Source organism: Pipistrellus kuhlii, unplaced genomic scaffold (assembly GCF_014108245.1).
Source record: "Pipistrellus kuhlii isolate mPipKuh1 unplaced genomic scaffold, mPipKuh1.p scaffold_m20_p_5, whole genome shotgun sequence".
NCBI lineage: Eukaryota > Metazoa > Chordata > Mammalia > Chiroptera > Vespertilionidae > Pipistrellus > Pipistrellus kuhlii.
In genome coordinates this window covers 74,005,495-74,074,835 of record NW_023425551.1, presented here as the reverse complement: position 1 = coordinate 74,074,835, position 69,341 = coordinate 74,005,495, and the positions used below count along the sequence as shown (strand labels likewise).

Below are 69,341 nucleotides of genomic sequence, written 5' to 3'. Positions count from 1 at the left end.
CCCTAGATTTCTGTCCTTGAAAATGAGGAACCCTAGCTGTGCAAGAGAATCACCCAGGGAGCTTTTTAAATACATGGTTCCCTGAGCCTCGCCGCCATAAATCCTGATTTAAACGGTCTGGAGAAAGGGCTGTAGGCGTCAGCATTTTTCAAAAGCTCCCAAGCGGTTCTCAAGTGCCACCGGGAGAGCTCCTGGGCTCCCGCGTCCCAGCCCATTCACAACCAGCCGGGCAGCTGTGACAATTGCCCGGTGATTAATCGGCCTGCAATCTCGTCGGAAGCCGGATTTCCACCACATTCATCTTCCTAAAGCACTGGTCTGGTGACCGAACCAAATCCTCGGGGAGCTTCCTGTGCCACAGGAGAGAGCACAGGCCTCTGCCCACCGGCAGGAGAGGCTCCGCAGTCGCCCAGACTCTCTGTGAGCCTCTGGCCTTTGCTGATGGCTGTTCATGGAATGTCCTTTCCCAAAGCCCCTGGAAATTACAGCTTTTCCCATCTTCCCTTGGTTTCTTCTCCGTACTTTGTTTGTCCTGCCCACCAGGTGCCTAATTGCTTGCTGTGCTAAGTGTGTCCTTCATTGACTCAGCCCTCCAACAGTCAGTCAGTGCCGGCCATGCCAGCCCCGGGCCAGCCCCGGGGACACTGACCTCCTGCTGGGCGGGAAGCAGACAGATAAGCCCCGGCCAGCCAGGGTTCGGCTCTGCTGGAAGTGTCCCGAGCGCCAGGCCCTGGAAAGGAGCCTGTAGAAGCGAGGTGCTTGGGAAAGGTTCCCTCGAGACTGGGTTTTGACTGAGTCCTCCTAAGGGAGAAGGGAGATGTATCCAGCCAGAGAGGGCCTGAGCAAAGGCTGTCCAGGTGGTGGGAACTGCAAGTGCCAGGCCTGGAGAGGAGCTGGTCCTGCCGAGGCGGAAGGAGAGCGTGTTCTGCAGAGGCGCCCACCATCCAGGACCCATGTGCCACCTAGAGGAGCCAGTGTCAGATCAGCACGAGGCCACGAAGACCTGGCCCAGCCTGGCGGCAGGGGAGGTGGTGAGGCGTGAGTGGGTACGAGAGGGCAGACAGAACTTCCACTTGCTTGGCTGTGGTGGAGGAAGAAGGACGGCACACGGCCTGACGGGGCACCAGGTTCACTGAGATAGAGCGATGCACGGTCTGAGCAGACTCGGGCGTTTAGGATGTGTTTGTCACCTCCAAGGTTCCTGTAAGACAACAGAGTTTTACGGTTAAAGGCTTTGTATACCAAAGCATCCAGCCAAGATAGGGGTCCATCGGCATGTAAGCTGTCCTCAGAGCAGTGAAGGTGGGTGGAACGATCAGGGAGAGTGCGGACGCAGAGAAGGCGCCGGGAAAGAACCCAAAGCCCCTCGGCCCCCGGGGACGGACCCAGAGAGAGGAGTCCCCAGTGAGACCAGACGGCTCCCGAGAGGAGGAGGAAAGCGAGCAGGGGGCGCACTTTGGAAGCTGAGGAAGGAGGGTGTTGCAGGGAGGATGAAAGAGGTCCACGGAGTGAAGTTTCTGAGAAGTAGGTGGAGGTGAGGAGAGTGACCTTGCTGACGGGTTTAGCAATAGGAGGCAGTAGTGACCTTGGGAGGCCTGTCATGGAGTGCTAGGAGAGCTCATTGCAGTAGACCGGAGAGAGCGGGAGGTGTGGTAATGAGCACAGACAACTTTCAGAAAATGAAGGTAACGGACAGAAGTAGCTACACGGATGTGTGGGGATTACAGGAATTATTTTTTAAGAAACGGGAAAGGCTTGAGTTTTCTTCATAGCCGATGGAGAAGGACATGAGTTCGAGAGCACTGGTGGGATTCTTTTTAGGAAAAGGGGATGCCTCTTCATTGTAACTAGAGAAGGGAAGGATGAAAGCCAGTGCTGGTAAGGTTGTATCTTTGAAAGTTGGAGTTCTCGCCTGGCTTACAGGTTTGAAAATAATGGAGTAGCATTCAGTGGAAAAATGAGTGAAGGAGCTAGCTAGGGGAAAGAAAGGATTGCTGGACAAGAAAGAGGGCCCAGGTAAGGTTGGACAACATAATTACAGGGCACTGATGGAATGCGTTCTGTGGGCCTGGGTGTTTTCTGGAGGATAAACTTATTTTATTTTTTAAAAAATCTTTATTATTGTAAGTATTACATATGACCCCTTCCCCCTCCCCCCATCAACCCCCTATTTTCCTTCCTCAGGCCCTCACCATCCCACTGCGTCCATGGGTTATACATATATGCATACAAGGTCTTTGGTTGATTACCTCCTACCTACCCACCCTGCCCTGCCTTCCCACTGAGATTCCACTCTCTGTTCCATGCTTCCATGTCTCTGGATCCACTCCGAATGAATCTCAGTTTACTTTGTACTTAGATTCCACATATGAGTGCCATCAGGTGATACTTGTCTTTCTCTGACTGATTTATTTCACTTAGCATGATACTCTCCAGGTCCCTCCAGGCTGTCTCAAAGGATAAGAGAGTCTTCTTTTTTATTTCTGCACAGTATTTCATGGTATAAATGTACCACAGCCTTTTTATTCACTCATCTACTGAGGGGCACTGGGCTGTTTCCAGATCTTAGCTATTGTAAATTGTGCTGCTATGAACATAGAGGTGCATACATTCTTTTTGATTGGTGTTTCTGGATTCTTAAGATGTATTTCTAGAAGTGGGATCACAGGGTCAAAAGGCAGTTGCATATTTAGTTTTTTGAGGAAACTCCGTACTGTTTTCCATAATGGCTGCACCATTGGCATTCCCACCAGCAGAGTACTAGGGTTCCCTTTTCTCCACATCCTTGCCAGCACTTGTCATTTGTTGATGGTAGCCATTCTGACAGGTGTGAGGTGATCCTTCATTGTCGTTTTAATTTGGATCTATCAGATGATCAGGGACTTTGAGCATTTTTTCATATGCCTCTTGGCCATCTGTATGTCCACTTTGGATAAGTGTTCATTTAGGTCCTTTACCCATTTTTTTTTATTGCATTGTTTGTTTTCCTTCTGTTAAGTTATGAGTTCCTTATATATTTTGGATATTAACCCTTAATCAGATATCATTGCCAAATATGTTCCTATTCCATAAACTCCCTTTTCTTTTTGTTGATGGTTTCTTTTACTGTGCATAAGTTATTTATTTATTGTGTTATTAATTGATTTTAGAAAAGAAGAGATAGAAACATCAATGATGAGAGAACCATTGATTGGCTGCCTCCCGCATGCCCTACAGTGGGGATCAAGCCCGTAACTGAGTATGTGCCTTTGAACAGAATAGAACCTGGAATCCTTCAGTCCTCAGGCCCACACTCTATCCACTGAGCCAAACCATCTAGGGCGGAAGCTTTTTATCTTTATACTAGAGGATCGAGGCACGAAAATTCATGCAAGAGTAGGCCTTCCTTCCTCCGGCTGCCGGCACCCGTTTCCCTCTGGTACCCAGGACCCAGGCTTCCCTTCTCCGGCTATTGGCAAGCACCCGGGACCCAGGCAGCATTCCTTCTCCAGCAGTTTGCAGGAACCCAGAACCCAGACTGCTTCCCTCCGCAGGCCGCCTACAGGCATCCGGGACCCGGGCTGGCTTTCCTCCGGCCCTGGCTTCATCAAGAAGGACTTCCGGTCTAATTAGCATATTACCCTTTTATTATTATAGACTAGAGACCCAGTGCATGAAATTCATGCATTGGTGGGGGCGGGGGAAAGACCTTCAGCCCAGACTGCATCCTCTCGCAGCCCGGGAGCCCTCAGGGGATGTCCAACTGATGGCTAAGGCCTGCGCCCAATAGGAACTTGGGCCTAAGCCATCAGTCAGACATCCTTAGCACTGCCATGGAGGCGGGAGAGGCTCCCACCACCGCTGCTGCACTAGCCAGCCATGAGCCCGGCTTCTGACTGAGCGGCACTCCCCCTATGGGAGTGCACTGACCACGAGGGGACAGCTCCTGCATTGAGCATCTGCCCCCTGGTGGTCAGTGCGTGTCATAGTGACTGGTCATTCTGCTGTTAGGTCGATTTGCATATTAGCCTTTTATTATATAAGATAGTCCCATTTGTTTATTTTGTTCTTAGTTTCCTTTGCCCTAGGACCATGGTCAGCAAACTGCTACTCGTGAGCCACATGCGGCTCTTTGGCCCCTTGAGTGTGGCTCTTCCACAAAATACCATGGCCTGGGTGAGTCTATTTTGAAGAATTGGCATTAAAAGAAGTTTAAGTTTAAAAAATTTGGCTCTCAAAAGAAATGTCAATCGTTGTACTGTTGATAGTTGGCTTTGTTGACTAATGAGTTTGCCGACCACTGACCTAAGACAGTGGTTGGCAAACTCATTAGACAACAGAGCAGCAAACCGTGGCTTGAGAGCCGCATGTGGCTCGTGAGCTGCAGTTTGCTGACTACTGCCCTAGGAGATGCATCCTAAACATAATGCTCCAAGACATATCTGAGATTTTGCTGCTTATAGTTTCTTCTTGGATTTTTATGGTTTCCTGACTTACATTTAAGTCTTGTATCCATTTTGAGTTTTTTTTTGTGTGTTTTTTTTTTGTATGGTGTATGTTGGTGGTCTAGTTTCATTTTTTTTGCATGTATCTGTCCAATTATTGAGGAGACTGTCTTGACTCCATTGTATGTTCTTGCCTCCTTTGTCTAATATTGAGTGTAATGGCTTGGGTTGATTTCTGGTGTCTCTGTTCTGTTCCATTGAGCTATATGTCTGTTCCTGTGTCAGTACAGGCTGTTCTGATTATAGTGGCTTTGTAGTATAACTTGATATTTGACATTGTGATTCCTCCAACTTTGTTCTTCTTTCTCTAGATTGCTGCAGCTATTCGGGATCTTTTTTGGTTCCAAATCAATTTTTGGAGTATTTGTTCTAGATCTGTGAAATATGCTGCTGTGTTTTAATAGGGATTGCATTGAATTTGTAGAATACCTTGGATAGTATGGACATTTTAATGATGTTGATTCTACCAATCTGTGAACACGGGATATTCTTTCACTTGTTTATATCTTCTATGGATGGTAAACTTTGAGAGGACAAAGACTGAGTTTGGTGTTCTTCAGCCGCCTTCTCTGTGGTTACCGCAGCACTGTATATGCAGTTGATACCTAGATGTCTCAGTCATGGTACTTTGGGTTGCAACTATCAGAAACTCACCCCCAAAAACCAATAAAATAGACCGTCAAACTACAGTGGGAAGGCTGGGAAGTGTTGGGGGCACGGTTAAGCAATCAACCAAAGGATGTGTGTGCATGCATATAAGCAAACACAACTAATGGACGCAAGATGTGAGGGGGGAGTGGTGAGGGCATGTGGGGGGGAAGGGGAGAGACCAGGGGAAGGTCAGAGGGGGGAGTGGTGAGGGCATGTTGGGGGGAAGGAGGAGACCAGGGGAAGGTCAGAGGGGGGAGTGGAGAGGGCATGTTGGGGGGAAGTGGAGGCCAGGGGAAAGTCAATGGGGGGGGAAATGAGACATATGTACTACTATTTGTAATACTTTAAACAATAAAATAAAAAAATAATAAAAGAAAAGAAAAAGAAACTCATCCTAACACATTTCACAGAATAAGAGAATGTCCAGAAAATACTAGGAGAATGCAGCTCCTTCTAAGGGTCGGAAACCAGTCTCATGTTGCTCCCTCGGCCTCCTTGAGATACTGTGGCCACTTCTCTGTCCTTCTCTGCCCTCTTTCACTCTTCAGCTGGACCAACATGGCCACCAGGCCAGCCTTACGTTATTACCCAGCCTGTAACAGAGACTACAAGTGCAGTGGTTTCAGAACTTAGCAATGCATTCAAGTCACTGGAGAGATTTAAACTTCTAAAAGTCTAAGCCCACATTGGACTTCTTTGTGATCAGAACCCAGAAACTTTCTTTCAGAAGCACCCCAGGTGATCTTGATACAATCAGACTATAAACTTGCACTAAAATTGCAAGTTTTTTATTTACCTCTCCTCCTTCCACCCCCTCTAAGTTCCCAGGAGAGAACCTGGGCCCTCGTGGCCAGAGGACGGGCTGTGGGTGACATGAGTAGGGGCCTCGCAGGGCTCTGCCGCTCTGAGCCAGGTGCCCCTCGCCCCGCTGGCCGGCTTGGCACTTGCAGATGGACAAAAAGGTGCTCCTCTCCTGGGTTTTAGCTCTTCGCCCTCCGGCAGGTAACTCCTCTCAGTGTGCCCTCTAACCCGCTGGCTCGCACACAGCTGTGACAATGGGACATTTCCCAGAGGAGGGTGTGGCTGGGCAGATCCCAAATGGTTTCTCTCTTCAGCAAAAGCCTCTTGTTGGATAAATATCCTCTTGCTAATTTGTTGTTTACTTGTTTTTAATTTTTACAAGAGTTTGAGTCAAACTGACCACATATACCAGGAGCAAGATCTCAGATGCTCCCAAAAAATGACAGTTCTGCAGCTTTTTTATGCATCTGAAATTAAGGGGGAATATAAGAAAGATTACATGAGGATGGGAAAAAGCAAGGCAGGGATTGGATTACAAGATCGTTAACAAGACTGTGCTCTCTTGAGGGTGGTTATGGCTTATATCAAATGTGTTAACCTAGATGCATAAAAACGAAAATAAAGACATAAAGCAAAGATAAACCTTTTACTAAAATTTTTTAAGTCTGGTTCTAGTTACCCACCATTACCTGCCACTTAGGAATTTATGATCAGATCACGTTGCAAGGATGCTTCCCAGTAACCCCTTTTGGTCAGTTCCCCATTTGGTCATAAATCAGTCTAAAGAATACTTTGATGACCAAACTTTTAGTTGGATCATCTAATCTGTAATTGGCTTCTTTCAAAGTGTGCTGTAGAGGTTGAAATTAACATATTAAGTATTCTGATTCATGGCATCATGATAATTCATGGGGCCTAAAAAATCAAAATTGTACATTGATATTAGCAGAGTTCTTGGAGCCGAGTACTCAACCAAATATCCTTAAATAGCTTCTCTGTTTGTGAAGAAAATACATTCCAAGAGCAGGCCTTACCCCTACTAGGGGTTGAGCCCGCACCCCGGGCATGTGCCCTGACCTGGAATTGATCCGTGACCTCCTGGTTTATAGGTTAACGCTCAAGCATCGAGTCAAACGGGCTGAGCAGGGATAAGAGTTTTTATGAGTTTATTTGAGCCAATCTGATGGCATATGCCGAAGCAAGATCTCGAATGCTCCTCGCTCATTTTAATTTAACAGATGTTTTCTGTGTGCTCACCTGGTGCTGGGATATAGCAGTGAACCAGACAGCAGAAGGCCTGCCCCTTCTGGAGCCAGAGCGGGACTTTCCAAACATGCAGACCTGGGGAATCAGGGGACTCCAGTGTAGGGGCCAGACCAAGTTCCACCTGGCCTACCCACCCACCCAACCCCCCCTCCCCCACAGCGTAACAGTTAGATTGACTGTCCCAGTCCCAAGGGAAGGGATGCAGCGAGGAGCACGAGAACTCACAGGTGCCGATGCTCAGCACCCACAGGGCCCACGGGGGGCTGTAAACCACTGGCCAAACGCGCTGAGAGGAGACATGCCCTCTGCGGATCCAGCCATGCTTTCAGACACAACCCTGCTCTGTACCCTCAAAGGATGGCAAATTTTCCAATGTTGACATTAGATTCGATTGATTTTGTTTTTTCTTTTTACTCTTCTGAATTGTGAAATGGAACACATTTAGAAAAAAAATGCATAAAACATAAATGTATAGAGCAAATACCCATCCATTAAAACCACTCAAGAAAAAAAATATCACCACAACCCCCGAAACACCCTCTTCCGTGACCCTTTCCAATTTCAACCCCTCTCCTGACTTTGAGGGAGATCTCTTCCCGGCCTTTCTTTTTCCCCCTTGCTTTTCTTTATAGTCTTACTACTTAATGTATGCATGGACTTGGTTTTATTTATCTGTTTAGTAGCTAAGAGTCATTCCAGGTCATGTCCGATTACTAAGATGGAGAGCGTTTTCCCAAAACAAAAGGCGAGTGCTCTAACGCAGTCAGGACGGTGTACTGTGTCATGTGGACGGTGAACGAGGCGGAGTGCAAGAAATTCCAAACGTCTGTCCTGGCCACACCGCCCTCCCTGTACATTCCGGTTTCTCTGTTTCCTGTTGGTCTCGTTCTCCCTAACGCACAGCCTGGCCCTGGGGAATTGCATTATCCCAGCTTTCATCTGCTTTGTTTCTTCTGGGGAGTGGCCCTGAGTGGCCCCCTGGAGACTTTGGTGAGAAGGCCTGCAGTCGCTGGTCCCGGCCTCTCCTCTGCCCTCTCCTCCGCCCGGTGGCCTCTGGGGAGGGGTTCCCTGCGGAGGGAGAGTGTGCAGTTACATTCTGGGGCAAATGCATGAACTGGAGAATTCTCCCTCAGGGTTTTCACTCAGAACGTGTTGCCTGTCTACCTGGAGTGGTGTGAGCTCGGACCTGCCCTGCTGAAGGCAGGATGAACAAGGGGACTGTCTGAGATTGTAAGGACCAGCACGAACATGAGCTTGGTGGGTCAGGCGTGGCCAGGTCACAATGTAAAGCGCCTGTGGAGATGGCTAGACTGGGCTCTCAATCACTATACAAAATAGAAAACTGAAGAAAAAACTCTGAAAACCTAAGGCGTGATGAAGTAGTACAGCATAACATAGAGGACTAAAAATGGAAAGTAATCTAAAAGCCCTTTACTGTCTTACCTTACATGCTTTATACAGGTAACAAGTGTTTTAGTGAAAAAGAACTTGAAAGTCCTTAAACATCATTCATCCCTGGCTGGTTTGGCTCAGTGGATAGAGCGTCGGCCTGCAGACTGAAGGGTCCCGGGTTCAATTCCAGTCAAGGGCACATGCCCAGGTTTCGGGCTCGATCCCCAGTGTGGGGCATACAGGAGGAGCTGATCAATGATTCTCTCACATCATTGATGTTTCTATCTCTCCCTGTCCCTTCCTCTCTAAAATCAAATAAAATATATATTTTTTTAAATAACAATAAATAATAAGTTTTTTTTTTAAATCACCCAATTCGTCTTCCTCGTTTATAGAAAAGAAGCACACAACAGTTTAAATATCAGATTAATGTTTCTAATAATATTTGCTTAGGCCAATATCGATTGAGTTTACATTTCCCAGTTACATGCCACCTGATGTTGACATGAGGCAAACTAGAGACAGACCAGACGGCAGGGGAAGTGTCCTCTGGACCCTCTGCACAGGAGGAAGCGGGTGTTGGCACTACATCTGGGGTTGGCACATGGGCCCTGACCAGGTGCCTGGAGCCAGTGCAGACGCCACGTCAGGACTGACCGCCAGGGTCATCATCCTCGCAGGCGGCAATAAAACTGCCGGACACACACACACACACACACACACACACACACACGCCCCATTCCGGCCCAGCCTGTGTCTGAGCTCCAGCAGCCTGGCTCCCTGCGCAGAGGGCGGCGTCCCTGGTCAGCCCGGCTCCCTGCTGACGGGCTGAAAGGGCCAGTGTGCCTGCAGCTTTAAGGTCCTCTCCATTCTCCAGGGCGTAGAACGTGTTAGCACTTCGGTTTTGGTTGTGATCTAAGCTGAGGTGACGCCAGGGAGGCATTAACAGACGTGGTTGGCACTAAGCAATCTGTTAAAGCTTTTCCTCGTGAGATTAATGTTTCCATCTTGGTAATATTTCTGACAGGCTCAGAAGAAATGTCTGAATCAGACTTGCCCCATTTCCGCTTCCAAGACCCCCGACGGCCTGAGGCAAGCACAGATTCCTGGGCTCCTGGGCACCGCACTGCCAGGTCAGGAGCCTCCGTCGCCAGCTGCCCTCGCTGGTCCCTGTCTCCTGACCCCACGGACACTTATCACGTCCCTCCTGCACGCAGCCTTTCTGCCTCTCTGCCACCTCTGCTCCGATCATTCCTTTCCTTTATATCCTTTTCACGTTGCACCTGTAGTATCATTTATACATCACTAAGCAAGAAAAAAGCGCTTCTAATTAAATTATGTGAAAAAATGTGCTGCTTAGAAACAACAGTCTCGTATTCTGTGGCACAGGTGTCTGTAATTATCTTTGTGCTGCTTCCTGTATGTAAATTTAGAATCCCACCGAGACTAAAAATATTGTGCCAGGGTCTCCGCTTTCTCTAAAGCTTCAAACACCTGCATTGCTCAGTAAGTACCAGCAAGACAAACGTAGGGGCGCTCCCCGTCAGTCCCCTACACGGGCCTCCCTTTCCTTCAGTCGGGAGTGTTTTGCGTTTTGGTAACGCTGACAGGTTACTAGCTTGAGGCCTATTCCTCAGACCGTAGGTAATTTGAAAGAAGCCCTTTTGACGCTCCATAACCTGAGCACACGGTGTCCAGGGTCGGATGACGGGCCGGCTTTACCGTTTCTGTTGAGCATTGTCTGTCTTGTGTGTTATTGTAACAGGGCAGGATTCTGGAAGCAAAGTCATATCCGCGTCCTTAGGAACCGCACAACCTCAGCAGGAAAAAGTAGGATCGTCTCCTGGCCAGCCAGCTGGGCAGGTAGGACTCAGTTTATGTCGCTTCTTTAACGTTCAGTGTAACTGAAAGAAGACATGTTATCGCCTGTTTGTTTACACTGTCCACAGTCGGCCCACTGTCTGTGTGACCACAAACGTGCTCACCTCCCCCGTGGTCCAGGCCTCGCTGTGTTGATGTTTATGGGATGAAAGTGTCTGTTCTGTTTCTCACATGTTTACAGTGCTGTCACCTTTTCATTAATAATATACCAGCAGCCAACACAGGGTAGGCACTCAAAATCTGTAGTTTACCATTGAACTAGGAGCCCAGTGCACAAAAATCGTGCACGGGTAGGGTCCCGAGGCCTAGCCTGCGATCAGGCCCATCTTCTGCTTGCTCGCCAGTAACCGGTCCCGCCTGCCACCCCCGCCAGCCAGCCAGTTCCCCTTGCTGGCCCCCCACCTCTTAGCGACTGGTCGAGTGGTCATTCTGGTCAATACACTTACGGTTGCTGGCCTTTTATTATATAGGATGATATTACTTACTATCATATCAAAGTGGATTATTCCTCTTAGTTATACTGAGATTTTTTTTCTACACTAACAACCAGGAATGTATGAAGTAGTCCCTGTGGTCTTTTAACTCAACCACTGATCTAAAAGGGAAGGGAAAAAGGTGTTTTTAGCTTACTAAGGCCTTAGTTTCCTCTCCGTTAAACTCAGCAGTCCGTGATAGTTTCGTGAAACGTGTTGTAGTCTGGAAGAATCCGGTCCATTCTCAGGTTCTGACGTAGGTGTATTTGCTTCCTTAACGTTATAGAAACGCCTAGTATTAATAGATTACACTCCTAACTGTGAAGCAGGAGCTCAAAGTGTTTGCTCCTTATTTACCACTGAGAAGATGAATTCAGTAATGTCTACTGAATTTTTAGATGTTCATGGAGTTGGTACCCACAATATACTTCCTCAAAAATACAAGGATGCACTCGCAGAGGGAGGTGGGGATTCGGGCGTTAAGGTCCAGGCTGAGTCCCCCCAGGAGCTATAGCACAGCTTCCGTGATCTCAGTGCGACTCCGCCACACGCGCCCACGGGCTTGCTGGTGGTATTCTTTAGCAGAGCAGTTCCGCGTCCTTAGAATGTGCTCTCCTTAGCGAGCGGAAAGTACTCAGAACGTAGTGGTCTTTATGTGTAACTGCATCCTGCTTGCTTTCAAGAAAAGGGAATAAAAGCTGTGTTTTGTCCGTAGGTGGATGGTCACTCGGGAGGACAGAAGAGGCCTGCCGCCAAACAGCTGACTAAAGGGGCTTTGTGAGTGACCTTGGCTACTGCTCATTTTGAACATTCCTCTAGGCTCTGCCTTCAGTACATGCACCACAGAAGTCAGGCCATAATAATGCAGGCAGTATTTTTAAAAAGATACTTTGAAAGCCCATTCCTATCATTTGTTTCCATTAGGACCTATAAATATCTCATACTACTGTCTGCTCTTTTGTTCTTTTTAAAAATATATACATATATTTTTATTTCAAAGAGGAAGGGGGAGAGAGAGCGGGAGAGAGAGAGAGAGAAACATCAATGATGCAGGGGAATCATAGATCGGCTGCCTCCTGCCTGCCCCCTACTGGGGATCGAGCCCACAACCCAGGCATGTGCCCTTGACTGGAATCAAACCCGGGACCCTTCAGTCCACAGGCCGACACTCTATCCGCTGAGCCAGACTGGCTGGCACTGCTTTTTTATTCTTAAGGAGAAGAAGCCTTTGCCGTCTTAGCATACCACGTGCCTGTGGCTGGCAGGCGTCTCTGAGGGGAGGTTGGTTTGATAAACTCTTATGTTCCGAACAGAAATGCTCGCCTGAGCGCAGCTGGCCAGTGCTCAGGCGTCACCGGGTCTGTGTGAGCCCCACACGTGCATGGTTGGTAGGAACACAGCTTCTGGGGTCAGGGCCAGAGTTTGCCTTCCCTGTGGGTGGCTACACTGAACTCTGAACCGCTCTGGTGTACAAAGTATGAAACGAGGAAAACCAGAAGTGCTGTACTTTGGACAGTAACGTGCCTGTACGTCTTACTCTCTCTGCATGCAAAGGATCGTTTCTTGTTCCTGCGGGAGAGGGGGTTCGGTTTCTTCCCGTGACTTTGCACCGACATCAGCCTCTCTCTTCCAGCCTCCTCCAGCAGCTGCAGAGGGACCAAGCCCACACCGTGACCCCCGACAAGAGTCAGTTCCGGTGTCTCAGCGACGCGGTGCAGAGGCTGCTCTCCTACCACGTGTGCCAGGGCTGCATGCCCACCGAGGAGGACCTGCGGAAAGGTACCCGCTGGGCCCCTCGGCGCCCCCGTGGATGCCCGCAGACGGCAGCCAGGCTGTTCTTCATCGGCTACTTACTCCGTTTCCCACTCTGTGTTTAGGGTCGTGGCTCATTCTTCTCGGTATTCTGGGAAGGGATACCCGAGTGCCAGGGTCTTTGTGGACACATCCTGGGGCATTGGAGGCACAGCATTGTCTGGGCTGCTGGCTGCCGACGGGACGGCTGTGCCCAGGGACTCGGCCGGTCCTCCTGTTTAGGCGAGTGCACGCTCTTAGCTCTCACCACCAGTTCTGTGAGGTGCATCGATCCTTCAGCCCCGAACATTCTTGCAGGTTCCAGAGTGAGTCCAGGGCATTGCTGTATGTCAAGAAACTGGCAGAAAGGGGTTAAGGATAAGTTCCTTATCTCAACCCAGCACTCAGCCCAGTCCCATTCCTGACCCGCTGCCTCTCCCAGCTGTGCAGCTTACCTAGCTCTGCCCGCCCTCCCACCGCCATCCCCAGGCCGACTCCGGGGTCCCCTCACTGCTTGCATCCTCCTTCAGCCGCCAGTCTCACTCCCACAGGAAAGGGGAAGCGGCCGTAACCCCACAGCCGCTGTGCCCAGGGGCCTCTGAGCTGAGTGTCGTGGTCTCGGTCAGTCGGCCGTGAGCTTCCCGGGGAGGCCCAGGTCCGCACTGAGCAGGGCTGGGAGGACTGTAAGAGGCAGAAACGTGAGACCTGGGAGACCAGCAGACAAGGACAGAACACAGCACCATGGTGTGCCGGGGACCGTGAGCTAGTGTGTCTTTAGATAACACTGCCCCGTCCAGACAGGAGGACATCATTGTCCCAGCTGTTTCCCTTTCTATATGATTGGCAGGGAGGGAGGCATGGTATTTGTTGCTGCTCTGTGTGATATGGTTTTCTTTTGTAGGTGATGTTAAAAATACTGTATTTTTGGATTTATTTTTTTTTTTTTAATCCTCGCCTGAGGATATTTTTCCAAAGAGAGTGGAAGAGAAAGGGAAGGGCAGGGAGAAATATTGATGTCACAGAAGCACATCGATTGGTTGCCTCCTGCACATGCCCTGACCTGGGCCCAGGCTGGCAGGAGCCTGCGACCGAGGTACATGCCCTCGACCGGAATCAAACCCGGGACCCTTTGGTCTGCAGGCCGGCTTTCTTCTTACTGAGCCAAACCGGTCCTGGCTGGTTTTGGATTCTTAGTTAAAGTTAATAGAAGCTAGTATTGGACTCAGCTTTCACAGTCACATTCCGGTGTGGAGTGAGGGAGGCAGCCCAGAAGCACGACGCTCTGAGCAGAGGAAATGGCCACAGACAGGACCTGTGTGAACAGTGAAGAGAAGGCATTCCGGTCTGAGAACGGAAAGGCTATGGGTGATTGGCACTCTCTTACTGTTTCTCCCTCTCTTCTTACAGTCGACAATGAATTCGAAACAGTTGCCACTCAGCTCCTGAAAAGGACCCAAGCTATGCTTAACAAGTACAGATGCCTGCTCCTGGAGGATGCCATGGTAAGCCCTGCCGCCAGGCACATTTGTTCTTAAGCTCCGCAGGTCACAGCCGCTGATTCAGAGAGAAAAGCTTCGGGGATCACATTCCCAGCAGAGTTTAGGAGGCACCGATGTTCAAGTTTTCAGGAAACCTTACACAGCAGGCGCTGTCTATTGTGCGGTGCGGAATGCAGTTGCTCACCGTCCCTGCCGCTGTGATGGCTCCAAATGAGGAACCTGGGCCAGTGGCTGGCAAACGCATTAGTCAACCGAGTGGCACACTGCGGCTCATGAGTTTGCCGACCACTGACCTAGGCTCCGGTCAAGTAATTGGCCCCGGCGCACAGCTGTGAGTCTGCAGGGCAATCAGCAGAGCCAGGATGCAGCCCAGCCCCCGTGCCTGGTCCACACTTCGTGCTGTGTGCTGCCCTCCCCGCCCAGAGCAGGGAGGCCTGGGAGCACCGCAGTGAAGGTTCACAGCAGCAGCCGGACAGACTGGGTGGGAACAGGTGTTACAATTAGTTACATGCCGTAAAATTCATGCTTAATTTTAAAATGTACAACCTGATGGTTTTTTTTTTTAGCATATTCACAAGATTGTGCAACCATCACCACTGTCTAATTCCAGAACATTTTCATCACCTCAAATAGGAACTAGCATTGCTTTTATTTTTTTATTATTATTTTTAAAAATATATTTTATGATTTTTTACAGAGAGGAAAAGAAAGGGATAGAGAGCTAGAAACATCGATGAGAGAGAAACACCAATCAGCTGCCTCCTGCACACCCCCTACTGGGGATGTGCCCTCAACCAAGATACATGCCCTTGACCGGAATCGAATCTGGGACCCCTCAGTCTGCAGGCCGATGCTCTATCCACTGAGCCAAACCGGTTTCGGCTAGCATTGCTTTTAAAGCACAGTTAATTAGAGAAAGGAGTAAGATATCTCAGGGAATGATGGGAAGACCGATCCTAGTCTGAGATTTTAGAAGCAATTCTAAAAACATATGGGCGTTGACCTATAAATTGGTCTCTTTCAGTGATTTTCAGTTTGAGATCAAGTTGGGAAATGTTCTCTGGGGGATTAATTGAACTACATTATACATGTACACAACATTGTGTAAATATGTAGATATGTTTACATATATATATGTTAGAGGCCTGGTGCGTGAAATTTGTGCACTAGAGTGGGGAGGAGACCCTCAGTGCAGCCTGTGCCCTCTGGTAGTCTGGGACCCCTCACGCCTACTGCCTTCCTGCTTGCCGCTGCTTACCACTGGGCTCACTGCTCCTTAACACTATCGTGGAAGCGGGAGAGGCTCCTGCCACCGCTGCTGCACTCGCCAGCCATGAGCCTGCCTGAGCAGCGCTTTCCCTTTGGGAATGAACTGACCACCAGGGGCCAGCTCCTGTGTTGAGCATTTGCCCCCTGGTGGTCAGTGAACATCATAGTGGCCAGTCGTTCTGGTCATTCTGCCATAACAGTTGCTTAGGCTTTTATTGTGAGTGTGTGTGTGTGTGCATTTCTAATATATTTTTACTTAAAAGTATGCCTCCAAAATCTGAAATAGTTTTCTTTTTGTTGTTGCTGTTGTTAATCCTCACCCAAGGATATTTTTCCATTGATTGTTATTTTTATTTATTTGTTTTTTAAACCTTTTATTGATTTTTTACAGAGAGGAAAGGAGAGAGAGATAGAGAGCTAGAAACATCGACCAGCTGCCTCTTGCACACCCCCCACCGGGGATGTGCCCGCAACCAATGCACATGCCCTTGACCGGAATCGAACCTGGGACCTTTCTGTCCGCAGACCGACGCTCTACCACTGAGCCAAACCAGCTTCGGCATTTTTCCATTGATTTTTAGACAGAGTGGGAGAGACAGAGAAAACATTGATGTGAGAGAAACATATCAATTGGTTGCCTCCTGCACACAACCTGACCAGGGCCCAGGCCAGGGCAGAGCCTGCAACTGAGGTACTTGCCCGCCCTTGACTGGAATTGAACCCAGGACCACTTTGGCCCACAAGCCAATGCTCTATCCACTGAGCCAAACTACTAGGGCTGAAATAGTTGTTCTTATATTGATAACCATTTCTAAAACAAAATTGTGAGATGTCAAAAAGACTATCACTTTTGAGGAAAGGACCACTTGTTTGGTCAAACTATCTGCCATGAGTTTTCACGTTAAATAAGACCCAAAAATGTAGCTTAAGATTTGTTTCTGTATGGCAAAAACTAATTTTAAGGATAAAATTAAATAAAAAACACAAATTTAAGCATAGCAGAGTGTAAAGTAAAAGGTCATTCTAATGAAAAGATTTCCAACATGTTAGCAGAAGGGGAGATAAGAAAGGCACAAAACAGTATGTATTGTTGCTACCATTTATGTGCAGAATATATTTTAAAAAAGAGGACATAAATGTGTGTGTGTGCATGATCTACCTCTGGAAGAGTGTGTTAATCTGCTAGAAATGGGGTGCCTCCAGGGAGAGACATTGGGGGTAGGGAGAGGGCACAGGGGAGGCAAAGAAGAAGGCTTACTTTTCACATCCCCCTTAATGCCAATGGGTAGATTGCCTTTCCCCCCAAAAAAACCTCGATTTTATTTATTTGTTCATTTCTTATTTTATTTTCAAACCTGTATGATTTTATTAATTGGCGTCTCCCCAATAAATTCAATGAGAGAGAGGAAACAGGGATAAAAAGATAAGATGATCCATCCATCATTGCCCCAGAAGTACTCGCCTCATTTAGATAAAAAATACTTTTTTTTTTTTTTAATGCATCCTAGCCTGGCCAGTGTGGCTCAGTGGTTGGCATTGACCTATGAACCAGGAAGTCACAGTTCGATTCAGAGTCAGGGCTCTTGCCCAGGTTGTGGCTCAGTTCTCAGTGTGGAGCGTGCAGGAGGCAGCCGATCAACGATTATATCTCATCATTGAAGTTTCTATCTCCCCCTCGCCCTCGCTGAAACCAATTAAAAGATAAAAATAAAAAACAAAAATTTTTTAAATATATACTTTTATTGATTTTAGAGAGGAAGGAAAAGGGAGAGAGAGAATCATTGATCGGCTGCCTTCTGCACGCCCCCCACTGGGGACTGAGCCCGCAACCCGGACCTGTGCCCTTCACCAGACTCAAACCCAGGACCCCTCAGTCCACAGGCTGCCGCTCTCTCCACCAAGCCAAACCGGCCAGGGCCAAAAACGTCTTTAAAAAATGCATTCTAATGATGTGACAAGGAAAACTGACTGAATGGGCACCTGGAACTTAGACATTAAGCTCTCGTTTCTGACTGCTTCAGTGGTCCCAGCAATGCAAGGAGATGTTTGCGCTTGTGAAAGGGATGACCGGACTCTCTCCTTTTCAGCGGATTAACCCCTCGGCTGAGATGGTGATGATCGACAGAATGTTCAACCAGGAGGAGAGGGCGTCTCTGTCCCGGGACAAGCGGCTGGCACTGGTGGACCCCGGTGAGTCACGTGGGGCTGGAGGTGGAGAAGCCTCCGCCACGGCTCAGGGGCCATGGGCCTGTGGGGACTGGGTCTGAACCCACTGTGGTACGGAACATGAAGGTAGAGCATGCAAATGGGGAGAACAAGCCCGGAGTTGAGAGCAGGATATGAATGCTTGAGAAGGTCTTTATTCTACAAAATGGAATTTCACGTTCAGTTAAGTGATTATTTTCCCCCATTGTGAACTTAAACTTCACAGTTGTTCTCTAATTTTTGAGAACTAAATTAAATCAGAAGCCTTCCAAGAAGCAGTTAAAACTCAGTAAATTATTGGGTTATCTCACTATGTACATGGGACTATTAGGGGAAAAGTCAGTAAAACACAGTCCCTGTCCACAGTCAGGAAATTGCAATGCTCCATGTGAGTACTTTTTTCTTCCCCCACCAGTTAATGCATGTTAGATTTGACCAACATTCTGCCTATATATTTAAAAATAATTTTTTAATTGAATTCAGAAGAAGGGAGAGGGGGAGAGAGAGAGAAACATCAATGATGAGAGAGAATCATTGATTGGCTGCTTCCTACATGCCTCACCCTGGAGATTGAGCTCGCAATCTGGGAACGTGTCCTGACTGGGAATCAAACCGTGACCTCCTGGTTCATAGGTCAGTGCTCAACCACAGAGCCACGCCAGCCAGGCACATTCTGCCGATTAAAAATGAATTCTCTTTACTTTTTTCTAGCCTCTAATACTGTTTAAATCAAATAACATTACAGCAATTCATGGCATATGGGTTTTACCCATACTCTCACCTTCCTGTAAGAGAAATGTTTTTATTCTCCAAGTTTTCTTCTACTGCTGTGCTGGTTTCCATGTACATGCATTGTTTACATATAGTTATAATCATGTGTCATATGCTAGATAAAATTTTATTAACTTTCTTCCATTTAACCAGCTGAGGTGTTTTTTTAAAATATATGTTTATTGATATCAGAGAGGAAGGGAGAGATAGATAGAAACATCAATGATGAGAATCACTGATTGGCTGCCTCCTGTACGCCCTACACTGGGAGTCAAGCCCACAACCTGGACATGTGCCCTGATAGGAAACTGAATTGAGACCTCCTGGTTCACAGGTCTGCTCAACCACTGAGCCACACCGGCCAAGCCAAACCTGTCCACAGTTAGGAAATTGCAGTGATCCATTTCGGCCAAGCTGAAATTTTTATCATGTTGCTAAAGTCTTTTAAAATAATATTTAATAAATGTTAATGTATTCATTTGAAACTTAGCTAATACATTCTCCTATATTGGACTATTATAGTAAGTTCTCAATGTCATCTACAGTTTCTTAGAAACTGCAGTTTCATGCAAAACAACCCTAAGGAAACCAATTTTGCCATAGGCTAATTGAGATAAACAAGAGTTCTGTTCCTACGGCATATTTCTGGTCATAGAAACATCAAACTTCTAAATAAAGATCCAAACATTTATAATAAACACTGAAATAAATGTGAACTACACATACATTTAAGAAAGATTAATAAAAACATGCCCTCGCTAGTTTTGCTCAGTGGATAGAGCATCAGCCTGCAGACTGGGTCCTGGGTTGAATTCTGATCAAGGGCACAGGCCAGGGTTGTGGGGTCTTCCCCAGGTGGGGGCATGCAGGAGGCAACCAATCAGTGATTCTCTCTCATCATTGATGTTTTTGTCTCTCTTTCCCTCTCCCTTCCTCTCTGAAATCAATAAAATATATATTTTTAAAAGAGATAGAAAGATTATTGGAATGATTCAGCCCAGGAAACCTGAGGTGTCTGCCTTCTGAGCTCTATCCCCGAGTCCCCAGTCCTGGCTTCTGCTCTCACGGCTCCAGTCCACTCAACCCCCTTCTGCTGGAGCACGAGGTGGGGGCTCCACAGGATAGTTTGTGCACTGGCCCTTTAAGAGGGTGCCTGCATTTTCAGCTGTTACTCCCTGGCAGACAGCATCCTGCAGCTTTCACAGCCTGAGGTTATGTGGTCACCCTTCTCAGCTGTGGTGCTCTCTGCTGGGGACCCATCTCGGGGATTAGATCCCAGAGTTCTCAGTGGAATCCCCTCCTTCCCCCCAGCTGAGATATCGCTCTGGGACTTCAGTCGCTGTCTTTGAGCGCCTCTGTCCCTCCTACCACTCTATACTCTCTCCACTCGGGTATCAGGTTCTCTCCTGCGAGTTTTCTGTTGATTATTCAGGAAGTTTTTCTGTATTTTAGATGTAATTCCAATTCATTCCTGGGAGCGTGGCCATGTAGCATCCACTTACTCTGCCGCCATTTTTAATCCTCGAGATACGGATTCTATATTTTATGAGGTTACGAGGCGTTGGGGGGAGGGTGTAAAGGCATCAGTTACCCACAACTGTATCTGCCCTAAGAGACTGCAGCAGTCGGGTCCGCAGCTCGTCCCTCCCTCCCCCTGTCTCAGGCCTGACCGGGCCTGGTCTTTGGCTCGGGCCTGAGCCTGAGGGATCTGCTTCGGTGGCAGGGGCTGCGCTGTTGGCACCGCGCTGACAGGACACCTGCCTCAGAGCCCATCACTTCAGAGCTAACACTGTCTGTGCTTGCAAATAGCTAGCGTCTTTCTGCCTTCCTCTGTGCCCCCAGCCCCTGCATCCTTTCTTCCATCTCTCTTGCCCGGACCTTGGCCCCTCAGGCCTGGCCCAGTGCAGTGCTTGCTCAGACACGGCTCCTCCGAGCAGAGCAGACATCACCTGGATGCATGTTGACCTGGCAATGTGCCGCTGGCTGTTCCAGGTCCCCACGTGCGTCTTAGGGGCTGGCATGCCATCACCCAGACACCTGGTTGTGTCCCTCATACCCACCCCCTGCCCAAGCCTCTGCTCCAGGGAGGACACGGCTGGTCCTGCAGCTCCTCTGTCTGGGACTTTCGGAGTCGGCCTTTAACAAACTGAGCCAACAGGAGCTCCCCTCCCCGCTGTCAGCCAGCAGCTACTCTGCGAAAGGGCGTAGCTCCTGGCGGCAGCTCTGCACCCCCTTGGACCCCGCAGACCTCCTGCTGGGCAGGCCGGCTCCACGCTGACCCCACCAGGGTCCGTGGCGTTGCCCTTCCTCCTCCGTCCGTTCACATTCTCTCCGCTCCCCTTTCCAGAGGGCTTTCAAGCCGATTTCTGCTGCTCCTTCCAACCTGACAACGCTGCTCGCGAGCCGCCCTGTGGCCGGAGTGACCAGCACGGCAGCCACGGCACCGGCTCGCTGCCCAAGGCCGGGAGCAGGGACCGAGCCCGGGCCGGCCCGGCGGAGCCCGTGAACCACGCCCCGGGTCATCCAGTGCCTAACCACCTCGTGGTCTCCGCCGAGGGGAGCGTCTCCAGGAAGACGGAGTGCCTGGGCCCGGGGCAGCCGCGGGACCCCGCCGCGGGCTGCGAGGGCGCCCCGGGCCCCGAGGGGCCCCGGAGAACCGCCGCCCGGCCCGACCCCGGCCCCGAGGGCAAGCTCCCGGGCCTCCTGGGGGACTCCCGCCTGGAGACGGCGCGCAGCAACTCCTTCCCGGACAGGGCGCGCCGCAGCCCGCCCGAGCACGCGCCCTCGCCCACGGACGTCCTGAAGGGCTCCGGGGAGCCCCAGCCGGACCTGCAGCTCAGCCGGAGCCTGGAGACCACGTTCAAGAACATCCTGGAGCTCAAGGCGGCGGGCCGGCCGGCGCCCAGCGGCGGCGTGGAGCTGGGCTTCCCCGGCTTCTCCCCCATGGCCGCGCAGGACCACTGCCTGGAGAAGCTGGCCCCGGACCACGGCCAGGGCGTCGTGGAGACGGACTCCATTTTAGAAGCCGCTGTAAATAGTATCCTAGAGTGTTAATACGGCCTCCGCCCCGCCCCGCCGCCCGTCTTTCCTGCAAACCAACGGAGCCCCCCAGCCTGCCCGGTGTTCATCACGCCTGCTCCTCCCGTTCCGTCCAGAGCAATACTCGTCGTGGGTCCGGGAGACCCGCCAGCAAGATCAGTCCCAGTTAGAAAGCAGTCTGATAGGCCCGACACATTGCAGGTGTTTGAAAGCGCTTTTAGCCATTTTTGTTTGTTTGTTTGTTTACTTGTTTTATTTTCCTAAAAATACTGTGTAACTCAATGAGATCATAGTACACGTGGCCCTGGGTAAAAAAAATATTCTGACAATCATAAGTCATTTGAAAAGAACAGACTTATTAAAGAAAATCAAACAGGACTGATAGAAGCTACTTTTTAAAGGATATCCCACTGTATCTCCAAATTTTGGCTTTTTGGTTTTGTTGCTGTTGCTGGAGGGGAGACCACGTGGCCCTCCCCCTGGCCGCCTCAGCAGGAGCTGTGGCCGCTGCGGGGACCCCTCGGCCCTGGGGTGGCCCCGGCTGGCGGCCGGTGGCGAGGGAGCAGGCGTGGGCAGGGCGGGGCGCCCGTTCACGGTCAGGTGCTTTGCCGATGCTCCCGAGGCGCAGCCTCGTGCCTTTCCAGCACCTCGTGGTGGCTCCCCCAGGCCCTGCTCCCTCAGCGCCACAGCTCACAGAGCCTGCGCGGGGCTGAGCGCAGGGAGGGGAAGCCAGTGACAGCGCAGTGTGCGGGGCGGGGCGGGGTGCAGCCTGAGGAATAAAACCTGTATATATGTAAAAGCATATATATGTTAACTGTCGAGAAAAAACAAGCGTTTTTGCATTTTATGATTGGATATAGTCAACATGCGATGTACCTTTTTGTTTGTTGCTGGGTTCTGTTTCCTTTCACCTCTCTTTGCACCCTCTCCCACAACAAACAGCCGAGCGTCAAAAGCACTTTCATTTGAAAACCGTGTTGTCATTTTTCTGTTTAAACCTTAAGGGGACTTTGGCCTTGTTTTTGCTGCTTGTTGTCTGAGCACAGTAGTCACCCCTGGCAGCAGTCCTTACCAAAACACAGACAAACCAAAGGTAGCCAGCCAGCCCCCCCATGGAGCGAGGAGATCGGGGACGCGCAGTCCCACGCAAGAGCCGAAGGACATGCCCTGTCATGTGTGTGGCCCGTGTTCATGTTAGTGAGCATGACACTGCTTTATTTATTTATGTTTCTTTTCAGGGAGCTTTCCCCATTTCCTTTCTTTTGTACCTGCCCAGGTCATCCCATTTCTGTTGTTACTGTCACTCTGGTGTCATTGTAACATCAGCGTGTCCTGAGCTTGGGAAGCTACATCATGGTGTTTGCTATGTACTATCACACATGTGTGAATGTGCCTGAGTGTTCAGGTCCCCAGGCCGCTGTGCTGACAGTGTGTACACACGCTCCCTCTTCTGTGTGTGCACGTTCTCATGTGTTTGGTTGGTCTCTGTGGGCCTGCTTCTGACTGTCCGCAGAGTGCGGTGACTCCCACTGTCATCATGTTGGACATTTCTTTCCAGATTGGCCTGTGATGGAAAGGAATGTTTCTGATTGCTAGAAAACACAGCAACAGAAAACTGATACCCCCCCTACCCCCTCGTCCCACCACACAGAGAAGCCCTGCGAGACAGCCAGTCTTCATAAAGCAGAGCACCTTCTCCCCACACCCACCCGCCAATAGAAGCCGGGAAACGTGGGCCATGCGGGTTACCATGTTTCCTTACGTGTGCCAATGTCCACGTTGCAGATCCCCCCTCTTCCTTTATTGTAACATATTAGAAAGATAAGTTGGTGTTGCCAGTTGGAACTTTCTGTTTGGGCAGCCCTGGGTTGGCACCCTGCCCCAACCCCCAAGATTTCACAGGCTCACGCTCCCCTAATTCCTAGCAAGTATTAAAGATGGTTCCTCCTGATCAAATTCTCCTCATTGTGGAACTTTATACCTGGAAGCCTCTGCGAAGGCTGCTGCTGAGTTACATTAATTACTGCGAATCAGTGGAATTCTCAAGAGACTAGATAAGCTTTGTGTACATTCGTCGCACCTCTTCCCCGTCCTGTCCCACCGCCCCAGCCCCCGCTTTTCGATATCCCATCTTCCGGGGGTTTTAAGCCCTAACACTTGTCTAGCAAATGGAGAGCCTAAATCTACCAAAATGAAACTTGTAAATTTCTGTGTCCCTGTATGTAAGTTTACTTTTTATGGAGGAAAGGTCCTAGATAATGGCAAATGAAGATGACGAGATGTGTTTTACTCCTGTGATTAGGTTATGCGCACATAGATCATACTCCGCATGCCGAGCCCTCTGGCGAAGGGTACGAGGGCTCAGCCTCAGATGGCCAACCTTCAGCTGTTCAGGTTCATAGTCAAAGTTAAGTTTTAGAACTACTTGTACTCCGTAACAAAAATCATTTCTCTCTCTCTCTTTTTTTTTTTCTGTTGTTGTGGAACGGTGTGAATTTGTTATTAAGCATTTGATTTTCTGTGTCCTTAAGTACTGCCTAAAAGGTAAAGCAAATTTTAAACTGGCAATTACGAAAAAAAGAACTATTTTAGCTCTGAAGAATTTAGTAGACTTTGTTAGATTAGGGAGGCCTTACAGACTGACTTGACTTAAAGAGGACGCGTCACTCACTGTCAGTGTGGTGTGGGCTTTATTTGCTTAAATACCTTCATTTGTATAGTATGTCTCACTTGAAATTGCTTTGTATACATTTTGTAAAAATATTTATAAAATGTTTTGTAAAAAAGTATAACAAATTGCAGTTTATTTTGTTATGTTGGATAAATACTGTTAAAAGAAACCAGTCAGTAACTATATTGTTAACCCATGGTTAGGAAATGTTTAGTTGGAGATTACAAAATGAAACAACCATTGCAATACAGCCAAAGATTTGGGAAAATGTGCAACTGTGATTGTCTTGATTTGCAAGTAGGAATGGCTGCTTTTCCCAGAAGACGGGTAAGTAAGTGTCCAGTGGGAGTTCTATTCAAATAAACTCATCATTGCCAAAGCCTAGCCTAGGCAGTGAGAAGGCAGGATTGTAACTGATCGGCCTTTCCAAACAGTTACAAATTACACCAAGTTGGCCGGGGAGAAGGTTTAGGCATATGCATCTCCGGCCTCCATCCAACTCCTGTCACAGAGATTCTTCCTTAACCAGCGAAGGAAAAATGGGGTCATTTGAGAAGTTGATAAGGGAGCCTCATTCTGTAGGCAGTTTTCTTCCATGTATTCCGATATTTACTTTGTTTCTTCAGGGACAGGAAGGTAAGGGGATAAAGGCCAGAAGGGCCCTGGCCCGTGTGCTCGGCTGGGCATCCCGTGCAGAGGTTGCTGGTTTGACTGTGGGCTCAGGCCCCGGGAGGTGACATGCAGGAGGCAGCCACTTGATGTTGTACTCTCACATCGATGTTTCTCTTTTCTCCCTCCCACTCCCTCTCTAAAAGACAACAAACTATTCTCTTTTTAAAAATTTAATATATTTTTATTGATCTCAGAGAGGAAAGGAGGAGAGATAGAAACATCAGTGATAAGAGAGAATCGTTGCTCAGCTGCCACCTGCACACTCCCCACTGGGGACTAAGCCTGAAATCCAGGCGTATGTCCCATCCCTAAAGAAAACTATTTCACATATCGGGACAATGCTCTGGGTAGCTCATCCCCAGGCAGGGCACATATAAGAATCAACCAGTGGCCGAAACCGGTTTGGCTCAGTGGATAGAGCGTCGGTCTGCGGACTGAAAGGTCCCAGGTTCGATTCCGATCAAGGGCATGTACCTTAGTTGCGGGCACATCCACAGTAGGGGGTGTGCAAGAGACAACTGGTCGATGTTTCTCTCTCATCGACATTTCTAGCTCTATCCCTCTCCCTTCCTCTCTGTGAAAAATCAATAAAATATATTTTTTAAAAAGAAAAAAAGAAATTTATCTTAAAAAAAAAAAAAAAGAATCAACCAGTGAATGCATGATAAGTGGAACAACAAATCTCTCTCTAAAACCAAGAAATAAAAATTTAGCCCTTGCCAGGGTGGCTCAGTTGGTTGGAGCATCATACCATATACGAAAGGTTTTGGGTTCAATTCCCAATCAGGGCACATACCCAAGTTGTGGGTTCTGTCTCTGATTGGTCAGGGCGCATGTGGGAAGCAACCCATGTTTCTCACATCTCTCTCATCAATTTTTTTAAATCAAAGTATAAATAATTTAAATTTATTCCAGAATTAACATGTTTCTCTTTGGAGTCACACCTTTGACCACAATGGTAAGAAATACCCATGTAACCTTCTCTGTAAAATTAGCCCCCCGAGACCCTTCTGAGTTCCTGTCCTCACGAGGGTGACTACCCAAATTGTTAGGGAATCTACCAGAGGGTGAGAGTATAGGACTCCTTAGATTTTTCTTTGGGACCTAGAATTTATATGTACACCCTTATTTATGGTTTCATTGCTTCCCCTGCCCTTGAAACAGTAGCAGTGGTGAACACAACATTCAGCAACAACCAATATGTAAACCGGAAGTTGTCCTCTTTATAACAAATTAGGATCGTTACTGCTTGCATTGTCACATCAGTGGATGGATTCCCTAATTGTTTTTATTTTTGCAGTGTTGCCCTGATGCCGAGCTCCTCTCCTTACTAAGGACAAATGTGTGTCCATCCTGACGCTCTTGTCCCTCTTGGACCCTTTGCACTGGGGACGCCCCTGGGTGATGAGTTAGAGGAGGGACCATCTGGCTGCTTAGTTAGAATCAGTCTCTGTCCCCAGAGGAAAGAACCGGGCATCTTCTCTGAGGAGAGGGAAGCCCCCAGCCCTGGCTGTGGGCGGTGGGAGGCCTTGTTCCAGGAGGGACCCCAGTATTCCCTGACATGGAGGAAGTAGCCAGTGGGTTCTTGGGGACCCAGCTGAAGGTGGAGAGCAGCACCTGCCAAACCTTGGACAGTTTACAGGCTTGGGGCTAGCCACCGGGACGTGTGTGGCTGAGGATGATTTCTGCTCTCCACATCTAGGGAGAAAACAAGCCAATAACTAGGTACATTTGGGAACCAACCAATGGAGTTCTAGAGAAGAGAGACTGGAGCTGAAACTCCAGACCTGCTGCTTGGTAGAGAGCAACAGACTGGATTTCCATGCCCTGGTGGTTAGTGCAGTTTCCTGAGTGACATTTGAGAAAAAATATAGACCCTGTGCAGGAGTGACGTTAAGGACGTTTGTAATTAGAGCGTGAATATGGAGAAATCTGTCCCAAGTATGCGCACAAATGCTGGAGGTGTGTTTGTCGTAAAAGGTAGGTTCTGTTGTGTGAACAGCCTGCGTCTGCATTGCTCCAGGGAAAGGCCTTTATGATAAATCCTCTGTTCCTCACGCACACGTGCTGTAGCCTGGCCTTTGATGACACCTGCAAAGGCAGGAAGATCCTTCTGGGAAATCAATTTCTGTGGAGGTCAAGGAAAGCAGAGCGAGGGTGTGGGCAGCAGGATCTGGAAGCAGGTGCCAGTGCGGCGTCTAATACGGACTCAGATGCCTTCCTGCGAGTCCCTCTCAGCCCAGCTGCCTCCACAGTAAACTAGGACCGTGGTCAGCAAACTGCGGCTCTCGAGCCACATGTGGCTCTTTGGCCCCTTGAGTGTGGCTCTTCCACAAAATACCACAGCCTGGGCCAGTCTATTTTGAAGAAGTGGCGTTAGAAGAAGTTAAAAATTTTGACTCTCAAAAGAAATTTCAATTGTTGTACTGTTGATATTTGGTTCTGTTGACTAATGAGTTTGCAGACCACTGAACTAGGAAGCCTCGTCCTGAAATGAAGCTGCCCCCATTTCTTGGTGTAAAATTATGTGTTACTGAAGAGTGTGGAAGGCAGAAAAAGCTAACGTTCCATTATCCCTGAAATAATTGAGAAGAGGTTTGGGTTTCCGGGTTTGGGTTTGGTCTTAGCGTCTGCACACTGACCCCTTCGTCCGCTAGCTCTCCTGTGTCTGTCCTCAGCCCTCCAAAAGCTGCTGCCCCTCACCTGTTCGCTCCTTTTCCCTTCCCACTTTTGCTCCTTATGTTTGTTCTTCAAGATCAAGAGCTGTTGTCCATGTTGTCTTCCCCAGCTCCAGGCTCATCTGGCTGCTCTCACGCTATAGTAAGTTCTCACTTAGGGTCATTAGTAGGCTCTCGGAACTTCTGCGACAAGGAAACCGATTTTACCGAAAGACAATTGATATAAACTAGTTCAGTTCCTGTGGCATCTCATCAACGTTGTCAGGTAACGATGTTATTCCAGGACCTGCTGTGATCTCTTTCCCACATGCTTCCTGGTAACCCACGTCCCTCTGAGGAAGCAACCAGGAAAGCTTGAAACAAAGGAAGTGGGCGGCCAGAAGGGTCCTAACCCAGGAAGGAGGTGTGGGGCAGATAGGAAACTGCAGACGGACCCGTGTGTGTGTGTGTGTGTGTGTGTGTGTGTGTGTGTGTGTGTGTGGTTTTGCCTTACGGAGAAGGCACTGCTTAATTAAGTGAAAAGAGTAGGACTACAAATAACCCCAAAGTGCACAGAATACTGACATAACTTACTGTGGGTTTTGTTAGCAAAGGGATCCTGGGGTTAATTCAGGGAACCACGAAATGTTGGCCCTGAAAGGAGTTTAAAAAACATATAGTCAAGGAGTTTCTAAAACAGACAAGTCATAAGAGGCTGATGACCTAGAAGTTTTCATTAAACTAATCAATAAGTGATAAACAAAGGGCATACCACCAAATGTAAGCCTTGCTCCCACTCCACGCCCCACTCCCATGTTCCAAAAATAATACCCACCTACACATTTTTGTATGTCCTTCCAAAATTATAATATACAAATACATCTATAGCCAAAAAACAAAAACAACTAGGACCATTCCCTCACATCCTATTCTGTACCTTGCTTTTTCAAATACAATACAATAGACATTTTCCAAATGTCTTGGAATTTTATAGTCAGGGGTGGGGGGTGGGGGGTGCCCTCAGTCCAGTCTGCACCCACTCACAGTCTGGGACCCCTGAGAGGTCCTTAGCTGCTGTGGAGGCAGTAGAGGCTCCCGCCACTGCCGCTGCACTCGCCAGCCAAGAGCCCTGCTTCTGGCTGAGCAGCGCTCACCTTGTGGGAGCTCACTGACCCCCAGGGGGGCAGCTCCTGCATTGAACATCTGCCCCCTGGTGGTCAGTGTGCATCATATCAACCAGTCATTCCACCGTTCAGTCAATTTGCATATTATGGTTTTATAGGATTCTTTGATTGCAAGCAACAGAAACCGATCTGGTTAACAAGCATAAGGAATTTTATAGGAAGGGTAAGGATTGAAGGGAAGTTTGAAAAAACACAGACTTGAGAAGCACAGGAACAAGAAAATTCCAGGTTTCACTCAGCAGGTGGGAATCTTTCAACGGCTTGCCCCAAACCTACATTCCTCCCATCACCACTGCTCAAGATTCAAAACCAAAGAAGGTAAGTGTATGGTTCCATGCCCTTCCCGCTGGGCAGGTAAGAGGACTGGAACTGATCTCCCAGAAACCCTTTCAGTTATGTGTGGAGGGCAAGCTTGTGGTACTCCACTCACACAGATGTACACGATGAGGGAGAGACAGTTCACTAGAGAAATGGGATACTGTTGGGGCATGAGATTGGATGTCAGCAGGCCAAAAAGTGAAAAACACCTACCATTGAAGTTTTGGGGACCTACATCACTACATATAATTACATAGTCTTCCATAAATTTAATTGTTTTTTTATTTTAGAAAGAGAGGAAGTTAGAGAAAGAGAGAGACATGTTGATTTGTTGTTCCACTTATAATTCATTGGTTGATTCTTGTATGTGCATTGACTGGGTGTTGAACAGGCAACTTTGTTGTATTAGGATGACCTTCTACATCTTCCGAGAGAAACCAAGATGGCGGCATAGATAACCACCTAACTGCAGCCTCACACAACAATTTCAAAAAATACAACTAAAATATAAAGTGGACATTATCCAGAACTACAGGAAAGTTGACTGACTGAAAATTCTACAACTAGAAGGAAAGAGAAAACCAGAAGGAAAATCAGAGGAGCAGCCAATACCGGCTTGGCTCAGTGGATAGAGCGTCAGTCTGTGGGCTGAAGGGTTCCAGGTTCGATTCCGGTCAAGGGCATGTACATTGGTTGCGGGCACATCCCCAATGTGGGGTGTGCAGGAGGCAGCTGGTCGATGATTCTCTCATTGATGTTTCTAACTATCCCTCTCTCTTCCTCTCTGTAAAAAATCAATAAAATATATATTTTTTTAAAAAATCAGAGGAGCAATAAAAGCCTAAGGTATGGAGACACGTTGAGTGTGAGAGGACGGAGCCGGAGAGGAGGGGCAGCTGAGTGCCTGGCTGGGGTTCCCTAGTGGGAAGGAGATAAAAGCTCCGGACTGTGCTGAACCCCAGTTCTGATAGCACTGAACCCCAGTTCTAAGAGAGACCCTGGGGACCCAGACACATATACAGTAGATGGAATCTGGGCTGTAAGGAGGATGGACCTTCTAACCAACTGAGCTACCTGGCCCGGGCCTTCCATAATATATTTAATTATTCCCTAATGATGGACAATTGAAGTGGTCAAGGAAAAAGAGAGCAGCCTCTGAGGACAAGCTACAGAGAATAAGATTCTCGAGGCTGTGAATGGCCATGCCAGGTTCTCATTCAAGAACCTCCCTTTGAAAAAACCCCATGATCATCTCACCCAGTGTGAGCGCATGCTCGGAGCTCAGTGAACGTGTTCAGTTAGTGAAGGATTTTTGGCGGAAGACTCCATCCCTTTTCCTCTGATCAGCCTGGTGGGAGGATGGCTTTGGCACCGAGAATAAGGACTCTCTTAGCACCACCTGCTGGCACCCGAAAACCTTCCTGTTTTCCCGTTGGTGCCTCTGAAAGTCCTCTTCCGAGCATGTCCTTCCACACAGCCTGCCTTTTATCTCTCGGGGAAGTTACAACATATTGACTGGTTTTGTTCTTTGTTCTGTGTCTAATGGGTGTGCTGCACTTCGGCGATGCTTCTGTGCTTGGCTCCTCACAAAGGAAGACATGCAGGGAGGCGATGAGGGAGGAGCCTCCCGCCACAGTCTGTGACCCTGACCACTGCACCGTCCTTTGACATCTGCTCATCAGGGAGCGAGCTCTGTGCACGGCACCTTCTTTCTGGTGGGACTGGCTACATAACACATACCAACCTGATGCCTTGAACTTGAACTTGGTCAACAAGCCCCTGCCGGCGTCCACTGTGGTGACAGGTGCTGTAGAAGACCAGAGACGTCTGAGACAAGTCCCCTGCCTTCTGAGCACCTGGTCTAATTAGGGAAACAGTAAGCCAAATGGTACAGGATGAAGTCTCTGGTGGTCTCTAGGAGGGCTGACCGTCAAATAACTCCACTGCTCTATCCTTAGGGTACTTGGCAATGCCTGAAGACTTTTTTTTTCTTTTCTTTTTTGCCACAACTGGCGTGGGGATGCTACTGGCTTATAGTGGGTCAAAGTTTGGGATGCTGCTAAACGCCCTTACAGCGCACAAGACAGCCCCCCATAACAAATAATTATCTGGGCTCCAAATGGCAATAGTGCCGAGATGAAGAAACCCGTGCTGAAATAGAGAAAAAGAAAGAGAAACCTGCGCTACACCTCTACGATTAGGGATGAGCCAGGCAGGCACGGTCCCTGCCCTTCTAGTGTCGCGGGGAAGAAATGTGTGAAGGAATTCAGAGAAACGGAAGAGACTACTGTAGAGCCTTGCTAGTTAAAATTTATTCTCTAGACCCGAAGCATCCCTTTGAAATGTTAAAAATGCCGCTACCGACCTGACTCCCCCATCCCCTCCCGAATAAGTATCTGCATTTTCACAAGGTCCTTGGGGGGCTTCTGTGCACATTAATGTTTGAGACGCGATGCTCTGAAGACAGGCCTTGAGTTCCGTCCCGTTGTTTGTTAAGACCAGGCGAGAAGGGAGCGTATTCCAGGAGGGAATTCTCTGAGAGGACGAGGCGGAATCCCTGGTTTTCGGCCCGGCACAGTAGCCACCAGCGTTGCCTGCTTGCTGTCAGTGTGCTAGGGGCTTCCCATGGAGCAGCTCACATGCCCCCTCCGGAGGCTATTAGGTAGGATCCATTCTTACATCGTTTTGCGGGTAAAAGAAACTAAGACATCGACCCAGGGCCCGCTGCTGGAGCCGGGCAGACGAAGCAGAGCTGCCTTTTCCCAGCCTACGTCGTCCAGGCGACCTCCGCCCCGCGAGAGAGCCCGAGCCGCCGCCGCGCGCCCTCCAGGCGGACCCAAAAGACGGTCCCGGAACTGCCCATCTTCCCTTTGCGCGGCGCAGCGGAAGCCGGCGGAGCGGCGCCCACTTCCTACCGGAAGTCGCGGGTGCATTGTGGGAAGTGTTTCATTGTTTATAGCCCGGCCACTGGCATATGAGACTATAGCTTGAGTGAAAAGGCTTTTGAGTATTAATTACAGGGCTCTAACACCCCTGGGATCAGTGTAAGGAAAGCCTTGTGCAACGTCTGGCGGGAATCGGGTTTAGCACGGCCTCAGCGGGGGCTGCTGCTCGCGGGAGGCTTGCCCTCCGGGTCGGGAGGACCATAGACGTCTCTATGGTCAAGTAAACATAGAACGGTGTCTCCCTGTCCCACGTGGTAGGACTGCTCATGCGCCGGGGCTGCAGCTTTGGAAAGATGGCGGAGGAAGAGTGAGTATTTGGGACTTTGATTCTCTGGCGTGGATCCTAGAGCATCCAGTGACATCCACGGGTTGGCGGGGAATAAGGATACTTGTGAACCGAAGGAAGAGGATGGAAAAGGCTCCAGATGACAGAGGAAGGGGGTGTAGAGTGGGGATCGTAGGGCTCGGGCGGGCCGAGGGGGCTGTCAAGTTCGGGTTACATGGAGGGGCGAGGTTTGGCTTCCAGGCCGCGGGGCTGGAGTTCGGTTCACCAAGCCCGATGTAGGATTCCCGCTGCGAATGGGTCTGCACCGCCCCAACCCCTGGGTTTTACAAGGATGTTCTCGCTGCTAGTGTCTATAAAAGGCTATCAGTAAAAGCTACGTTGACATTAGGAGGAACAGTTTTTTTGTATGTTGTTATTGATTTTAGGTAGAGAGAGAGAAACATCCATCGGTTGCCTCGGGCAGGCACCTCAATCTGGGTTTGTGCCCTGACTGGTGCCCGGGATGACATTCAATGACCTGTTCAGGCTTCCAAGCAGGGGAATGGTGCGGGTCCGCTCTGAAGACTGGAGTCAGAAGCCACAGGTTTCAGGGGAGTCTCGATTCTTAGGAATTTGAAGACAGTGATGTGTTCCGAAGCCTAGGAACTGGTTTGGAAGTCCATTGAAGATGCATTTCCCAGATATTGTCGCTGACCTCAGTTTTTTGTATCAGGCAAAGGAAAAAGATCCCTTTGGTTCCAGAAAATCTCCTGAAAAAGAGGAAGGCTTATCAGGCGCTCAAAGCCACCGAGGCAAAGCGGGCACTTTTGGAAAAGAAAGAGGTAATTGTGGGGACCCAGGAGGGTGGAATTGGGATTTACAGTTGTTGATTTTTATCCGGCATGGGTTGAACTGGATCTGGTACCTCACCCCCATCAGTCCGATTGTACCACATATATGGTTCATGTCTTCACTTAGCAAATATTTTTCATACACTTACTGTGGGCAAAATACTGGAGTCATTTGTTCAGGAAAACGTGGGATGAAAGCTTATACCATCTGGGTTCGTACCCAGTGATTTGAGAGACTAGACGTGTCACTGGGGGGGAAAAAAAAATCTTAACATCTTTTTTTAAATGTGCAATTTGCTCAATGTTTTGAGGTAAATATATATTTTGGAGGCAGGGAACAAAACTCGTGCTTGTTTTGTACTCTATGATGCTTAAATGTTAGATTACAAAAAAAAAACAAAAAAAAAAAAAACACGCCTGTAGGTAAACATTGGCTAACAGCACGGTGAGTGAGCTTATCAAGGACTTTTCTCAGCAGTTCCCAGGTTTTCTCAACTCCATCTTTACTTGGGTATCTCACTTTTTCTTTGCATAAGAATGAAGGCGTTTGCTCCCTTTGCAGAACTTAAGGGGAAATAAGCTCTATTCATAGTGATCAGCACATTACTGCCTGGAAGTAAGTTGGCGAGTGTGACGGTCTGCCTCTCTGTAGCACAGGAAAGGAAAAGATATCCAGTTTAAGCGACTAGAATGGTTCCTACATGATGCGTGGCGGCAACAGCGTGACAAAGTGCGCCTCAGACGTCTAGACGGGAAGCCTCATGGCTTGGAAGTGCCCGATGAACATTCCTTGGCCTTTGTTGTACGCATCCAGAGGTAGGTCCCTTGCTAAATGATGCGAGGCTGGGGGCAAACTAGTGATTCGGCTTCAGGCCCCTTTCTAGGGAGGTGAGGTGATAATAGGCCTGAAGCCACTAAGGAATTCAGGGTTGAGCACAGCATAGGTTTTGTTTTTGAGGATAAGGAAACTGATCTTGGGCAGATATACACTATGTGCTGTGAGGGTTAAGTTCTGCATTGGTGGGGGCGGGGGTGGGGGGCAGGAGACATTGTGTATACAGGTTGAAGACACTTCTAAAGCAGGAGCTTGAAGCAAACATGTCAGGACTTCACCAGTGTTGGGGAAAGGCTTTCCACGGGAGCTGCAGAAAGTCCTGAAGTGGGGAATCGGCATCTTTCTAGGAACAACCAGGGTGATGTGGATGGAGCATAATCAGTGCTCAGGAGAGTGACATGAAAATTGGTTTTTGTTTGTTGCATTTTTTAATTGATTTTAGAGAGGAAGGGAGAAAGAAACATTAATGAAGAGAGCTAATCGTTGGCTGGTTATCTCCTGCACTGATCCACACTGAGGATCAAGCCTGCAACCTGGGCATGTGACCTGGTTCATAGGTTGATGTTCAACCACTGAGCAACACTGGCCAGGCATTTTTCCTTACTCGTTCCTGCTTGCACATACAACTCTGCCTCTTCCTGTTTCCCCTGCCCAATCACCCAAACCAGAAACCTGTGTATTTAAGTATTTATTAGCCTATGTAGCTTACCAGCCCTCCTACACTGTCAATAATCTTATTTCCTGGGCTATCACTTTAGTTTTCTAACTTTTCTTGCTTCTGGTGTCACATTCTCAGATCTATCCTCTGTACCCAAAAAGAAATCTGATCCTGTCTTCTTTACTTAATATTCTCCAATGCTTTACTGTCCACAGAAGCAAGTCCTGCTTTCTTAGCTTGATATACATAGGCCTACACCTCCCCACACACACCACAAATTCTGGGACCACTCTGTTCCCATAGCACAGTGGTCAGCATACTCAGTCAACAGAGCCAAATATCAACAGTACGACGATTGAAATTTCTTTTGAGAGCCAAAAACCGATTTCTGCACATGGGCCACGAAGTTTCAATCACACTGTACGTGCACGCCCGAATGTGGTATTTTGTGGAAGAGCCATATAGGGGCCAAAGAGCCACATGTGGCTTGTGAGCCGTGTTTTACCAGCCACTGCCATAGCACCCCAGGCATTGCTGCACATTGTGTGGAAATGACCCACTTCCATAACTGCCTCCTCTGCTGAACTCTGTAAGGCGCATTCTGTGTCTTGCTCTCACTATGTCCAGCATTGGCGTACATCTCACAGGTGCGGGCTGGGCTGACTAAAGAAACAGAGCCTGACTTTCTCTGCTCTTCATCTCAGGATCAGAGGGGTGAGCGTAATGGTACAGAAAGCCATTGCCAGGCTTCGCCTGAAGAAGATTTTCAGTGGTGTCTTTGTCCAAGTGACCCCCCAGACCATAAAAACGCTGCGCACAGTGGAGCCTTATGTGACCTGGGGGTGAGTAAGCTTTTGTGTGTGTGGACTCATTAGGTTGTATTTGAGCATGTTGAGAACATTCGGATGCACAGGGTCCTGTTCTCCAAGGCTCCCGTTGCTGTGCTGAAAGAACATTTTGCTGTGACCACAGTCACCAGAAATCAGTGGCCAGCCACAGGAACCTTGGAACACGGGGCAGGTAGAGCAAGGGGTTACCCGTGCCGCTGGTGATGTGCGTGGATAGTACCATGGCAGGGCTTGTTCCTCTGGGCCACCGCTAAGTACATTGGGTAAAACAAAAACTAATTATTGGAGTCTTAAAGCAGAACTGGGAGCTGTGTTTGGGTAAGAGTAATGTTCCTTCAAACATTAAAACCCAGCAAAGACTTGAATCAAACTCTTGCACCATCTTGAGTAGAGGGTCACCTAAGGCCCAAGTCCTAGACTATAAGCCAGGGATTATTTTTGTCTGGAAAATAAACTTTTGGCTGGTAACATTTATGTCCATAAATTGTAATTTCTAATTGGATAGTCAAGCCGCTCAGGTTTTTTTACCCCCTTCACTGGGTATGCCTTCGCGTCCCAGCTGCGGTGTGACTGCAGGACGCTTCGTGGAGAGGGGAAGGGGCAGTTGGGAGGATCTCTCCTCAGCCAGGCTGCAGGACTGAGTGGCGATGGAATGCAGTGTGCCAGGGGACAACTAAGGCTGTACTTTATTCTTCCTCACTTAGATTTCCAAATCTGAAGTCTGTCCGGGAGCTCATCTTGAAACGTGGGCAGGCCAAAGTCAAGAATAAAATCATCCCTTTGACAGACAACACAGTGATTGAGGAGCACCTGGGTGAGTACTGCATCTTAGGGATAAGTTTTGGCAAAAAGCAAGGCTCTGGTGGTCCTGTGTGGGATCCAGATTATATTCTTGAGATCCCAGGAACCCGCCCGAGTGTCCAGTTCTGGTGTATGAGAGCCTCAGTGTATGCTGGGGAAATGTTGAATAGCCCTTGTGTTTCTTAGGGAAGTTTGGTGTCATTTGCTTGGAAGACCTCATTCATGAAATTGCCTTCCCGGGGAAGAATTTCCAGGCAATCTCAGGGTTCCTGTGCCCTTTCCACCTCTCAGTGGCGCGCCATGCTCCCAAGAACAGAGTGGGCTTCCTCAAGGAGGTGGGCACCCCTGGGTATCGAGGTGAACGCATCAACCAGCTCATCCGGCAGCTGAACTAGACCAGGTGAGGCGGGCCACACCTGCACTGTGGCTGGCTTTCTGGGCTGGGCTTTGCCACTTACAAATCCTGTTTGCATTTACCTGTATTTGAGAGGAACTTTGGCACTGGGGGCGCGAGGAGGCTGGTATTTACAAGTCTAGTGGATGGAGACCTGCTTGGAAGGGCGAATGCCTGGTTAGGACATGGGACTGCGTATTCCAAGAGTTACAGGCTAGAAAATGTTGAGCAGTGAAAAAAAATCTCTGGATTGGTGTGGTTATTTAGCTTCAAGTGGGGAGAGAGGAATACTAAAAACTAAATAGGAAGAATTTGAAGATCTGAACAGTCTATTTTGTTGAAGGACTCTGAACTCTGCTCTTTATTGTGGTTAAGTACTCTCAGGTGCCAGGTCACCGTTCATTTGAATGAACAAACTTGTGTTTTCCTTCCTCCAGAATACCTGAAAGCACACCGCATTGGAAGCATGTGTTTGTATTTTGGAATTATCCAGCATCTTCAAAGAAGATCATTTTCTGCTGTAGCTTCAGAAACCGGAGGGAAGGGCCAGGGAAACATGGTGGTGATGTCCCACGTCCACAGGAAAAGCCCAGTGTGTTTCCCTCGTTGGCCACTGCTGCCACCTCTGAAATCAGCCCAGGCTCATGCCGTGGAGGAGAGGGGCCTGTGTCACATCTCTACCCCAGCACGAGCACAAGGCGGCGTGACCCAGCCCAGAGCAGACTGAACTCGGGGTTCCTGTTGCCTTGTTTGGAAAGAACTTGAAATACATTTAGAGGAGCACAAAAACGGGGCTCAGTTGTCTCTGCTGTGTCCGCGGCCCAGCTTTTCAGTGACAGCTTGGAAAGCGCTCAGGCTTGGCTGCCTCTAACTGTATCTGGTGGCTTCCTTACCATAGCTCAGGATTTTAACCTAATGGATTTGTGAGGAGGGAAGGGCCATTTCCCCGGAAAAACATGCATACACTCCAGTTTTTGCTCGGGTTTAGGGTGTTCATAGACTCTTCTGAGGGACCCACGCACCTTACAGGAGAAAGCCCTGCACTCAGCATTGGTTGCCCAGGCCTGGCCTTGCCAATCTGGTTCCCTGTCCTGTGGAAGGCGACAGCTTACAACTCCCCTTTTCCCGTCAAGCTAGTGGGTGTTTCCTGCTAGGAACAGTGGTGGAGAGTGAGCCCCCACACCGTCTTTAACTTGGGGTATTGTCCCCCATTTATTTCTGTTGGGGCTTCATGATCAGTTTTCTGGTTTCCCTCATGATCAGTGCTCCTCTTTTAAATCAGGAAAAAAGAACCATTTTCTTGGTTTGGCATGGATGAAATTGGCACTATTTAGTCTTTTAGGTCCTGGGCAAGCTTAGTTAAATCCTTTTCTTGCATATTCTAAGCTGCAGGCCCCTCCGGAAGTATTGCTCTCTATCCTGCTTGTAATGCTGTGATAGACCAACATTAGGACGCTAATGCTCCTGGGATGTTACACTTAAAAGGGTCTGATCCTGCCTATGTTGTCATAAGTGAGCCTCTGTCATTCAGTTGCCTCAGCCTGTCATCTAAGCAGCTGGTGAAGGTGTGCCAGATCCAGGTTAAGACTTAAAATATGCTTAGCCAGCATCGCCTGGTCCCTTATGATTAGCCTTGCTGCAGTTTTGGCTCATTGGACCCTCATAATAGACGGATGCCTCAAAGTGTGCCAATGTGTAACAGTGCCTCAAAGTGCCAGGTTATGAGGTAATTAATTAGGTTGGTTGGCTCAGAAGTTAACCTGCCAGGAATAGCTGTTACTCTTGCACTAGAGAGCATTGTGAAATCAATTAGTGATGTATCAAAACTCCTGGGGAAAGAGCATTGTGGAAGCCCAGTTTGTATCCCAGATCTGTCTTACACTAAATATGGGAATAAGATTTTCACTCTTGCCTGTAAAATGGGGCTAATTAGCCTGTCTGCCTCACATGGTTGTTAAAAGGATTAAGCAAAATCTTTCATTTAGAATTTTGTATCCTATCTAATAAAGAGGTAATATGCAAATTGACCACTCCAACACAAGATGGCTGGCAGGGGAGGGCAGTTGTGGGGGATCAGGCCTGCATGGGAGGGCAGCTGTGGGCAACCCAGGCCACTGGGAGATTAGTTGGGCATGACTGGGCCAGCAGGGGAGGGCAGTTAGAGGCAATCAGACCAGCAGGGGAGCAGTTTGGTGTCAATCAGGCTGGCGGGCAGAAGTGGTTAGGGGCAATCAGGCAGGCAGGCAAGCAGTTGTGAGAGGGAGATCCAACTGCCTGTTTAGTCGGACATTCCTCAAGTGGTCCCAGATTGGAGAGGGTGCAGGCTGTACTGAGGGACATACACACCCTACACACCACCCCCCCCCCCACACACACACACACACGAATTTCATGCACTGGGCCTCTAGTACTACCGTTTCCCCGAAAAGAAGACAGTGTCTTATGTTAATTTTTTCTCCCAAAGTTGCGCTAGGTCTTATTTTCAGGGGATGTCTTATCATGCGCTAGGTCTTATTTTCGGAGGATGTCTTATTTTCAGGGAAACAGTATATATAAGCCTAAGCAACCAGAACTACTGGTTGACCAGTGTTATGACATGCACTGACCACGAGGGGACAGATGCTCCAAGTAGGAGCTGTCCCCTGGTGGTCAGTCCCTCATACCTCCCCATAGGTCTGGATCTCTGGCCAGGCTGAGGGACCTCACCTTGTGTGCACCAGGCCTTCAGTAAATAAGGTCATAAAAATTGTGCATGTCTGTATGGTGCGCCATGGTCTACCACTCCCCAAACAAGTGGGACTGTCCTTATTCCTGGGAAAAGCAGGAAGAGAAGGTGCAGGGAGTATGAGCCAAGGGTTCTGGGTTTTGATTGGCTGTTCTTCAACGCCTTAGGATTTCACTTGCTTAATGTATTTAAGTCATTCTGAGGCCAGATTTGACCATCACACCTTTTACTAACTGTCTGGAGAGTGGCTGTCCAAAATCAAAATGCCACTTGAATCCTAAATGCACTTCCACAACCATCAGAATAAGCTGAAGCAGTATGGCAACAGACATTACCAACATTTCTAAGTTCTCAGTGTGTCCCAAGTTGCACTTTAAAAATGAAAACACATGGATGCACAGCAAATAGTGTGAGATTTGTTTCCATTACATTTAAGGGCTTTTTAAAATTTTTGTGAGTACGTGGTACAGAAATACGGACACAAAACAACCCCGTGGTGCTTCCGAGACGCTTAAGTCCAGTTGAGACAGGTCAGGGCGGAAGCACGAAAGACGAGTAACGGGTCAGCACCGAGTTTGTGCGGGGCAGTGGCCCTCCAGATCTCACAGCTGCAGCCGGATCTCGAGCCCCGTAGGAAGACGTGGTCCTGGGTCCGCCGAGCCGGGCTCCTCCAGGTGTGCCCTCCATCCCCACCCGGGGTCCGCGCGCCGGGGCCCGGGGCTAGGGCGGCGGCGGGGCCTTGGCCGGGCCGGCGGCCTCCCAGGGCTTGGGCCTCCGCGGGAGCCGGGACGCCGTGGGCTCGCCGTGGGTCGCCGCGATCTGGCGCTTTTCCAGGCCCGGGAGCGCCCGGCCCTGCTGCACCAGCTGCAGGAGCTGCGCCAGGGTCGGCGAGGCCGGCTCTGTCTCCGCGGGCGCGGCAGCTCGGCCGGACCAGCTCGCAGTGCCCGGCGAGTCCATGTCCGAGAGCGCAGGGGACCGGCGTGTGGGAGGCGATCATTTCCGGGAAGTGTGGGTGCAACCACCCGGCAGGGGCCACAGACCGTACCAAGCCGGCCAGGCCGGGGGAGCATTGAGAATCAGGACCAGCTCTGCTCAGAAACGCTGGACACACACACCCAGCTAACCCACCCGGGCCTCCGCAGTGGACGGCTTTGGGGAAACCCAGAGGCTCGCAATAACTGAACGCGCATGCGGACCCCCGTTTGTGCATGCACCCCCTTTCATGCCCACGCAGCAGTGCCCCACGTACCGGTACCAGGACACCTGCATATCACAAGGCGGTCATCACGTCCTGGACTCGGCAGCACCGGACCAAAGTAGCCGTGGAGCTTCTCCGGGGGCCTCCAGAGAGCTGGGAATGAGCGACAGCACTGCGGAGCGGGCCCCTCGCTTCCATCAAGACTCCCTGGTGTTCCCCAGGGGGTGAGAAAAGAGGAAGCCAGGCCAGGCGAGCCCCAGTCCCTCTGGCTGCTTGGAAAGCCAGGCCCATGGTTCTCAGGTTTCTAAGTGTATCGGAAGCCAGCCTGATGTGGCCACACCACCTTCGTAATGGAATAAAGTTCATTCCATTAACAGGACACACTAGCACCGTGTGTCTCCTGAGGACACTACGGATGTAGGAATGCTACATCTCTCCTGCCAGAAATGTTCCCTCTGCTCCGCGCTTTGAGGAAATGAACAGACAAGCCAAAGGGAGATCATCCTGCCTAAGGACTGCTGGACACTTTATAAATGTTAATCTTGTGGAAGGTCATTCTGGATCCTGTGGGCAGGCCAAATACCGAGCATCACCAGGTCCCTAGAAGAAGGAGGGTGTTTGAGGCAGAGGAGATGCGATGATGGAAACGGAGTCAGGCAGATTGAGGGTATATGCTGCCGGCTTTGGAGATGGAGGAAGGGGCCACAAACCAGGAAATAAAGAGGCTCCTGGAAGCTGCAAAAGGCGAGGAACTGAGGAACGCAGCCGGCCACAACTTGGTTCTAGCCCAGTGAACCCATTTCAGACCTCTGGCCTCCGTATTGTGAGATTACAAATGTGTGTTGTTCTGCCCTAGTCAGTTTGGCTCAGTCGGATGGAGTGTCGGCCTGCAGACCAAAGGGTCCCGGGTTTGATTCTGGTCAAGGGCACAGGCACGGACCTCCATTGCAGGCTCCTCCCCGTCCTGTCAGGGCTCATGCAGGAGGCAACCAATCAGAGTGTTTCTCTGACGTCAGTATCTCTCTCTCTTTCCCTCTCTCTTCTACTCTCTCTAAAAATCAATGGGAAAATATCCTCAGGTGAGGATTAACACACACACAAAAAACAAATTTGTGTTGTTTTTAAAACTTTTTTGAATGTCCTAAAAAAGAAAGCAAGGTAGGAAAAGATTGAGGAAGCATGTCAGGTTAAAGGAGACATGAAAATGCAAAGTGTGATCCTGGATTGGATCCAAGTTGGATGGGAAGTCAGTCATTATGTTTTAAATATATTTTTTATTGTTGATAATATTACATTTGCCCTCCTCCTCCCCCCTTTCTTTCCAGCCCCGAACCCCCTTTCCCCCAGGTCTTCACTACCCTATTGCCCATGTCCATGGGCTATGCATGTAAGTTCTTTGGGAAAATCAGTTATAAAAGTCATTTTACCCTTGGGAAAATTTGAGTATGGTCTGCATATTAGATAATATGCCACCTTGCCCAACCCCCCCCCCCCCCATCTGCCAGGATACATTCCAAGACATCTGGTGGATGCCTAAAACCATGTACAGTACTGAACCCTGTATCTGCTATGTTTTACCCCATATGTGTGCACATACCTATGATAAAGTTTAATTGATAAATTCATCTCAGAGATTAGCAGTATAACTAATAAAATAGAACAATTATAACAGTTAGTAAAAGTTACGTTAATGTGGCCTCTCTATCCGACAACTGAGATGGCTACTAAGTGACTAGCAGGCGGGCAGTGTATGTGTGGACACGCTGAGCAAAGGGGTGATTCGTAGCCTGGGTGGGACGGTGCAAGACAGCTCCAGATCTTATCACAGGTTAAGGCTGGTGCTTTAAAACGTGAATTGTTGTCTGGATGGTGTGGTTCAGTGGTTGAGTGTCGACCCATGAACCAGGAAGTCAAGGTTTCATTCCTGGCCAGGGCACATTCCCCAGGATGTGGGCTGGATCCCCAGTAGGGGGCGTGCAGGAGGCAGCAGATCAATGATTCTCTCTCATTGTTGATATTCTAGCCCTCTTTCCCTCTCCCTACCTCTCTCTGAAATCAATAAAAACATGTTTTTTAAAAAGCCAACAATTTGTGAATTGTTTATTTCTGGAATTTTCTATTTAGTATTTTCAGACTATGGTCGCCCTCCAATAACTAAAACCACAGAAAAGGAAGAAGGGGAAATGACTGGGGCATTGATTTACTGAGAGCACAAATTGTGGTAAAATGCTAAGAATTGTTTCATCTAAATGGTTTGAAACTTGTCAGAATAAAAAGCTGGACTTGAGAAGCTAGTCTGGTGGAAACTGGCCATACGGGGTGCTATACAATAAAGAATTTGACTGGCTTTTTCCCCCTCATTCCTGGGAGGGAGACTAAGTCCTTGGAATTTCTCAGATATTAGGGGTGATATTCATGGTGGGCCCTGATAGTTTCTACCAATGAGGTGATTCGTGGTGGCCCCTCGGAGGTTTCAGGATTGAGGCCGGCCACGCCAGAAAAACCAACCATGTTATGACAGGGTGGGGGTTTGAGCCATGTGAGGTCCAGGGAGAAGAGAGAGCCTGGGGATGGAGTTCAATTGCCAGCCAATGATTTAATCAACTGTGCCTGTGTCAGGAAGCCCCAGCACACACTCTGGTCACAGAATCTGTGCATTCAGGACCCTCCCAGACCTCGCCCTATGCGCCTCTTCCTGTGGCTGGTCCTGCCGATGCATGCCCTCATAAAATTATTCATAAGAATGGCACTTTCCTGAGTTCCGTGAGTTGTTGTAGTTGATTATTGAACCTAAAGGGGGTTGTGGGCATCCACAATTTTTACCCCGTCACTCAAAAGTGCCTGTGGGCTGGGAACCCTTCTTGAATGTGCAGCTGGCATCTGAAGCAAGAGCAGTCTTGCTGGGGACCGGGCCCTGTAACTTGTGGGGTCTGTGCTAACTCTGGGGGATTGGCACTAGAATTCAGTTGCAGTACACCAGCCGGGTTTTTTAACAGAACTCTGAAGGAAGGGTGAGCAATCAGAACATCTTGATGGCGCCTTGAAGACGTCCCTCATCCCTATAGGCAGAGAGGGCACCTAAGGCTGAGGACTGGCCCCAGGGTGTCATTGGGTTGCCAAGTTGCAATGCTAATTCAATGCTTAACCCTTTAGTCTCTTAGGCTAAGATAAGGGCATTGATGGGAAATGGGTGGGACACTGAGATGGGATGGGGCATTCCATGGTTGAATCCCCAAATTCTCCTGAAATAGTCTTGTCTGTGGAGACAACATCCTCTGTAGGTCTCCTGTCTCCCAGGACATCAGCCCCAGAGCCCTTCCCACCTCCATCCCTCCTTGGCTCCAGGCCCTTCGTGAGTTAGATCCCAGCACAGCCTGCACAGGCCCACGCTAAGAGGAGAATGCCCAGACAGACAGAGTCACAGGTCTTGCCAACCGGCCTTGGCAGGAGCCATGGGAACATGTGTGGGAAACAGACCCAGGAGGGTGGAATGTACAGCTCAGCGTGGCCAAGCTCATGGCCATGGACGCTCATCAGGATTTAGTATTTAATGTATTGGCTTGAGCACCTGGGGGAGGCATTAATAAAAGCCTGAACTTCATGGTAGCCTGTAGTTAATAAACTTGAAATGCCAGGATTTCCCTGGCATACTCCAGAGGAAGGAATCTGACATCCCAGAGAGATGGGAGCAATGGATTGGATTTGTTCTGTGCAATCTGTTTAGCCACCTCTAGCCACATAGTTGAAGGGGGTCAAGAAAACACTCATTTTCTAGAGCATGTGGAGGTGCATGGGTGAGAGACAGCAGCATTCTTGATTTTCTCAGATGGCTGTCCTCTGTAGACTGGTAATGCTATGGGGCGTGGGGAGGATGTGTGCCAGGAGGATCGCTGGAACTGGATTCTCTGATCTCATGATGTCCTGGTGAGATAAAGGCCAGATGGTGATATTTTTTGGGTGTGTGTGTGTGTGTGTGTGTTTTAATATATATTTTTATCGATTTTAGAGAGGAAGGGAGAAACATCAAGGATGAGAGAGAATCATGAATCAGCTACCTCCTGCATGCCCCACACAGGGGATCGAGCCTGCAGTCCGGACATGTGCCCTGACCAGGAATCAAACTGTGACCTCCTGGTTCATAGGTCAATGCTCAACCAGTGAGCCACACCAGCCGGGCCAGGTGGTGATGTTTAACAGCCAAAGGCAAGGTAACTACAAAGACCCACAACACAGCGTGGGAAAGAATGGTCATCAGGTGGACAGCGTGGCAGCTCTGTGGACCATGATCAGCCTCTTCCCGCAGGCACTCCAGGGCTTGTTCTGTCAACCATGGTGGCAGGGATGGAAGCTATGCTTTGTCTCAGCAGCATAGTCTTCCCCTTCCTGGGACTAACCTGCTGTGGCCAGGGCTGAGGGTCCTTCCTACTCACAGCTCAATGCTGAGTCCCCAGGTGGGCACCATTCTCACCTGGTTGTAGACTGCTTTGGCTTCACCTTGCTAGCATGGAAGGGCTGTGCTTTATCTTTGCAAGAACAGACACATTCCAGGTATGCATTCACTTCTGCCTACTTTGCTTTTGTCAGCACCACCATTCATGGACCTACAGAGTACCTTATTGATCCAGCGCCACGGCAGGCCACACACCACCTCCTCCAACCAAGGCATGCATTTTATAGCCAATAAAACTGTCAAATGAGCTCATGCCCAAAGAATTTACTGGTCTTACCAAAGAACTTACTGGTCTGACCTAGAAGTGGCTGGCTTGATAGAAGACTGGATTGCAGCAGACAGCTCAGGGAGAGCAGAGCCAAGAAGCTACCCCTGCAAGGTGAAGGTGCCTTCCTTCAGGATGCAGGGTGTTCTTTCAACCAAAACCAGAGTCAAACACATATAAAACTGCCCAGCCGGTGTGGCTCAGAGGTTGAGCGTTGACCTATGAACCAAGAGATCATGGTTTGATTCCCGGTCAGGGCACATGCCAGAGTTGAGGGGTCGATTCCCAATGAGTTTCTCTCATAATTGATGTTTCAATCTCTCCCTCTCTCATCCTTCTTCTCTGAAATCAATAAAAATATATTTTTAAAAACACATTAAACCAATCACTATGCTGTTTAATAATAGATACATATGTGGTAAAAACAACCAATAAAAGCAAAGGCAAAATTAACCAAAATTCAGGGCAGAGGTTGCCTCTATGGAGGATGGGGGGATGTGAACAGAGTGGAAGCTCAAAAGCTTCAAATGTAGTAATTAGTACCCACTTTTTCTCAAATGACATAGAAGGGTAGCTAAGTTTTATTCTTCTTTAATTTGCATACATACAAAAATAATACTTTTGCATAAAAATAGATGAATGAAATTTGTTTGTTATTCTGTGCTACCTATAATACAAGCCAAAAACCCGGGAGTCATGTGTGACCACAGCCTCAACCAAATCCCATTCATTATCACTCCTGAAGTTTTCTAGTCTCCCATTTCCTCACCTAGTCCTTCAGGGGTCACCCGGAGCACTGCAACCCCTTCCCCTCCCATAAGGCAGACAAAGAAACGCTCTTTCGAATGTAACTATCATTTTAGTTTGAATCCACTCTTGCCAACTTGCTATCAGAAGCAAGAGTGAGAAATAAGTAACATTTCCTGGACCACACAGCCAGGAAATGGCAGGATTCAAAATCTACTGATCTTTCCCACCCTTTTGTTGAACAAGATAATACTGGGAAAGGCTTAGCTCGAACCTGGCATAGACAGGGTGATCACTGATAACGGACAGGTGGTTTCTTCTCCTCCATTCACCCCCTCACCACGAAAGGGACCTGGTGCCCAGGCGGGAATAAAAGAGATCTTTGGTGCTGGAAATCTGAGTCCTTGGGGCCAGTAATTGGGTCACAAATGAGCGTCCTCTTGTCTCTACTTTAAAAAAATATCACATTCTTCCCCTTGCTTGGAATTTGGGTGGAGGACACCTGGAGGCCTGGCCCGTGTGCACTGGGCCATTAGAACAGACCAAGGTGGCATGCAGAACGGGGGTGGGGGGGAGCAGGGGGGAAGGCATAGATAAGGTGCTGGGACCTCCCCAGCTGTCCAGAATAAGTTAGAGGCCACAGGGGTTCAGCTCTTGGCCTTGGCGGCCTGTTCAGAATTGTGTTATCTTTCTGCCCTACAGCAGGCACGACCCAGGGCAGACATCCAGGACATGGGAAGGCTGGCTCTTCAGGTCTGACTCGGGTGCCTCCTTGAGAAGTCTTGTCCCTGGCACACCGCTGCTGTTCCCATGCCACCCACCGCGAAGCCCCTCAGCTGTGAGGCTCTCTGAATCGCAGGCTTAAAAGTTTTGGCTGCGTCTGGTCAGTGTGGCTCAGTTCACGGAACATGGTCCTGTGCACTGAGAAGCTGCCGGTTCGATTCCCAGACAGGGCACATCCCCAAGGTGGTGGGTTCACTCCCTTGTCAGGGCGCAGACGCCCGTCTGACCTCCCCTTTAGGTGCTCCTCCTTTCCGTGGCCGCTGCACCTAGGTGGCCCTCTCAGCCCCGGGACCAAATGGTTCCTGGACCACAGGAGCCGGAGCTGATTCATCTCACTATGGCCTCCCCTGCCAGTGCTGGGCATCAGAGCGGGCACAGGCAGCATCTGTGGAAGGCATCAGGTCTCAGTGAAGAGAGGTGCCTCTGGAGGAGACAGGTCCCAGCTCTGTCACTTGAGAGCGTGGGTAAATTCCTTTCTATTATATTAGTTTGCTGGCTGAGAAGCCCAGAGATGAGGTTTTGAACTACCTGGTTGAGCTGTCAGGAGAGCCATATGCTCAGGTAGCTGGTATCTGAGCTCTGTAAGGAGGAGGCGAAGCTACAGTGGGTTTGTCCTTCCCTGCCCAGTTTATTGTCCTCCGCCCCCAAGTCACCTAGAAAATGGAGCCTAAAACAAGAAGGAAGCGCCAACGTTTTATCCAGATGGTATAAACCCAAGAGCTGAACCCCTGCGGCCTCTAACTGAGAGGGAGGGGAAAAAGCAAGGCGGGGGAGAGGGGAGGTGATGCAAGGTGATAGCAGGTGGGATCCTGCCACCACAAGCCGAGAAGCACGGCAGGTGTGCTCACTGGCTGCTTGGGAGACCGCCCAGTTGGCTGTACCGTTTGGAGAGACAGTGCCTTGCAGCGATTCAGGGAAGGGAGGGAGGAAGAGGGAATTTATCTCCTGGGTCTCTCCCAACTCCCATCAGTCGAAGGTTACCCAAGAGGATTAACTCCCCTGCCCCCCTGTGTTGCTCGTGGCCACCTGAGATGCCAGATCCCATGCCTGCGGTGGGGCATTCCACCCAAATCTGGAGGCGGGGGGGAGACAAACTCTGGGCACGTGGCTGACGAGGCTGGACAATCTGATTCAATGCAGATGTGTCCCAACCAGGCCAAGAGCACTTTTCTCACCAGAAGACCTCTCCCAAGGTCACATGGCTAGTAAGTGGCAAATTCAGGATTTGAACATAGCCTGGCTCTGGAAACTGGAAGATTACGATAAGGAATTTGGATTTTTTATTTATTTTTTTATTTTTGTAGCAGATAAAGGAGAGTCACTGAATGGTTTCAAGTTGGGGGGGGGTGACATAAATAGCTTTTTAAAAATATTTATATATTTTTAGAGAGGAAGGGAGACAGAGAAAAACATCAATGATGAGAATCATTGATCAGCTGCCTCCAGCATGCCCCCTACTGGGGGGATTGAAACTGCAACCCTGCCATGTTCCCTTGACTGGAAAGGAACCCAGGACCCTTCAGTGCACAGGCTGATGCTCTATCCACTGAGCCAAACCAGCTAGGGCTCCCCCCACTCCCCCCGTTCCCCCCTGCCCTCCTGCCTTAGGGCAGAGAGCTTCCCTTCAGCTTTAATTCCTCAGGCCTTGGGAAAATTCCCAGGATACTAACAGCTTTCTTTAGAAATAAATTATTAGAGAGAGAGAGAGAGAGAGAGAGAGAGAGAGAGAGAGAGAGAGAGACATCAATTTGTTGTTTCACTTATTTATGCATTCATTGGTTGCTTCTTCGTGTATGTGCCCTGACTGGAAATGGAATCAATAACCTTGGTGTATTGAAACAATGCTAACCAACTGAGCTGCCTCCAGAGCTTTTTGGTTAGGCTCCCAATCTCTACTTTGCTTCATCTTCCCATGTACGGTAGCTACACTCAGCAACCGTAGGTGGCCCCAAAGAGACAAGGGCACCCAAGACAGTTTTTGAAGAGTCCCTGACGGGGACTCAGCTCTTATGGGCTTCATTCAACACTGCCTCACAATGGCTCTCCTTCCGGACAGCGGGCCTGAGGCAGGCAGGGTCTGGGCGGAGAAGCCAAGTGAGGGGAAGAGGAGATGGACCTAGAGGTCCGGAGCAGGAGGACCATCCATCTGTTCGTCATTGGCTTGTATTGTAGATTGGGGGATCCTGGCGTCTGAAGATGTGTCCTTTGGTGTTGCCTGAGATGGTCAGATCTCACCAATTCTTGGCTGCACTGATCACATACAGGTGGCCGGTAGCTGGTGTGTATTCACATATATCGTCCAAGCTCATCAGAACGGAAGAAAGACCACGTGCAAACTTCCCACTCACACTTGTAGGGCCTGTCACCTGAGTGTGTGCGCTGATGGTTCAGGAGGCGGGAGCGCTGGGTGTAAGCTCTCCCACAGTCCTCACGCTGGGAGCCCTTTCGGGGCCCTGCACGTCCGCTCTGCTCTTTGGGGAGCAGGTGTGGGCTGCTCAGGGAGGAAGGGGTCTTCCTGAGAGGCTGGCCGGCTAACAAAAGAGTCCTGGGATTCTAACGTCAGCAATAATGGGTTCCCAGCTGGGGCCATCCCACAGCTGTGGGGCTCTCTGGGGAACAACATCTGAGCCAAAGAGGGAAGCCCTGCCTCGCCCCAGCAGAAGGCATGGTTGGGGCAACAACATTCAAGATATTAAAGAGTCTCTATTAGAAGGTTCTGTGGGGCCCAGAATAATGCATTACTGGTGTCCTAATGTGGGACATTGTGTCTGCTGGCCCATTGAGGGGCATGCTTACATTCCCACTGGAAGTCATGGCCACCCCTGGAATATTGGGCTCTCCTAAGGACTCATCTGGGGCCCCTTAAAAATCATCATTCCTGCCGAGGCTGGTTTGCCTCCGTGGATAGAGCGTCAGCCTACAGACTGAAAGGTCCCAGGTTCGATTCCAGTCAGGGGCATGTACCTTGGTTGCAGGCACATCCCCGGTGGGGGATGTGCAGGAGGCAGCTGATCAATGATTCTCTCTCATCGATATTTCTAACTCTCTATCACTCTCTTTCTTGTCTGTGAAAAATCAATAATACACACACACACACACACACACACACACACACATATATATATATATATATATTTATTTTTTTTTTAAATCATCCTGCCGAAACCGGTTTGGCTCAGTGGTAGAGCGTCTATCTGCGGACTGAAGGGTCCCAGGTTCGATTCCGGTCAGGGGCATGTACATTGGTTGCGGGCACATCCCCGGTAGGGGGTGTGCAAGAGGCAGCTGGTCGATGTTTCTCTCTCATCGATGTTTCTAGCTCCCTATCCCTCTCCCCTCCTCTCTGTAAAAAATCAATTATATATATATATATATATATATATATATATATATATATATATATATATATATTTTTTTTTTTTTTTAAATCATTTTTCTGGTGGAGAGGGAGACATTCCCTGACAGTAAGCCATCTGGGAAGCAGGGAGTCACTTGGGGGCAGCAGTCACACCACGCTCAAGCAGAAGCACCCTGAACCGTGGCCCCATTTCCTTTGCATTCTGCCCGGGCTCCTGAGCAGAAGCCAGGGGGTCCCCTCCAGCCGTGCACCCTGAAGGATGTGTGGAATGCCTGCTGACCCTCGCCATTCCATTTCTCACTCCACTCCGCCAACAGGCAGAGAAGGGGGTCGCCGTCTTGTCTGGTTGATTAATCCCAAGCACCAGGGAAACGGTTGAGACGGCACAGTAGAGGTTGGCCCTAGACCTGGAGTCCAGAGGACTCACCGAAGGGCCTCGTCACCACCCTCTGCCCAGAGCCCTGGTCAACAGAGACCTTCAGCAACCCAAGAGAGCCGAGACCGCCACGGACCAGACCCTCCACGTGACACCCCTGCCCGACCGCGGAGCTGGCGAAGGGCGAGGAGAATGTGTCCTTGGGCGTGAAAGGTGGCCACGATGATACATTCAGGCTGCATGCCCCCCACTTCCCGCTGCTGACTTCTGGGAAGAACTCTGGCTGAGTGCTGGGGGTGCCAGTTGAAACCCCCTCCATCACAGAGCAGCTGATGGGACACTGTGCCCTCTGTGCTGGGGCAGGGGCTTTGTAACTTGGATCAAGGACAAGAGGAGCTTCCCTGAGCTTCACCTCCTCCGCCCCAGCCGCGCCGACCCCGCGCTCTGGTGAGCTGAGCCCACAACCCTGGCATATGTCCTTGACTGGAATGGAACCTGGGACCCTTCAGTCTGCAGGCTGACGCTTTATCCACTGAGCCAAACCAGCTAGGGCTTAAGGCCCACATTTAAAAAAAATTTTTTTTGCCCTAGTGGCTAGAGCAAACTCATTAGTCAACAGAGCCAAATATCAACAGTACAACGATTGGAATTTCTTTTGAGAGCCCAATTTTTTAAACTTAAACTTCTTCTAACACCACTTCTTCAAAATAAACTTGCTCAGGCCAAGGTATTTTGTGGAAGAGCCACACTCAAGGGGCCAAAGAGCCGCATGTGGCTCATGAGCCGCAGTTTGCCGACCACGGCCCTAGCCGGTTTGGCTCAGTGGATAGAGCGTCAGCCTGCGGACTGAAGGGTCCCAGGTACCGGGCCCTGGAACAGGCAGGATATGTTTTATTCCATGTTCCTGGGTTGTGCGCTCAAACCCCAGTAGGGGGCGTGCAGGAGGCAGCCGATACAAGATGTTCTCTCATTGATGTTTCTATCATCTCTCCCTCTAATATTTTTTTGTTTGTTTTAGAGAGAGCCATTGATTTGTTGTCCCACTTATTTATGCATTCATTGGCTGATTCTCATATGTGCCCTGACGGGATATAATACGCAACCTTGAAGTATCAGGGGCAGCACTCTAACCAAGTGAGTTATCCAGTCAGGGCGAGGCCCGCACATTTCATCGTGTAGGTGCACCTTAGCTTGTTAGCTATGTCCCTATTGAACCTTCAGGCGATTTTACTGTTTATTATAAATATTATTGTTGGCTTTTTATTTGACCAATGAATAGGTGCCCCGGTCGGTGTTACTAGAAGAGACTTCTTAATAACTTAGCACAAACACATGCGGACCCTGTTTGCCCCGCTGGCTACCCTCTCCTAATTGGGTATGTCAGGAGCACACTCAGTACCTGGTGATATCACAACTTCTCTGTAAGCATGGCTACTCCCCTTCGTTTTCTCTTTCATGTCCTGTGTAGCTCATGTCAGGTTAACAAGGGCCCTCCGCTTCCTACCTGTGCAGGTAAAAATAAAAAAATAAAAAAATAAAAAATGGGGGGCCGGACCTCTGATGAGTACTCACATTTAATTTCATTCTCCCAAAAATCACGTGCAAACAGCTTTGGAGAGAGGCAGGCCTGTGAACACACCAGCTCCGCCGCTGGCCTGCTGGAGAATCTTTGGCGGTGCAGCCTGGCTTTTCCGAGCCTCAGTTTCCCCAACCGTACGACGGGGCTGAGGATGCCCTGGTGACGGGGTGGCTCTGCCGACTAAATGAGATGTCTGTGACCAGGCCTGGCTCTGCGCAGCCCGGGCCAGTGGCAGGCTCAGTCCCAAGTGAGGAGCTCAGCGCAGGGTTCAACTGGGGAGCTCAGGCAGCTGCGAGGACATCCTGCCCGCCCTGGGCTGGAGCATCGTTAGGACCAGTGGGGCTCCTGGAAGGAGGGAGCCCCTGTGTGAGCAGACAGAGTCAGCTCCGGACGGCCACGGAGCTATGCAAGGTGCCCCAGGCAGTGTGTGTTTGGGGGCGGGGGGGGGGTCCCCCACCTTCTTCTCCCTGGGAAGGTCTTGAAGCCCATCTGTAATGTGGTAACCGCCCGGGCTGGAGGGCGGGAGAGTCGTTAGGGACACCTGCCTCCTCCCCCCCCCCCCCCCCCCCCCCCCCCCGCAGTGGGAACCCGTGGTGACTGTGCACCTGCCTCAGCTGTCCCTGGGAGAACGCGGCCACAGGGGCTTCCAGGCTGCCCTGCAGGGAAGGGCGGAGTGGAGCCCAGACGGGAGTTTTCCTCAGGGCATTCGAGGGTGCAATCAACATGAGGATTAAAAAGGGAAAATCATGGCGACTATTAAAATAATCAAAGGGAAAGGAAGTGAAGCTGGCATCAGAATAAAGAAATCAGAGCCAGAAAGACATAAACCCGCCAATGTAAGACATTAACACACAATAAAAACATCTCCCAAATAATAGGGACGGGGGGGGGGGACTATTTATTAATAATCTTGGAATAATTGATTAGCTCTCTAGGGGGGAATTAGATAGACATCTTCTATCATACAGCAAAATGAGCTCCTGATGAGTTAAGTTGCGGGTGCAGAGAGTAACTTACACATGCACAAAAGACAGTAGAAGTGAGACTAGGTCCTGGCGGGGTGGAGGTGGGGGGTTGGGGGAGGGGGGGTCGATTGGTTAGAGTGTGGTGCTAATGCACCGACGTTGGGATTCAATCCCTGGCCAGGACACATGCAAGAATCAGCTAGTGAGTGCATGGATGTGTGGACAACAGATCCATGCTTCTCTCTCTCACTCTCTCTCTCTCTCTCTCTCTCTCTCTCTCTCTCTCATTTTTTTTTTAAGTGAGACTATATCAATTCTCTAGAATGGGTAATGGACTCTCTAGGCTTAAAAGGCATGAGATAAATCCCAATAGGGAAGGTGGATATGTTGGTTCCTACGAAACAAAATACTTCAGGTTAAGAAAAAATAAAAAAGTGAAATTTGTGCAACCGCTGTGGCTCAGGAGTTGAACATCGGCCTAAGAAACAAAAGGTTACGGCTAGATTCCTGGTCACATGCCCAGGTTGCAGGCTTGATCCCTAACGTGCAGCTGTTTCAATGATTCTCTCATCACTGATCTCTCTCTCTCTCTCTAACTCTCTCTATCTCTCTTTCCCTCTCTCTTCCTCTCTGAAATCAATAAAAAAATATTTTTAAGTATAATGTTATATGCAATAAACCTTAATATTTCACAAAAATCAATTTTAACTATAATAATGTTACATGCAAATAAACACCAATTATTCAAGAAAAATAATCTTACATATAATATTAGATGCAATAAACATTATTTTAAGAATAATAGGATTTTAAGTATAATAATATTACCAAACCCGTACTAACATAGTATGATATCACAAAAGTTATAGGAAATATTAAAAATCTGCCTATAACAGGATTAATTATTTTATAATCTAGAATATTTTCTTCCCTTCTGGCTCTATTTTTGTTCATCAGTTTATGTTGTTCATCATATTCCACAAATGAGTGAGATTATATTATATTTATCTTTCTACAACTGGCTAATTTTGCTTAGCATGATGCTTTTAAAGTCTATTTTGTCGGATATGAGTATTGCTACTCCAGCTTTTTTTTTCTTTTCCATTTGTATGGAAAAATTTTTCCATCCCTTCACTTTCATCCTGTATGTGTCTCTTGTTCTGATGTGGATCTCTTATAGACAGCCTATAGTTGGGTCATGATTTTGTATCCATTCAGCTACCCTACACCTTTTGACTGGAGCATTTAATCTATTTACATTTTGGGTTATTATTGAGAGGTACTTATTTATAGCCATTTTAATTCTGCATGGCGGGTTTCTCTCTCCGTTTCTTTTCTCAGAAATCCCTTACAGTAATCCCTTTAGCATTTCTTGTAATGCTGGTTTGCTGGTGATGAATTCCTTTAGCCTTTTTGGGTTCAGGAAGCTCCAGACAGAAGCAACTGCTCCACTCTGTAGGGCAATTCTGAGGAGGGCACACCTGAGGGCAATTCAAGTTGGAATCCTATTAGCCTGTAGGCAGAGGCAGTCTCTGGAGGCACTGAGTCTTAGCCTGATCCAATTAGTCAGAAACTGCCTTTAACACTATCTATTTTGAATGATAGCCTCGCTGGTTATAGTAATCTTGGTTTCAAATCCTTGCTTTCCATTACTTCATGCCATTCCCTTCTGGCCTGTAGAGTTTCTGATGAGAAATCAGGGGTCAGCCTTATGGAAACTCCTTTGTAGGTAACAGCTTTATTTTCTCTTTCGGCCTCTAAGATTCTCTCTTGTTGTAATTTTTGGTATTTTAATGATGATGTGTCTAGGTGTGGGTCTGTTTGGGTTCTTGTTTTGGTTCTCTGTACCTCCTGAACTTGTGTGACTTTTTCCTTTAGTATGTAAGGGAAGTTTTCTATCATTATTTCTCCAACACCTTCTTTATTCCTTTTTCCCTTGCTGCCTTTTCTGGCACACCTGTTATTCTAATATTGCTATGTTTCACATTGTCCCACAGCTCCCTTAAGCTGTCCTCCTGTTTTTGAATTGTTTTTTTTCTTTTTGGTTCTCTAATTTAGTGATATGTTCAACTCTGTTTCATTGATTCGATCCGCAGCTTCCCTTAATCTGCTGTATATTCCTTGCAATGTGTTTTCATCTGTGTAATGTCATTCTTTATCTCAGACTGTTTTTTTCTCGAAGCTCAGAGGGCACAGAGACTCAAGGAAGCTGGCCCTGTCATTGACTCCACACAAGGGGGTGGAGTATTTTTTTAAAAAATATATTTTATTGATTTTTGTACAGAGAGGAAGGGAGATAGAGAGTTAGAAACATCAATGAGAGAGAGTCGTCGATCAGCTGCCTCTTGAACATCCCCTACTGGGGATATGCCCGCAACCAAGGTACATGCCCTTGATCAGAATCGAACCCGGGACCTTTCAGTCCCCAAGCCGACGCTCTATCCATTGAGCCAAACCGGTCCCGGCAAGGGGGTGGAGTATTAAATCATGCTTTCCCAGCGACACCTTGGGGGAGACCGGTAGCACCACTGGCCCAGCAGGCTGCTCTGGGCGGCCCGGGGACATCCACGCCCCAGCGCCCAGCGGTGCTGGGCTGAGCCCCTGGAGGAGCCTCTGGAAGGGCGGTGCTGAAGGAACAGGGGACACGGCGCCTACACCCCTCATGGAGCCCCATGTCCTATCACCACAAGAAGCCTCTTCAGGAAACAAAACAAACAAAAGCCACTTCAGTGCCTGGCTGAGTTGACGGTCAGTGAATGCTTGTGAAATGAATAATGACCCTCACTTGGTTAATCAGAGTAAGCTTGGGGTGACCGTCAGCGCTCTTGGCGCTGAGCACACTCCCCTTCCTCTGGGATCCTGGTCCTGCTCACCTCGGTGGTGTCTGCACAAGACTTCCCATCAGGCCCGGCACCCGCATTCCCGGGCTCCTGGGCTCCTGGGCTCCTGGGCTGCACGCCCCACCTCTCACAGAGCATGGGCAGGGTGAGGAGCCAGAGGGGCCTGGCCTCCTGCTTGGCCCTGAGTAAGGAGACAGGAGGCACAGTGCCCTCCGTAGCCCCCAACCCCACAGTCTTACCCTCAGGAAGCTCTCCTCCTCTGGGAAGCCTTCCCAGATTTCTGCCCAATTGCCTCCTCTCAGAGAAGACAGGAATGAAAACACTTGTGCTTTGCTTGTGCCATTGAAGTTCTCCTTTATTGTCCTCAGTGTTCTGCATCTCAAATGTCCCAGGATGCCTGTGTCAATCACCGCCCTCAGGGCCTCCCAGTCAGAGGGGAGAGACCAGCCTTTCCCCCAGACCAGCCTCAGGGGAAGGAAGGGACTGCCCTGCCTCCAGGGGGAGCAGGTCCAGTGTCCTCCAAGGTGGGAGGCCCTGAGCACTGGGTCTCTCCGGGCGGCGACTGCAGTCACCGGGCACGAAGGTGTTCCGACCGCCCAGGCTGCGGGGCGGCCAGTGCGGGCAGCCGGGTGCAGCGGGCGGAGTGAGCAGGCGGCTGCAGGTCAGGAGCAGGTCCACCAGCAGCAGCTTGAAGAGCAGCAGCCTCAGCGCCCCCAGCCTCAGCACAAGGCCCCCCGTCCCTGCGGGAGGGAAGGAGCAGGCTGGGCCCCGGCTCCTCAGCACCCCACCCCCACGATGTCCCCCGAGAAGAGGGGCCTGGTCCTCTGCCCTGGCCATTCCCCCTCCATGTGGTCCCCCAACTTCAGGGCAGGTCCTTCCTGGTGTCTAAGCGCACCTCCTCCTGGGAATAACAAATACCCGCCTCACCTTCCCTTTCTTACATCCCCCAGTCAGGGGGCCGGGCCGGGCAGGAGGCAGCCTCGCTGCAGAGGAGCCGCTCAGAAGCTCCTGTGGCCGGAGGAGGCCGGGGGTGACCATGACCTGCAGGAGGTGGGGGTGACGGCTCCCACGCCTCCCAGGGGTCTCCGAGGCCCTGATGCTGCCGTTCCCCTGGGCTGCCCCTCTCACAGGCTCACCTGTGCTCCCAGCTGGAGGCCAGGCACCGGGCTGGAGCCAGAGGTCTTACCCGCGGGTGCACAGAGGCCCAGGCTGGCCAGGGCACCAACCCAGACAGACAGACAGCTCCTCAGGGACCCTACCAACCCCCATCGGACCCACCAGGCCAGATGGCACCTGCGGTCCTGGCCCCAGTACTCACCCCCCAGAGGCTCCCAGAGGCAGGTACTGACTGAGGACGTCTCTCCTGCCAGCCAAGGAGAAGGAGTGAGACTTGGGATGGGCTGTGCCCCCGCCCCAGTACTGTGTCCCCCGCCCCAGTACTGTGTCCCCCGCCCCAGTACCGTGCCCTCCTCCACAGCACGGTGCCCTCCGACCCAGCACGGTGCCCCGGCCCTGACATGCTGGATAAATGCACAAAGGAACCGGCAGTGGGAACTGAGCCCACTCGCTGCAGGTCCTCCGAGGGGCCCAGGTCGGCCTGGCTCCCGCCGCCCCCTGTGCTGAGCCCCTGGGAGGCGAGCTGCCTCAGCACTTCCGGACAAGGAATCGTTTTCTCAGCAGCCTTTGGAAGGCAGAGGGTTCGTTCAACAAAAATTATGTTAAAACCAACATAATCCCAAAAGAGGAAGCCATCTGGTTATTCATAGAGTAATAATAGCCCGGCTGGCCTGGCTCAGTGGCTGAGCATCGACCTATGAACCAGGAGGTCACAGTTTGACCCTCGGTCAGGGCTCATGCCCGAGTTGTGGGCTCCACCCCCAGTGTGGGGCGTGCAGGAGGCGGCTGATCAATGATTCTCATCATTGATGTTTCTCTCTCTCTCCCTCTCCCTTCCTTTCCGGAATCAATAAAAAAATATTTTTAAAGAGTAAAGTAATAGCCAAAACCGGTTTAGCTCAATGGATAGAGTGTAGGCCTGCGGATGAAAGGTCCAGGGTTCGATTCTGGTCAAGGGCATGTACTTTGGTTGCTGGCACGTCCCCAGTAGGGGGTGTGCAAGAGGCAGCTGGTCGATGACTCTCTCTCATCGATGTTTCTAACTCTCTATCCCTCTCCCTTTCTCTCTGTAAAAAGTCAATAAAAATATTTTTAAAAAGAATAAAGTAATAATAATAGATGACCTTGGACATATTACTTAACATCTCTGTCCCCGATACAATGAGGAAAACTATATGACTTCATAAATGTAAAGTGTTTACAATAAATAGTACCTGGCAGGAGGAAGCACTGAGTAAGTGGCAGCAATCAGTTATTCACTCATTGTTTGGGTCTAATAGGTGGGGTGTCATATAGGTGATATGTAGATATTAATCCTGGGGATAGAGACAGTGGCCTAGGTAGCAGGTGACGCCATGTACCTTAATGTACATCTCCATCCTAGGAGGGAGGAGGCTCTGTCACCTTGGGGGACATGCACAGAGCCCGGATTTGGGTGAGATGTCACAGTTGCAAACCCCAGGCCTCAGGGCCTCAGGTGGCCCTGCTCTGAGCCCAGGCACCCCTTCCCCTGGTTGGTGGTCACTGGGACACCCCTCATGCCCTCATGGTCTGAGCCGGCCTCCTTCCCACCAAACCCCGGGACCAGGGAGAGCGAAAGGGGCAGGGCACTCACAGGGCCCAGGCTCCGTCCCCACCTGACAGCTGCAGGGGCTGTGTGCTCTGGCTGCGGTCCCCAGCCCCAGGCCCCGTGTGGCAGACCAAGACTTCCAAGGATGCCAGCTCCTCCGCGGGCAGGGAGAGCTGGGCCAGGCTGGTCCAGGTGCCATCTGCGGCTGGGGAAGGGCCGTAGGTGAAGGCGCCCAGGGCGCTGCCATTGCCAGCGGAGAACCAGACGGGGCTCTCGAGGCCAGGGGGCGCCGCGTCCAGGACCAGGCAGACCACCAGCACCTGCTGCTTCCCGTCCACCTGCATGGTGATGGGGGGCGCCAGCGAGGGGAAGGGGGTGCCGCCCACACCTGTAAGAGAGCGTGCACCTGTGGGCGCCCAGATCTGCCCATGCCCTCCCAGGCCCGCACCTCACTGCAGGCGTCTATGCTTCTGTCTGTCCTTCCCCATCCATCTGTCCCTCCGTCCTCTCCACCAGCCCTCTCTCCTTGCGGTTTCCCCTGAAACACCCTTCCTTCCCTCCACTCTTTCATCCACCTCTCTACTCATTCACTCTTTTCCATCATCCATGATTTCTACAGCGATTCTCTCTACTTTCCATCTATATGTCCATCCGTCCATCCATCCATCCGTCCATCACCATCTATCATATCTGAACCTTTCTGTGCAAGGCATTAAAAATACAACATTAATTTATATACAACATTATATTATATGTAATAATTTACATATACATTGTCCCCACTTTCAAAGCACTCAGTCTCAGTGGAAACAACACTCATAATACCTGGTTGTGCCAGACTCAGGAGAGTGGTTGTCTCTGGGGAGAAACGGGAGAAATAAGATCTGGAATCAGACTAAAGGGGCTTCAAATATGTCTGTAACTTTTTGTTTCTTGGAAAAAATCTAGTTCAGCCCAACTGGTGTGGCCCAGTGGCTGAGAGGCAGCCTAGGAACCAGGAGCCACAGCTGGATTCCTGCTCAGGACGCTCGCCTGGATTTTGGGCTTGGTCCCCAGTGCGGGGCATGCAGGAGGCATCCAATCGATGTTTCTCTCTCATCATTAATGTTTGTATCTCTTTCTCCCTCTCCCTTCCCCTCTGAAATCAATACAAAAATACATTTTAAAAAAATAGTACAAAATCAATAAAATATATTTAAAAAAAAATAAAAAATATAGTTAAAATATGGCAAGATTGTAGCCATTTGTTAATCTGAGTGGCATATAGAAGGGTGTTTGGTGTATTATTCACCCCAGGACATGCTTAGAGAGAGGAAGAAAGAGAAACATTGATGTGAGAGAAACAGCCTCTACCGGGATCGAACCTGTAAATCAGGTAGATCTGCCCTTTATTTTCCCGAATAGTCCTAATTTTCCACAAATTTAGTCTTTTCAGTACGGATGATTCATTTAATACATAACAATGTTATTTTTGAACAGTTGGATATTTGCTCATAAAAATTAAATCTTAAAGGTTAAAACCTCCAAACAAATTAAAACTGTGAGTTAAGCCCTAGCTGGTTTGGCTCAGTGGATAGAATGTCGACTTGTGGACTGAAGGGTCCTGGTTTCGATTCCAGTCAAGGGCATGTACATTGGTTGCGGGCTCATGCAGGAGGCAACCAGTTGATGTGTCTCTCTCACATTGATGCTTCTCTCTGTGTGTCTCTTCCCCTCCCTCCCACTCTCTCTAAAAATCAATGGGAAAGTATCCTTGGGTGAGGATTAACAAAAAAACTATACACAAACACACACACACACACACACACACACACACACACACACACCACAACTCCGAGTGTAGCCAGGACAAAGAAATGCCCAGGCTGCGGGGACGCGACCCAGGGTATTTTGTGGGGAGGAAGGGGTGTGGAGTGCTCACATAGGATTTCTCGAAGGTTAAATAACTGACCTGTAGCATGTGGACGATTAGCAGCCCACTCAGATGTGAGCTCAGAGCTCGGCGACTCCAACTCCCACATATCACCCCACATGAAGGATGACTAAGATTTTGCTCGGTGACACAGTGGGCCAAACTGGGACGTGGCCTTGGACAGAGGTGGTTTGTCTCAGGCGCTTGATATGCTGAGTCTCAATGGTCCCATCAGTATCATGGGGTTAGGGACGCCAGCCCCACAGTTTGTTGGTAGAATAAAGTTGATGAATGTAAAACACCTGGCGGATGAGTATCCAGATTCTATCCATGCTATCATTAATGAGGCATCACAGACAAAGGGAGGAGTGAGCTCCAGGAACCACAGCTCCTGAGCCTCCGCAGCGGTACATGCAGAGACACTCCCCAAGGTGAGCTAAGCATCTGCCTCCTCCACAAAGCCCCCCAGGAGTGCTCCTCCTCAGCCTGGCTGCTTCCTTCCAGGAGCTCAGTCGCCTGCCCTGGGCATGCCCTGCTCCACATGGGCATGGCTGGCCTCCTCGGGAGGGAGAGCTGTGACACACTGGGTCAGCTCCAGCTCACGGAGATGTCTTCATTCAAAGGCCAAGGGCTCCCCCCCCCACACACACACACACACACACACATGCAAATCTGCACAGGCTCTACATGAAGCTGGAACCCTCACAATTCTAGTCCTTTGGCTCCAGCCTTAATCTTTGGAGCCTGGGGTACATACACCCGGGAAGTCACTGAGGCCCTGGGCCTTCTCCTGGGAGCCCCCTGAGAAGGGGCAGCTGGGAGTGAACAACAGGCACTCTGAGCCCTGCTGGAAAGGGCCCTGAGGGCAGGAGACCGGGACAGGACGGGCAGGCAGGAGGGGCCTCACAGTGTTGCCAGGTCCCCTCACTCCCTATCACATAGCAGCCCTGGCTCTCCGCCCGCCTGCTTTGTCTCTCTGTACCCCCACGAGCTGACTCCTCCCTACCAACACTGTGGACCCCAGGGGAGCAGGACGGGGGCCCAGAGCAAGGTGGCTGGGAGGTAGAGTGACTGGGGAAGGGAAATGGGCTGCTGAGACCTTCTCAGAGGCTCCAGTGCCTCTGTGCTGCCTCCTTGCATCTCACCCGGACGCCCAGAGGGAGAGGGTGGTTCGGGGCAGACAAACGGGGCACAGAGAGAAGCAGGCAGGGACTCACCTGCGGGCAGGGCTGGACACCCGAGGGCCAAGAGAAGCAGCAGCCAAGCCCCGGCCATGGCCCATCTGCGGGAGGCAGGTCGCAGCTGCAGCCCGGAGGTGTGGGCTGGGGAGCAGGCACCCACAAGGCTGCCTCCCAGGCCACAGGCCCAGCTGCACTCGGCTGCTCCACCAGGGAGCCGTTTCCCTCCACAGGGGCCCCTCCCACTCCACCTGGGCCCCCACCCCTTCCTCTCTCAGGGGCAGGGAGCTCAGGCTGCCACCCCCACAGCAGGAGCTGGGCGCCCACCCTCCCTCCCATCTGCAGAGCACCGCCCTCACTGGCCCTGCCATCTGTAGGCCACAGAGCACCAGGCAGCATGGCAAGGGCTTAACACACAGCACTGCATGCCGGCCCCTAGCGACGGTGCCTCCCTTTCACAGGTGAGGCGACTGAGGCCAGAGGGACGGAGTGGCCTGCCCGAGGCCATCCAGCTGGCAGCGGCAGAGCCAGGCTGGAGCTGTTCCTGGTGGCTGGCCAAAAAGCCCCAAAAGCTCATGTCCATGTCACTCTGCCCCTTTTAAATACAATTTATGTTTTAGAGAAATTTCAAGTTCACAACAGAATTGAGCAGAAGGTTCAAAGATTTTCTATGTATTCCCTGCACTGTCACGTAAAACCCCTTAAAAAAATAAACTTGTTACAAATGCCATTTGCAGTGACTCCACTAAACTTTAGCTAGGTAGGTATCATTTTGATGCTAAAACTTCCCATTAGGTGTACACCCTAATGAAATAATGAGAGATTTGGTCATTACAAGACAAAGCTGTGTGCACACAGAAAACACAGGAGCAGGCCCTGGCCGGTGGCGCTCAGTGGTCAGAGCGTTGGCCCGTGCATGGAGGGGTCGAGAGTTCAATTTCCGGTCAAGGGCACATATCTGGGTTGCAGGTTTGATCCCTGGTCAGGGCACATTTGGGAGGAAACCAATGCTTCTCTCACATTGATATTTCTCTCTCCTCCTTCCCTCCCTACCTCCCTCTCACTCCCACTTTCTAAACAGCAATGAAAATAAAGGGGGCATATGTAATACTTTCAGCAATAAAGAATTATTTTTAAAAATAAAAATAAAATAAAAGTAATGTATATTGTAATTTCCATTGTAAGATTAATTGGATTTGAGGGAAGCAACTTTGCTTGGGGGGGAAGAGTAGAGTTATTAGCATTTTATCCATTTCCTCAAAGGGGAAAAAAAAAGGCAATGCAAAAATATCCGATGGGGATGGGGGGAGGATTAACAAAAACCAAAAACAAATGCAAGCGCAATTATAAACAACCTGATTGCCCAATGCTGGGGAAGAGTTAAATTAATGCATGTTTGGATGTTTATGTTAGTGAATATTATGCAGCAGCTTTTCAAATCATGTTTTCAAAGAATGTTCAGTGACATGGGATTAGGACAGAGTTTGCTTCAGAGTGTGGGCTGTGAAGGCAGACCACCTGGCTTTCAACCCCGACTGGTCACTGAGGAGTCATGTGACTTTCCCCAAATTACTTACTTCCCTAATTCTCCATTTCTGAACTAGAATAAGCCGATTGGAAAATAATTATCTAGTTTTTATTAATCTTTAAAAAATGTATGTATATTTCACATGTTTAAAACATTATTTTTATTGGTTGCAAAGAGGAAGGGGCAGTGGGGGGGAGAGAGATAAAAACATCAATGATGAAGGAGGGTCATATTCAGCTGCCTCCTGCATGCCTCCTACTGGGGTTCCAGCCCAGAATCTGGGCATGTGCACTGACCTGGAATAAAACAGTGACCTCTTGGTTCATGGGTGGATGTTCAACCACTGAACCAGAAAGTTTATATTTCTTTCAGTGTTTAGTATTAGAAGTACTTCGGATTTTAGAAGTATTGTGATATTTTTGTGCCCACAAATATGCTGCAGACACAACTCATGCTTATATTGCTGAGCCTATGGTAAAGATTACTCTTCTTATGCATCATTTTGCTTAAAGACAGTTTAGAAGACCCTATTGACAATGAAGACTGACGGTGCATACTAAGAAGTCATATATTATTTCATTTTAATATATGTGAATACATAGTTACATACACAGGAAGTTTAAACAAACAGGCTCCAAATCTAAAGAGAAATGATGTACTCAATTTTGCATAAAAATATGTAACTATTCCTAGGAGAAAGCTTATCAAATGTTTCAACTCATATCTCTGTGGTAGGACTTTTTGAATAGTTACTTTTCATCTGTCTAGTTGTTTATTTCTGAAATCTTCTACAACAAATCTGAATTGTGTTAAAAATAAAAAATAAATATTATTTTAATATATATTGTAGTACATTTTAGAGAGAAAGGGAGAGGGAGAAAGACGTAGAATTATCAATGATAAGGGAAAATCATTGATCAGCTGCCTTTGCATGCCCACCATTGGGAATGGAATATGCAACCTGGGCAGGTGCCCGGATCCCAAATCAAACCATGACCTCCTGCTTCCTAGGTCCATGCTCAACCTAGAGCCACGGCAGGAAGGCAGGAGATAAACGCGATGACAAATAGAACCACAGATGCACTCTAGTTTATTGAACCGATCCTTTATTGTTAGACATTTGGGACAGGAGACATGTGTGATCACCCAGTAACCCCAAATCCACAGGCACGTCCTGCAAACGCTGGGCGGCGCTGAGCGCTGGGTCTGGGCGTCTTGTCCGACCTCCCAGAGGACCCAGGTCCTGCAGAGGCTGGCGTCCTCCATGGAGCTGTGGCCATGCTCCATCCTGGATGCCGCGTCCGAGGTGCTGGGCCACGAGGCTGCGCAGGGAGCGCCTGTCGGGGAGGTGGGGGGAGAGGGGGGCGGGGGAGCACGGAGTGTCCAGCTCGGGGCCTGGGAGCTTCACGGCCAGAAGGTCTTGCAAGGTCCGGGCCTAGGGCTGGGGCCCAGGCCCCGCAGCCTGTGGCAGGTGGTGGCGGCCCGCTGGCAGTACTTCCTCTTCCTGGGGCTCTGGTGGAAGGCCGCCTTCTCCTCCTGGAGCGCCTTCTCTGGGGCTTCCTGGGTGGAGGGGCAGAACTGGGGACACTGGTCCAGGAACAGGCTGAGGGAGCGCTGAAGGGTGACTTTGTCCCCACCCTCTTCTGCTGGAACTGGCTGGTGTGGACTCTGCAGGGGTGGGCCTCGGGCCTTGGGCTTGCGGGGCAGGGTGCTGGGGGCCAGGGACGGCTGGTCTGACGGAGCGCATGTCTCTGGGAGCTGGCTGCCCAGCCCTTGGGCCTTGGCAGGCGGGCTGCTGCCGCTGCTGCTGCTGCTGGCCGGGAGGGGCCTCTTGGCACCTGCAGCCAGGCAGGGCTTGGGGACCAGGGCCACCCTCCTCCTGTCCCCGCCTGATGCTGAGATGTGGAGGAAGGAGAGCTTCGGGGTCGGAAGCTGGGCGGCCCGGGGCCGGCTGACTGAGTACCTGGGAGGCTTCTTTGCCTTCAGCCCCGGGTCACACAGCTCCTGGGCGGGGGGCAGAGGGGTGCGGGGGACCAGGCCTCTCCTCACCGCCTCTGGCTGGATGAGGAGAAATTTGGGGGCCCAGCTGTCTCTGGGGGGAAGGTGGGGCAGGCAGCCAGGGCGGGTAGGATGATGGCAAGGATGCAGGGGCACAGGGATGGGGCCTGGGCAGGAAGCACGCATCTTCTGGGCCCTCCGAGCTTGCAGATGTGCGGGAGGATGACAGCTGGGTGCCGGGACCCTCAGCAGGGCTGGCGCTCGCGCTGCTCTTCTTCTGGGAGAAGACATGGTCCTGCTCTCCTGGGCTCTGCAGTCTAATGGCTCAGGCTGGCTGCCCTCCGCCCTTATATGGGAAGGAAGCCCAGCCTCCCCGCAGACTGGCAGGCTAAGCCAATCAGTTCCACTGGACCTCATGCTCTCCAGTCTGCCATTCAGATCTCTTCCCTGAACCCACCCTAATTAATCTGATCTTCTCTGGACTGGCTTCTAGAAGCCCGAGCTCCCTGGGGACCGCATCCACAGGAGCAGTTCCCAGACCAGAGGGTGGGCCCCATCCTCTGCTCAGCCCTCCCTGTGCCAGGCCACTGAATGCCCCAAACTGGCCCACAACCACTCCTGTCTCTGGGCCAAGGGGAGGAAGCCAAGGCTCACAGAGGTCAAGACCACACAGCGCAAGTCGGGAGCAAAGCAGGGACCAGACACTGTGACCTTTTTGGAGGGCTCACCCACATTCACTCTCCTGCTCTCCAAGGACCCTCCAACCCCGCCAGCGTGAAGCAGAATGCTGATTGAATGTGGGTCTGGGCACTCATCTGCCAGGACCCGAGCCTTGTTGGGCTGGGTCTCCTTGCCTTGCTTGGTGAGAGAGAGGTCCTCTTTGTTGCCTGCCCAGGGGACAGAGTGGTCAGATGCAATGTCTCCTTGTCTTCTACCTTCTCTGGGGGCTGGAACACGTGTTCATCCCTCCATGAGGCTCCCCCCCTTTTCTCATCTGGCTAAAGGGAACCTCTGTGCCCATGAAACACCCTTACTCTCCCTCCCTGTCCCTGGCTGCTACTTTCCACTTCCTGTCCCTGTGAGTTTGACCACCTCATGAAAGTGGAATTCCACAGAACATGCCCTGGTGGGCTGACTGATATCAGGAGGCATCATATCTTCAAGGGTCATCATCCATGTGGGAGCATGTGTCAGCATGTCCTTCCGTTTAGAAAACTGAACACTGTCCCACGGTCCCAGTCTATAATTCCTTTTGCTTCTTATCCTTCCATCTCTCAATGCACCTTCCCCGGTGGCTGCTTCTATTCTCAGATGGTGTGAACACACATCCCTTTAGGACCTGCCTGTCATTTTTGTGTGTATCTCCCCAGAAGTGCCATTGCTGACCCATTTGGTAATTTTTTTGATTGTTTTTTGTTATTCATTTGCGTTTTTCATTTGCTAATATTCTTCACTAGAGGATATTTTCTCCATTGATTTTTTGAGAGTGTTTGAAGGAATGGAAGGGGATAAAGGAGGGAGAGAGAGAGAGAGAGAGAGAGAGAGAGAGAGAGATTGACTCCCCCACACCCTTGCCTGGGAGTGGAGATGAACCCTAACACTGAAGTATGTGCCCTTGCACAGAAATGGAACCCTAGACCCTTTGATCCATGGGCTGATGCTCAGACCACTGAGAAAACCAGAGAGGGCTGTTCATTTTATTTATTTTTTATTATTGTTATGATTTCAATATATATATATTTTAAAATTATATCTCAGAGAGAAAGTAGGGATGGAGGGAGGAGAAAGAGGGACAGAGAGAGAGAGAGAGAGAGAGAGAGAGAGAGAGAGAGAGAGAGAGAGAGAAATACATCAATGATGAGAGAATCATTGATTGGCTGCCTCATGCATTTCCCATATTACAGATAAAGCCTGCAACCCAGGCAGGTTCCTGGACCCCTAATCAAAACATGACCTCCTGCTTCGTACATGGATGCTCAACCCAGAGCCATGGGGCCTGTAGGGAGGTCTCTAAGGTGAAGCCTCGCTTGACCTGTGCTTTCCTGGTATGTTTAAGCCTCACCTGTAGTCCTCCCTAATTCATTCCTAAGAGCTAATGGGCTGTGGGGGTTGCAGCTAGTGTCAAAACAAGGACATTTGTATAAATGTTAATCTACCCTTGTTTTAATCAGACTATAAAATAAAACACTGGCTTGCAGGCTGTGCCTTTTGTGTCCTCATCCAGGGTCGGAGTTCCACCCGTGCCTAGCTGTATTCTCTTGTCAGTCTTCTCTTCAGTCCTTCCCCTACCGCCCCTCCTGGGAAAGCTGGCAGTGCTGGCGTGGCACCTGTGGCATCCAACGCGGGGCCTGAGTTCGGGGGAACTACAATTGCAAGGTGAAATGGCGCTCCAGGGAAGCACATGCAGAAAAGCAAAAGGTAAGGCAAGGAGCGCAGTTTACACGGTTTAGTAATAGCTAGGTGTAAAAATGGGAAATTCAGGATGGCAGAAAGGAACTTACATGTATCTACGCTTAAAGCTGTGCTCCACGCACGGGGCTGTTCGGTTAGACATCATCAGCTCCTTGGTTTGTTGGATTTGGTAAATCAAACTTGCCCATGGCTTCCAGAAGATGGAAAGGTAAATGTAGAGACTTGGGAGAAGGTAGGAAAGCAACTTAGAGACCGTTACGTAGCTGAAGGTCCAGAGGGAATTCCTGCCTCTACTTTCAGTCTGTGGTGCCTGACTGCCTGGGCCCCACTCCGGAAAAGGAATGGGTGGATGTGCAGGGGAAGTAAGAATGGAAAGCTACCATGGATGCCTCCGCTGCCTCTTCCAGTCCCCGGGGCTACAGCTGCTGTGGGAGAGCCCTGAGCACAATGTTCTTCCTCCCAAAAGTGAAGGAGAATCCCAGGAGGAGGCAGCCAGGGAACAGCGCCTGTGGGAATGGGAAGGTGGGGGTCAGGTGCAAGCATTTGGGGAGTTTACTGTCGCTCCTAAGCCTCTCCTTTTCCCCTCAAACAAACAGAAACAAATATAGTGCCTCTGACTCTGCATGCAGCCAGGCAGGCTGGGGAAGATGCTTCAGAATTCAGTCTATACCCTATATTTGAGCAGCCTGATCCTCAGAATGCAGGTCAGATGCTCCATGGCCCTCAGTCTATATCTTTTAAAACTTGGAAGGAGTTGAAGGCCTCTTGTTCTATGTGTGGACTAACTTCCCCTTGTGTGCTAGGCTTACTAGGTACAATATCATAGGAAGCTATGGCTCTTACCTTGTTTCCCTGAAAATAAGACATCCTCCGAAAATAAGACCTATTTATAGGTTTCTTTCTGAGTGAAATATAAGGTATCCCCCTGAAAATAAGGCCCCTCTAGGGTAAACATGAGAGGTTTGGTCCATTGATTCTGAAAGAAATGGAGCCACAAGAAATTCACCAGGAAATTCAGGAATTGGATTATTATGATGATGTTCCAGAAGATGATGACATGATTGTTACTGAATAAATGAGTAAATTCTTGATACTGTAGGATTCACAGTTTGTCTGGTTTGTGTTGACAACTACCATACTACCGTACCGTATACAGGTAATAAATTTCCTTTATTTTCATTTAACAATAAATGTGTACCATATTCCTCTTCATGGGACAATAAGACATCCCCTGAAAATAAGACCTAGCGCATATTTGGGAGCAAAAATGAATATAAGACACTGTCTTATTTTGGGGGAAACAGGGTAGTGATTGGAATACTGTCCCGAAGGCTTGTCCCTCACCTGGAGATTACTCATATGGAAATCTAATTGGGCAGAGCTTAGTGGGGAGCAGGCTAGCAGACACCCAGCTCATGGGGTTCCCATTACAATTAATATGCTCATGGGCACCAGAGCTCCTGGAGCTTTGCAGGCTCAGTTAGTGTGCCCCATACAAGCTTATCAGCAGATAAATATCTGTGCCACCAAAGCCTGGTGGCAGCTGCCAAAAAAAGGGGAAACATCTCTAGACTTAAGAAAAATTAGGCAAGGATGTGTGGCTGCTTGTTCCAAGCAGTAGGCACGGTTGTGGCTGACTCTGAGGCTGGAATGATACTCATGAAACAATTGGCTGTGGAAAATACAAAATGGAGTATGTCAGGAGGCCTTACCTACAGGA

The 69,341-nt window shown here is 49.7% G+C and overlaps 4 protein-coding genes and 1 pseudogene across 14 annotated transcripts in view; 2 read left to right on the top strand and 3 right to left on the bottom strand.

Moving 5' to 3' along the window:
- The window catches only part of BICRAL (BICRA like chromatin remodeling complex associated protein), a 71,409-nt gene extending 49,509 nt beyond the window's left edge, over positions 1-21,900 (top strand). For 6 of the 7 annotated variants that reach the window (XM_045572870.1, XM_036414341.2, XM_045572868.1 and 3 more), the window contains 7 exons: positions 9,622-9,727; positions 10,360-10,457; positions 11,664-11,725; positions 12,582-12,727; positions 14,147-14,241; positions 17,595-17,697; positions 20,831-21,900. In XM_045572870.1, the coding sequence (XP_045428826.1) occupies positions 9,622-9,727; positions 10,360-10,457; positions 11,664-11,725; positions 12,582-12,727; positions 14,147-14,241; positions 17,595-17,697; positions 20,831-21,537 (1,317 nt within the window). In that variant the 3' untranslated portion in view covers positions 21,538-21,900. Of the gene's footprint in view, positions 1-9,621; positions 9,728-10,359; positions 10,458-11,663; positions 11,726-12,581; positions 12,728-14,146; positions 14,242-17,594; positions 17,698-19,935; positions 20,196-20,830 lie in introns of those variants that run through there. The other variant, XM_045572869.1, reaches the window with a different exon arrangement.
- A 10,068-nt stretch (positions 21,901-31,968) lies between these two features.
- RPL7L1 (ribosomal protein L7 like 1) lies at positions 31,969-37,425 on the top strand. 5 transcript variants are annotated; one of them, XM_036414346.2, is made up of 7 exons: positions 31,988-32,276; positions 32,968-33,076; positions 33,738-33,901; positions 35,283-35,420; positions 36,131-36,240; positions 36,414-36,624; positions 37,055-37,103. In XM_036414346.2, exons 1-6 carry the CDS (start codon positions 32,236-32,238, stop codon positions 36,620-36,622), a joined length of 771 nt encoding a protein of 256 aa, XP_036270239.1. In that variant the 5' UTR covers positions 31,988-32,235; the 3' UTR covers positions 36,623-36,624; positions 37,055-37,103. The 5 variants fall into 5 exon arrangements, with proteins under 5 accessions (XP_045428831.1, XP_045428829.1, XP_045428832.1 ...); XM_045572873.1 differs by lacking the exon at positions 36,414-36,624 and having other exon boundaries at positions 31,979-32,276; positions 37,059-37,425; XM_045572876.1 differs by lacking the exon at positions 35,283-35,420 and having other exon boundaries at positions 31,981-32,276; positions 37,055-37,110.
- Positions 37,426-39,799: 2,374 nt separating this feature from the next.
- On the bottom strand, positions 39,800-40,507 carry CUNH6orf226 (chromosome unknown C6orf226 homolog). Its single transcript, XM_036414348.2, has one exon. The coding sequence runs from the start codon at positions 40,301-40,303 to the stop codon at positions 40,067-40,069; it is 237 nt and encodes a 78-aa protein (XP_036270241.1). The 5' UTR covers positions 40,304-40,507; the 3' UTR covers positions 39,800-40,066.
- An 8,398-nt stretch (positions 40,508-48,905) lies between these two features.
- LOC118706011 lies at positions 48,906-50,441 on the bottom strand (annotated as a pseudogene).
- Positions 50,442-54,575: 4,134 nt separating this feature from the next.
- LOC118706010 (pre T-cell antigen receptor alpha) lies at positions 54,576-61,780 on the bottom strand. Its single transcript, XM_036415147.1, has 5 exons — positions 61,723-61,780; positions 58,661-58,981; positions 57,226-57,270; positions 56,480-56,647; positions 54,576-54,580 (listed from the first exon to the last, which is right to left on the bottom strand). Exons 1-5 carry the CDS (start codon positions 61,778-61,780, stop codon positions 54,576-54,578), a joined length of 597 nt encoding a protein of 198 aa, XP_036271040.1.
- Between the last annotated feature and the right edge of the window lie 7,561 nt (positions 61,781-69,341).

Excerpts from the sequence above, each read along its gene's own strand:
- RPL7L1 (XM_045572873.1), top strand. The coding sequence starts at position 32,236 with ATGCGCCGGGGCTGCAGCTTTGGAAAGATGGCGGAGGAAGA. Across the intron at positions 33,077-33,737 it reads CACTTTTGGAAAAGAAAGAG|CACAGGAAAGGAAAAGATAT; the intron begins GTAATTGTGGGG and ends GCCTCTCTGTAG. Across the intron at positions 33,902-35,282 it reads TTTGTTGTACGCATCCAGAG|GATCAGAGGGGTGAGCGTAA; the intron begins GTAGGTCCCTTG and ends TCTTCATCTCAG.
- CUNH6orf226 (XM_036414348.2), bottom strand. The coding sequence starts at position 40,303 with ATGGACTCGCCGGGCACTGCGAGCTGGTCCGGCCGAGCTGCCGCGCCC.
- LOC118706010 (XM_036415147.1), bottom strand. The coding sequence starts at position 61,780 with ATGGCCGGGGCTTGGCTGCTGCTTCTCTTGGCCCTCGGGTGTCCAGCC. Across the intron at positions 58,982-61,722 it reads GTGTCCAGCCCTGCCCGCAG|GTGTGGGCGGCACCCCCTTC; the intron begins GTGAGTCCCTGC and ends GCTCTCTTACAG. Across the intron at positions 57,271-58,660 it reads ACAGCCCCTGCAGCTGTCAG|GAGAGACGTCCTCAGTCAGT; the intron begins GTGGGGACGGAG and ends CTTGGCTGGCAG.